Raw genomic sequence first — 72,089 nt, 5'->3', positions numbered from 1 at the left:
ATTACTCTCTGATGGTTATCTGGTCTTATTGTAAATTGCGGACAGTTGCTCTTTTATGATGGTTTTGAATGAGGATGGGGTCGTAAAGTTTGATGGCTGGTAGTAGTAGGGTGTTCACATTTGTGTGGCAAAATAGTTAGAATGCATTCATTCCCATGTTTTTTGGCGAATTTTGGGGGTACGAGACTTGACTTGACCATTCTAGTAGACAACAACCTTTTCAGGCCGTGACCCCCCAAAATAATCATTTGAACTGGGGACCCCCCCAAAATAATCATATTTGAACCCTACACGCACTTGGAAGTGTAGGAGTTAAGGCATTACATTTAGTTTGACTCGGTTGTGGGACAAATGAGTCTATAGCGGACTGCCAGGGTTTAGTCAATTAATAGGAAACACTGCTATGGTAGATGCTGTCACAGCAGGCCCACCCAGGGGTGAGCTCTAGGGGGCTCTCAGGGGGTCGGCGACCCCTTAGTTCTGACACTATGGGGGCTGGGGGCTCACGCATGCTCCACATGCACGCACCGTCAGCGGCGGTCTTTAACACCTTAACGTTTAAACAATAGCCTCTCAAGGTTCGCGCCGTCAGTGGCGAGCCGTTCTCAATAGCCTCTACCTGGCTGCTTTGCATAACATTAGGCTAATCGAGAAAAGCCATGGACTTGAAATGAATGCGTACATTCCTCTCACAATGAGAGACAACAGTCTCTGCACTGCAGAGTGTGAAGGGGATCACTTAGCAGAGGACCCAGTTCTCTGAGACAAGACAAAGACAAGTTGTCTGATTGTTTTAACTACTACATGTGTGGGTGAGTCTATGTAAAGGGCTTTTATATAAAACTAAAAGGAAAATAAAATAATTAATTAATTGAAACAAAAATAAAAACAACAAATTAACAATGCAACAAAAATAATAAGAAATATAATTACATTAATAATGTTGAATACGGTATTTCAACTAGCACTGAGCTGAGTGACTATGTGCACATGCCCGCGCGCACGCGCGGGCATGTGCGCGCGCCGTGACGTCATAAAATAGAGCCCCCATAGCTCAAAAATCCACAGCTCACCACTGGGCCCACCATAATACTGATGTTGTTACATACCTACATTAATTACATTAATACCGTCAACAAAATCATGTGCAGAGAATGTTGTGTGTCAGCGTGACAAAGAGGAGGTGAGGAGCAGTGGTGGCTTAACCAACGGGCTTTAGGTGCTGAAGCACAGGGCACCAACCTTGGGGGGGCACCAAACGGCATGCGAAAAAAAAAAAACGGCGAAGAACGCCGAAATCTAGAAGCAGGGCTGCTAAAGGAGCGCTACAACAGTGAAACGCGCCGGTGAAGCGTCATTCTTTTTCGACTTTGCAAACAAAACCAAACAATCAGTGCATGTACAGTGGTCATTGTAGGAACCGCCGTAGCACAATCTATATAATCTACTGTATCTAGGCAATGTATACATGGAGTATAAACAGTTTTACGTAATGTGCTGAACAAATGACAAAGCTGTATGGTAACCTTGATATTGACCATTGTGAGAACCTGATCAATCAATGTAATCCTGAAAAATTAATACATTAGGCATGTGTCTGACCTGCAAAGCTGACGCAGACTTTGAAGCAACCTGTCAGCCTTATTGCCTGTGTCAACATTCAAACCTGACATTGCTATGACAACTTTCAGCCACTAGATGTCGCTCTACACCTTCCCTCTCCACATCACTCTCTGATCATCTCTGGGAAGACGAGAGAGTTTCACAAGTCATCACTATGCTCTCTTCATTGATACACATTTGGAAATGCATGTAATTAAGATTAGTATTCATAATCTACATGAATAGCTTTACATAATGCAGAGTGCATCCTGTGTCGTGTTTTCAAAAAACAATTCAAAATGATTTAAACTTTACATGTCTACAAGTTCTATAACAAAATAAAAGATTACTGTAGATATTCCAGTTATAGCCTACATTAATTATAATAGTAACAATTTACAGTATAAAACACTTCAAAAGGTTTTTGGATGCTCCACCCCTTCTGCCCTTTTCTCACATAAATAGTGAAGCGTGAAATGGGGAAGCTGAGACACAGACTGTAAATACTTTAACATTTTCTACACACACCAACACACCTCTCTGATTCTATTTCAGGGGCCAGCCCAGAACTATATCAGTGGTGGAAAGTAACTAAGTACATTTACTCAAGTACTGTACTTCAGTACAATTTTAAGGATTTTTTACTCCCATTCCCATTTTCAGTACTTTTACTTCTACTCTACATCTCAGAGGCAAATATTGTACTTTTACTCCACTACAAGTATTTGAAAACTTTAGTTATAACTAGTTACTTTGCAAAGCATACATTAACCACTTCAGCCGTGGCTATTTGAAAATAGCAGATCTACAAGCTCACAACGCGTCGTGAACTTGTAGATCGGTTATTTTCAAAGGATTTGGAAGCATGTGAAATGGGATATTGTGCATAATGAGTAAATAATGAGCCAATATTTTTGTACTTTTACTCAAGTAAATTCTGAATTTCGGACTTTTACTTGTAACAGAGTATTTCTACATTGCAGTATTGATACTTTTACTTAAGTAAAACATGTGAGTACTTTTCCACCACTGAACTATATAAATTATTTAGGTGCTCAGACAGGGACTCTTTTGACCAAACTCTCTGGAGCACAGAACAGCACAGGCAGAATGAAATCTGACACAGTATTATTGCTCTTAATTTATATTGCACTCAAAGGCCTGGATGTGACATGGATGTGTGGGTAGGTAACAGTGGTGTAAAGTAACTAAGTACATTTACTTAAGTCCGATTTTGAGGAATTTTTACTTTACTTCAGTATTTCCAATTTCCAATACTTTTACTTCTTCTCCACTACTCGGATCCAAATATTGTAGTTTTACTCCACTACATTTATTTGACAACTTTAGTTACTAGTTACTTTGTACATTTAGATTTGTATTACTAAACATAAATTAGCCACTTCAGCCCTATATATATTTTGGTCATTTGAAAATAGCCGATCTACCAGCTCACAATGTGTCGTGATGCGACGCATTGTGAGCTTGTAGATCGGCTATTTTCAAAATACTTTTATACACTTTATACATTTTAAAACTTGTGAAATGGGACATTCTGCATAATGAGTACCTTCTACTTTTGGTACTTAAAGTACATTTTGATACCAATACTTTTGTACTTTTACTCAAGTATTTTTTTTATTCTGGACTTGTATGATACAGTATGATACTTTTACTTTAGTAAAACATGTGAGTACTTTTCCACCACTGGTAGGTAGGTAGGTAGGTAGGTAGGTAGGTAGGTAGGTAGGTAGGTAGGTAGGTAGGTAGGTAGGTAGGTAGGTAGGTAGGTAGGTAGGTAGGTAGGTAGGTAGGTAGGTAGGTAGGTAGGTAGATAGATAGATAGATAGATAGATAGATAGATAGATAGATAGATAGATAGATAGATAGATAGATAGATAGATAGATGGATGACCTATATGGGAGGGGGAGACCTGATTAATCCTGCAGGCAAAATTAAGTTGTCAGCTTCACCCTGCTGATGGCTGCTCAGATGGTTCTAATGAGTGCTCGGGGTGGAGCAGCAGTTAAAGGAGAGTGCCGGTCATTTTAGGTTGTGTGTTTGATGTGTCGCTAATCACTCACCAACATACAAAGGAACGTTGAATATTTCCAGATCTGCCCCTGTTGTCCATTCTGCAGACCCCTTGCAGCGGCATAATGGGAGACGTGTGTAAGAGTGAAAATCGTCTATTTTAACCGATGCAAAGTTTGTTTGTTTTCTACTGCTACTCATCGTGGAGTCTCATGATACTCAAACATGCGCTGAATGTCACGCATGAGCTACCGTTCGTGCAGAACGACATGACGCTGGTTGCTTGTTTCTCTCACAAAATCTGGCACACGCCAGGTTCTGTAAAAAAAAAAAAAGAATCGGTTGATGTAGTTTATTTAGTAAGACATGAGAATAGTACATGACAGTACATAACAGTACATGGAAGTACAAATTCACAATACAAGGTCTACTAAACTGGAAACTCTCATTAAGCACTAAGCTTGTTTAAGATGAGAACCCCATGCACACAAATCATGATGTCATATAAGAGACAGACAGATATACACACTACTATACAGAATGTCATACAATCAGCTTTCAGGTTACTGGTATGAAGAGAGAAAAAAAAAATATATATATATACAAAAGACTTAGACAGGGGCCATTTTCGAAATTGCAGCCTCCTGAAGGTGTATCTTTAGGGCAGTTTTGAAAGTGAGTAGGGTTTTACACTCCTTTACTCCTTTTGGTAGGGCATTCCACATTTTTGATGAATAGCATGAGAACGAGTAAGGTTAAAATATCATACAATGAAAACAAGTCGCAAGACTTTTCTGTGTCTGCGACGTTTCTATGATGAACATGATGTAACATGTGTTTTTCTCCTGTATAACGTCTAATAAAATCAAATCAAATCAAATCAAACCTAAAATGACCGGCACTCTCCTTTAAGGGGTTAAGTGTCTTGCTCATGGACCCGTCGACACATAGCCAAGACCCGGGAATCCAAGCTACGATCTTCTGTTTCCCACATGGCCTCTCTACCAGTGGTGTCACACCTCGCATCTATAGGCTATGGTAAGCAACACAGCATGTTGGCTTCAGTAGGGCTGCTGCCAGTATCCTGTCTGCATGCAAAAATGCCTCAGCCACCGTCGAAAAAGAGAAAGATACTCGTTCAAAGCAAACTTTTAGTTTCAGCTCTATAATTCATAGCATTCCTTGAATTTGTATTAGTTTAAAACAACATTTCCTATACAAACATGTTTCCTAATTTAAGGTAAAATAAAATGCGTGCGGTGTGCACGCGGTATACGCGTACCGTGCGCGTGCGTGCATGTGACGTCATTAAAGTACCGTCCTGCCAGTAAAATAAATCACCATGACACCGCTGCGCTCAGCTATAACACCCCATCTTAGACCTTATTATTAATCCTGCAGTTTCAGCTTCACCCAGCTGATGGCTGATCAGGTGATCATATAAACCACTCCGTGGGCAGCAGTTAGGGCTTTAAAGGTTTAATGACATTCACTTTTACACCACATTCAAAGTCTTTGTCCTGGTCCTTCAAAAGTGTACAAAAAGTTTTAAGTGAAAATTCCATTCCAGTGATCAATGGCAGGTGTTTTTCTCTCACATTTCTAAAGCCTTTTCAACTGCAATGAAAAAAGAAATCTTTGCCTGCGGGTGTCGCTGGTGAGGGATTTTGCCTGTCAATCATCGCCTCTGCTCCGCCCCCCCAAAGGAAAGGATAGGGGAGGGGAGGGGCGAGGAGGAGAGTGGGCGGGATTATTCGACAGTGACCTCACTGTCGAAGGGCCAAGCTCAGATTACTTTTCAGCCTAATTATTCAGAAAACCCCAGACCACAGAAAATCCACTGAATGTTTTAAGTTCAGTTTTTTTGGGTGTAATTGAGGTCATAAAACCCCAAATAAAACATTGAAAATAAAAAAAGTGAAAATGAATGTCATGATACCTTTAAGTGTCTTCCTCATGGACACCTCGGCTAATAACCTGCACCGGGAATTTAACCTGCATGCATGGGACCTTCTGTTTCCCAGGTGGCCTTTCTTTTTTCCCAATCAGCTATGACCGCCCTAAGATGGATAGATGGATGGATGGATGGATGGATGGATGGATGGATGGATGGATGGATGGATGGATGGATGGATGGATGGATGGATGGATGGATGGATGGATGGATGGATGGATGGATGGATGGATGGATGGATGGATGGATGGATGGATGGATGGATGGATGGATGGATGGATGGATGGATAGATAGATGGATGGATGGATGGATGGATGGATGGATGGATGGATGGATGGATGGATGGATGGATGGATGGATGGATGGATGGATGGATGGATGGATGGATGGATGGATGGATGGATGGATGGATGGATGGATGGATGGATGGATGGATGGATGGATAGATAGATAGATAGATAGATAGATAGATAGATAGATAGATAGATAGATAGATAGATAGATAGATAGATAGATAGATAGATAGATAGATAGATAGATAGATAGATAGATAGATAGATAGATAGATGGATGAACAATATTCAGAGGTCAAAGGTTCTATAACTGCAGTTTATCAGTGAGGCTCCCTTCAGTTGAACAGTGCAACACAGACCACTGGAGCTACCAGGAACAAGAGGTTAACGGCACTGCTTGTGGCCCTGCCTGTAACAGTGCTTATAGCATTTTGACCGCCATTCCTGGGACTCCTGTCTGCACCTGTGTATACATTGCACAAGTCCTCTTTACAGCATTCTTCTACTTTAATTTGTATATCTTCTGAGAATCTGAATGTCTTATTACACGTGCTATTTGAAGCGCAGCCCGATATGGTGATCTTTTTGTCTTTGTTTGTCACTATGGGAAAAAAAGAACAACAACAACAAATCAATAACTTAATACTACAAAAAAATTACTCACACTCACACACACACACACACACACACACACACACACACACACACACACACACACACACACACTGGATCATGGATTGTGTACACATTGTGGATTGTCTTGTGTGGATCAAACCTAATATAGTCCAATAAACATTGTCCTCAATCAGTGTTGGTGTATAGGTCACGGGCTGCCCAGTGACTGTCCAGACAGTCGGATAACTTCCATTCAATTTATTTAGTAAAACAACAGTTCCAATAAACTCAACAATTTCAATGAAGCCTTATAAACATATCTGCTTATAACACTGTATGTTTAGTTATATACCCATAATTATTCATAATGCTTTATAAGAATAATCATAAGACATACATTATTTAACAATTACTTATACGGTCAAGTATCATAATACTTCATTATTTCTGGACAGACCTTTTTTTCAAAGATCATAATGCATTATAATTCTCAGTTGTAATACATCATAATAATTACATTAAGAGTTATGATAATGCATTATAAAAGTATAATAATGTATTACACCTTATTACAACATTATAGTATAGAAAAAGAACAAGAAGGAATAACAAAAAAGAGACAACAACGTATCTACATTTTTACATGTAGATTTTGAAAAACAAGGTGCATGAGCTAGCAGCTGGTATCTGTTCCTACACATTAGTGCAAGAACAGTATCAGTGCATGTACATGAAGATTAAGGTGCAGTTTAATACCTTGGAGTCTCATATGACACCGGAGCAGAAAAAGGATGGTCATTTGTATTTTAAAGCAAAATGCCAGATACCAGACTGCAGAGCGCTGAGGGTTACAGAGAGGGCTCATCTACCTGTTTGGCCTGGGCTCTGGTCACTGCGAGACTTCCAGGATTCCCCAGGCCTCCTGAATTATCCTATACTAAAATTACCTAGTGGGCGGACGGTGGACGTCAGTGTTTAACACTTCAAATGGCCATAACTCAGTGACCATTGCTCTGATCAGCGCAATATAGGGCTGGATTTGGAGGCCGCGTAGGGCCCTGAAAATCTAGTATTATAAAATGCTTTAAGCGTTATCATTCTTATGAGTACTTATAACTACAACAATTATACATTGTTATGAGCAGATTTGATATGTTTATAAGACATTACACAGTAGACATGGGCTTCAGAGACAGTGTTAACGAACCTTCTTCTGAGCTGAGGAATGTGCAATATTTGAGTAAACAGGAGAGGCAGTTGTATGAATTCACCAGCTTATTACCTTTTCCTGTGAAGCAGCGATCCTCATCACCAGAACATTGTAGAACAACGGGGCAGTTGTTTCGTTCGCAAGAGTTGCACTTAATCTTTCTATTGTCAGTATGTGCTATAGGAGCTGTAAGGTAAACATTTTGAAAGTGTCACATTGATTACTTTTTCTATCTCCGAACTCGGAGAAGTTTGTTTTGTAAACAAAATGGCAGAAATCATGTCCGATCTACCCCAAATCACACATTGAGGGGCCTCTAAACAACGCAGAGCCCAAATTATTTCACTTAAAGGGCAAGACCACTTTGGTAGAGGTTTGGGTTGTGTAGTTACCTTGCCATGATGTAACTCCAAAGGTGGACAAGAAACAAGAAACAAAAAAATTATTGCTCCATTGATTAGAAATTGATCATTATACATATGCTCCTCATTGACTTACATTGTACGCTGAAACAGCTCTCAAAGTCACTATTTTAGCACATAACGAATGTAAACAACGTTGATTCAGATAATATAGAACATCACCAAACCCAGCACTGTTTGTTTTTTAAATAAAAACTTCCTGTTGATTTTTTATTAGGAAGAAAACCCGGACTGGATTCGCATATCCGTATCCGGATCTTCAAATAGTAAAATCAACAGGAAGTTGACATTTTTATAAAATAAAAAAAAACAGTACTGGGTTTGGTGATGAATCAGCTTTGTTTGTGTTTGTTTATGTGATAAAAGAGTTACTTTGAGAGCTGTTTCACCGTACAATGTAAGTCAATGAGGAGCATATTTTGAATTATCAATTTCTATTCAATGGAGCAATTATTTTTCATTTCTTGTCCACCTTTGGAGTTACATCATGCCAAGGTAACTACACAACCCAAACCTCTACCAAAGTGGTCTTGTCCTTTAAATGCATAAATGCGACAAATGTTACTGTTTGTTGCAAAAACATGACTATCGTTATAATTCATAACTGTAGTTACTTACGTTTGAAGTCGTTGCAGAGGTCGGTGGTGCAACACTGGATGAATATAATTCTACCTTCCACTCCATCATTAAAATGCACTGAGCCATTAACACATGGCTGATCATCTGCTCTGCAATTCTTCTCTTTCGTGCTTATGTACCTATTTGGATCTAAAAAAACAAACAAACAAACAGTCTCTGTCAAAATAACATCTTAGTCACATTAGAAAGTGACTGTAATTATAGTTTTACTAGGTTATACCTCTATCACATACCGTCATATGTCCTGATTTCCCATGCACCACATGTATCGCATGTAGGCCTATGCACTTGCTTCTTTTGAGCGCAGTCTTGATAACCCTTTGGGATGCACTCGTAACAATTCAAGGCATATCCTAAGATGACAGTTAGAAGACAGGTTACAAATGAAGACTGCTGTAAACATTAAACACATTTCCATCATGCATGTGTATGAGGAGCAGTGTGTTAGTCTAACTTTTCAGCATTTTACCACCGTCTGATTTAACAAACCAGTTAACTTGTCACATCAACCAGCCTCACTGTGGATCATGTTGACGGTAGAGGTGTTTGTGTGGAAATAGAAGTAAAACTCCCCTCAATCACTTCTATATATGTTTATTCCGTGGATAATTTAGTGAAATCACAAATTTTTCTTTGTCGACAGTAAATGTTATTTGAAGTTTATCACTCACTGATCTCTAGTGTTTCAGTGTTTTGGGAGCATTCGCTTATTAACCCATCGGGTGCCAAAACCGTAATATTACATGTTTTCAAAGAGTAGCGCTTTGGTGCCGAAATCGTAAAGTTTTTTTTTGACTCATTTTGGATGTGCGATCGCTTCGCCATTGTGACCTGCGTGAAAGATATTATCGTTCCAGGCGTTAGCCAGGACCATCGTGCAAAATGCACGCATGCTTTGTTTCACATGGAATGCACGTCTTGGAGTCTACAGCTTAAACAGCGCCGCGCAGCTCAACGGTGAGATTTCTGGCACCGAACTTAATCTGTTATTATAAAATTCTGGCACCGAATGTGACATTCCCTGCAATTGAAAAAATATATTTTTTTAGTTAACCTATGAATGATCCCTTCACTGCGAGAGAATCATAGAAGCAGAAATGCCGTCATCCCACTCTCCATTCACTCCCATGTTATGAGACACAAACACATCTAGCTCGGATTTCTTCTTTTTTTGGTGAAAACAAGTCATATTCAACTGCCGATAACAACAGAACGGACGATCGCGGTTACAATGTTTTTGTGCTGGTGGATAGACGAGACCCCCCCCTCCCCTCAGACAGCCTTTGTTTACATCCGTGTCCACATGGTGGCTTCCCTTAGCCTGGCATTGGCCAGACTGATAACGTGGATTCACTCTCACGTTCCTCCCCGGTATCAGTCTGGCCTTGGGCCCATAGGGAGCGAGTATGAGAAATCAGAAAATGATTTTGATGCTTTTCACTGTTGTATGGTAGAGATGCGCGGATGGCCTCTCAACGTCATCCGAATCCGCATGTACAAATTAATTATCCACCCGTTATCCAACCGCAATAATTATATTATCCAATTTTAATATCCCCACCGCACCAACCGTTTTTATTCAGTCTGTATGTTCAGCGCAGCACAGCAGCACCGGTAAAAAAAAAAGAAAAAGACAGAGGCTTCTCTACACACTCACACAGACACAAGCACGCAGAGATTTAGCTATTTTATGGATAGATATATTAGATGTCATTAATTTACCGCAATATTTCACCTGCGGTTTATCCGATATTAATTAATAATTATATTTGATTGACCCAAATCCACCCAAACTGCGGTGGTTTGAAAGTGTCTTTCTCCATTCTCCTCAGAACTGGTATAACTGCAGGGTTCATATATTTATTTATTGAAATGATGTATTTTCTTTTAAATGTGGCTACTGGCTACGCGGTATTTCAAAGCATTTGTGTGCCCAGAGCAGTGGTGGAAAAAGTACTATATTTTACTTAAGTAAAAGTATCAATACTGCAATGTAGAAGTACTGTGAAGTAAAAGTCCGGAATTAAAAAATTACTTGAGTAAAAGTACAAAAGTATTGGTATCAAAATGTACTTAAAGTACCAAAAGTAAAAGTACTAAAATGTTTGAGAATATTTCGCGATGCGACGCGTTGTGAGCTTGTAGATCGACTATTTTCAAATAGCCTATAGGTATAAAATAGGGCTAAAGTGGTTATATGTTTTATAATATAATAATTGATAATTGCAAAGTAACTAGTAACTAAAGTTTTCAAATAATTGTAGTGGAGTAAAAGTACAATATTAGTGGAGTGGAAGTAAAAGTATAGACAATTGGAAATACTCCTGTAAAGTAAAAAATACCTCAACATTGTACTTAAGTACTGTACAAGTACTTTTTAATACCACATTCAAATGTCCTTTTATAATGCGTTTCCTTTGCTTAATGTTTTATATAAAGCACATTGAATTGCCTTGTTATGTATGTACTATACAAACTTGCCTTGAATTGCCTTTCTCTCACTGGGCTTCTAGTGACTTCTAGTGAAATTAAACATTTTGCTGGGGACACCATGGAACCCGCTCAAGGACCCCTGGTGGTCCCCGGACCCCACTTTGAAAACATACAACTATGTAAACGCTATAAATAGATGCAGATGGAGAATTCTCTGCTTGATGAAAGTTTAATGGAATGCATTGAAGTCAATGAATGAATTGACTTCATTCATTGACTTCGCATGAATGAACACTAACTTTGAATGATTGTGACCGATATGAAATAATTGCTACAGGAAAATAAATGAAGTCGTATCACACATTGTTTACTGATCTGTTCCATTTCAAAGTCTCCTCTCCTCTCCTCTCCTCTCCTCTCCTCTCCTCTCCTCTCCTCTCCTCTCCTCTCCTCTCCTCTCCCCCCAACAACAGACTGTGGTTCACTGGCACTGAAAAAACGCCCCTCAAGTTTCCATGCCCATGAGCCCCTCAAGTGTAACCTGACTCCGTCAGATGGGGCGGTATTGAGTTCACAGGCTGTGAAACAACAAGTGTGTGAAGCAAGCTTCTTCCATCTAGCGGAGTCAGGTTACCTTGTGTGCAGCTTAGTGTTTCTCAAAGTGTTTCTTTAAGGACCCCAGTTGCGTATAGGTTTTGTTTCTTTGCCCCTAATCTACACTGGAAAAATGTTAATGTCAATTTAACTCCGACAAGTTACAAATGTAACCAAATGGACCCGCAAGGGTCAATTTGGTTCCATTTGGTTCCTAACTAAAATAAATAATTTAGCTGTCTCCCCCACTTCCATTTAGTCTTTACAGTCATGTGCATTTGTTTGATTTAACTGTGCCTTCCTGTGATCTATTCTATTCTTTTCTTCTCTATTCCCTCTTCCCTCTTCCCTTCTCCTGTAATTGCCATGTCCAGAGCTCACAGACAACTGTTGTATCTGTACTGGGCTGTGGGTTACCAACCAGGCCTGCTTGAAAGAAAGTTGAAAACGTCAAGACAGTCGGATAACTTCTATTCGGTGTATTTAGTAAAACAACAGAGTTCCAGGGAGCCACAGCTCCTGCAGCCTTTAGGCTCGGAGTGGCACAGTAAGGTTACATTGCAGTTAGCTTCTTAAATAGCAGTGGTCCATACATTAGAAAAAGGAGAGAGGCAGGTCCAGGCGTGCGTGGGTCAGCCTTGAAATGCTAATGTCTCTATCTGGCTTGCATCCTAAATGTTAATGAAGTCCACGATCATAACACCAGAGGCAGCTCCACAAATCATGTGCAACCCAGATTTGGCTCAACAAGGGAATGATTTCGTTCTCATGCTATTAATCAAAAATGTGGAATGCCCTACCAAAAGGAGTAAAGGAGTGTAAAACCCTACTCACCTTCAAAACTGTCCTAAAGATACACCTTCAGGAGGCTGCAATTCGAAAATGGGCCCCTGTCTAAGTCTTAACCCCCCCCTTCTTTTTCTTCTTTTGTACATTTCTGGGCGGTGAAACCGCCCCTATAAGTGAGATTTGGAAATATGTACATTTTCCTGCGCTGTGATCTGGGCCCAGGAAATTTGTACAATTATCCTGCGCTGTGATTGGCCAATCACAGTCTATTCAGGACTGTGATTGGCCAGTGTCACATGACACATGTGCATAGCCCTATATAAGAAACCATAACTCGAAAAAAACCAAATTTTGGTTTTTTTCGAGTTATGGTTTCGTCCATCATAAAGAGTGTTTCAATAAATGTATTTATCTTTTGTACATGATTGGTTGACTCCATTCAGTATTGTGATTAGCTAGCAAGACACCGCCCACTTCACACAGGGTGTGATTTTTTTTTTTCTCTCTTCATACCAGTAACCTGTAAGGTGATTGTATGACATTCTGTAGGCCTATAGTAGTGTGTATATCTGTCTGTCTCTTATATGTCATCATGATTTGTGTGCATGGGGATCTCATCTTAAACAAGCTTAGTGCTTAATGAGACTCCCAGTTTAGTAGACCTTGTATTGTGAATTTGTACTTCCATGTACTGATGTTCTCATGTCTTACTAAATAAAGTACATCAATCAATCAATCAATCAATTCTGAGAGGTGATCGGATCACTCTTTGATCAGCTGTTGATTTGATTTGCAACTGTATGTGACAGGAAGGGTGCAGTGAAGACAGTGGTCTGGACCTTGTGTCTTCTAAGTTAAACAATGGGAATGCTAATTATAACCCACACCCAGGCTGGGGCCAGCAGCCACATCTCTGAATCAACAACAACTTCCTCCTTGCTGTAGGCAAATTCAACTTGAGTGAAGTAATCTTAATATATAGTTTAGATTTGTTTGTACTGGACATAAAATATAAGCAACTTGGGGTCCATAATATACTACACAACATTATTTCACACACTCTGTTACACCAGTAATCATCTGATTAGTTTATTCTGTTTACCAGCGTGTCAGTCAAGACATGCAGTTGAAGTCAACTGATGTCCCTTTTCAGTTTATCCATAAAAACAAATGCATACACCTTTTTCCCCCTACAATTTGTCGTTGTTATATTTACTATTCTCTAATGTATAGCAACAGCATTCTGTTCTGTTCACATTTTGTGAATAAAGCCTATGTTGATACTATAGGACAGACAGACAGACTGACAGACAGACTTGGAGTGTAATACTGTGTAGATAATCTAGTGCTACAGGAAAATAAATGAAGCCATATCACATATTGTTTACTGATTTATTCTATTTAAAGTGTCCTCTCCTCTCCTCTCCTCTCCCCTGTGTGTGGATTTCACTGTCACACTGAAATGACCTCAACATTGTGCCATTCATTCACATTATTATTATTATATTTCTCAAAGGATAATTAAGTGTTGTGAAGGACAGAAAAAAAAGAAGAAAAAGAAAAGAAAGAACAGAAAGGGAAATAAACATCACACCTCCCAAAAGACAGAAATGTTAGTAATAATAAACAACGTACCTTTTGTGAAAAGCATAATCCCAAGGATGAGTATGATCAGATGCATAGTGTTGGACAGAGAGGTTCAAATGACAGGCTGAGCAGAGTTACAGCTCTTTAATGATCGTACCACAGGGCGTTCCACATCAGCTGAATATTTGATGCTTGAATGCTTGAGGAGAGAAAAAAGGCGGGCGGACGGACCATGTCGTCACACTCATGTCACCAGTGGTGTAAAGTAGCTACGTGCATTTACTCAAGTACTGTACTTGTACTGTACTGTAAATGTTTAGGTATTTTCAATACTTTTACTTCTACTCCACTACATCTCAGAGGCAAATATTGTACTTTTACTCCACTACAATTATATGAAAACTTTAGTTACTAGTTACTTTTTGGATTTAGATTATTATTACAAAACATACATTAACCACTTCAGCCCTAATATATATTTCGGCCATTTGTAAAAAGCCGATCTACAAGCTCACAAGCTTGTGAGCTTGTAGATCTGCTATTCAAAATACTTTTTCAAAAGACTTTTAATTCTAGCTAGGACGGAACATTCTGCATTTTTACTTTTGGTACTTTAAGTATATTTTGATGCCAATACTTTTGTACTTTTACAAAGTTAAGTCAATTTTGATTACTGGACTTTGACTTGTAAAAGAGTATTTCTGCATTGTGTAGGCCTATTGATACTTTTACTTAAGTAAACAATTTGAGTACTTTTTCCACCACTGTCACCATGACTCAGCCATAACCATATAAGGAATTCCCAATGCAGCTACACCCAAATATGGAGTGTGTTGACGAACCTCAATGTGCGCAAACAAATCAGTCAGCTCCATATATGGGCACAAAGGGGGCGTGCCCATATATGGGCATATACTGATGACATTAGGGATCTCCATATATGGGTATAAAAGGGACAAGGACTGACATCTACAGAGATCTCCATATGGGCTTATCAGTTGCATCGGTGGTGCGATGTAGGTAGGTGTGAGTGCCGCGTAGAGGCCCCAACCTCTAGTCTTAATGAAGCTGGTTAGTTGCAGACGACAGCAAATAGATTTCACCAACGCTAATCTATGTAATCAATTTCTGGGGAAACATTTCTTTATGACCCAGTGGGTGTGGTAGCCTATATGTTTAAACATGAAGATGGGATTTGCACATTCACAAAGGTCTTCTAAGTTTGTTCATGAGTTAATTTTCCTTTTCAGGAAGTGCAATGTAGATCTGGGAATGATTATGTCTAGACCGCTGGCATTCATTACAAAACAGCTCTTAGAGGGGATTGGAGAGTGCATGTCCGCTACAACGTGTTCATTGGCAGACAAAAGGAGTGCGTGAGAACAAGCTGAACGGACACTTAGAAACAGTTAAAAGTTTTGGTCCCAAGATGTGCAGTTTGTGCTGCAGCAAATACAAAGACAGAATATATGAAAACAAAAGCATACACAATACAACATACGGTATAACAATATAAGATGAGTTACTGTCCACAGTAACCCACCCCCAAGCAGTCACACTAAAATATAAGTATTGCCCCTTGTGTCAGTTGAACGCAGAACATAACAACAGGTCTCTCCATAACACTATAAGTACAATATAATGATCATACATTCAGAACAAAGCATTCTTCACATAGACCAATTATTTGTTTACCAACGTTGAGACTGGATGCACAGGTGGTTGTTTCATGCAATCAACCTGTTGTTTCGGGGTGCGCTGGTTTCAGCACACCCCAACCCCCTCTTGTGTGTTGGCTGGTGAGGCGCGTCCTAGCGAGACCTGACAGAATGGGTTTCATTGTGCGCATACTGGTTGCACGCATACCACACACTGTCAGGAACATGCAAAATAAATTAGCTCTTTATTCAACTTTTCGGTCGTTAGACCTTCATCAGGATAATGTCTGTCCTGACAGTGTGTGGGTCCTTTTCTTTGATATCACCATCAGAGATCCCCTTCTGAATATTATGCACTTTTTGATTTACGCACCTGTCACCAACCTTTGAGGTCTGCATCGGCCTTCTTCACAAAACTGCCATGAAACCAAAATGTGGAATGCCCTACCAACAGCCATAAAACATGTGTGAATCCTTACTCTCCTTCAAAACCGCTCTAAAAGAGCACCCCCTACACAAACTATTTACTGTACTTTTTTTTTTTTTGGATTACTACTGGTTTATAGGATGTTTTTGCATAGTACAGTATATTTGTCTGTCGTTAAATGTTTCAATGAAGTAACTAGCATGGTCCACAATGGAAACAAGGCATAGTGCTTTCTTGGGTTTTAATCGGCAGTGGCTCAGGGGTAGAGTGGCCGGATGGGAACCGTAAGCAGGGTTGCATTGCTCATGGGGCGGCCTAATACGCCGTGCGACAACCTTTTTGAACAGGAGCACGCGCACGCACATGCACATGCATAGATTTAAAACAACTTTAAATTCACACCTCAACAAAGTTAACAAAGGCTGCCGACCGCCGGTTGTCACACCAGCATGAATTAACATAGGATTAACATAGGAATGAGCCTAGATGCATATCAATTGTCCATTGTGTGACCTGTAGTGTAGGTGTTAAGTGACGTGTGCGGTACGTTATTAAAATAGAGTGCAACCACTTTTACAATTCACCAATGCAACACTGGCCGTAAGGTTCCCAGCATGACCCCGGGCTACCCCAGAGTTAGTGTTGAAGTGTCCTTGAGCAAGACGCTGAACCCCTAATTACTCCCGATGAGCAGGTTGGTGCCTTGCATGGTTTCCTCTGCCATCGGTGTATGAATGTGTGTATGAATGTGTGTGTGAATGTGTGTGTGAATGGGTGAATGTAATGCACAATCTATGTAAAGCACTTTGGATAAAAGCGCTACATAAATGCACCATTTAATCCTTTTAGCAGACCTTGTATAGAACTGTACTTTCTGTGCTTTTTTGCAAGCTATTAATATAGTTTTCAATCAATCAATCAATCAGCACGGTGTGAATCCTGGGTAGGACATAACACACAGGGATTGACTATTGACTATTGACTATAACACTAGGATTTCACAAATTTCAAGGACGCTCTGACACCGGACATCCTGGGATTGTAGTCAGACAGCAGGAAATGGATGCCTGGTTCCTCTGGACCAACCATGTTGTGTGGCAGCCCCCCCCCCCTACATGATTGGCAGGGATTGAACAACACACACACACACACACACACACACACACACACACACACACACACACACACACACACACACACACACACACACACACACACACACACACACACACACACACACACACACCTATACTTAAGGCCGACAAACAGCTTAATACACATCCATTCTCTCTCTACGTCCTGCGTGTCTGGAGGATGTTGGGTCTTTTGAGCCAATGTGTATTCTCAGAATCCCATTTCACACTCAAGTGTGAAATGTGTCTGTCTGTGTACCTCATTCACAGAACCGGTTTTCTACGTCATGACATAAGCACACAATATAAACACCACACACAATGTCCTGGCCTCGTTCTCTTCATTTTGGATTCTTGAGACAGCAGAGAGACAGCAATGGCACCAGCGTAAAAAAAAAAGTTTGTCCAGAGCATACTCATCGACGCGAGGACGCCTAAACGAACGGCAGCCACCGCGACCGCCTAAACCGCATTCAGGACAAGCTGCTTGAGGCTACAGCATCAGTCCTGCTTGGTAAAATAAAGGCTGAACTCAGTGGACAATGTTTTGCAATAGGCCTACTCGCGGATGAGTATAAAGATCTTTCCAAATGGGAACTAGTTGCAGTTTGTATTCAATTCATGGAGGATGGAGGACTCATCAAAGAGCGGGCAGTGGAATTTATTGACTGCACGGTGCATCACAAAGCGCTCCTAAAAGAAACCTTTCCGAGCGCAGTTTATGTACTCTGCAATTCTCACTGGCTACATTTGGTGCTTTGCACTCTGTAGCCAAAGCATCCCTGGATATTAGCAATACATTGCCAGCTTTGTTTTTGTGTATCAAGTGTTTTTCCCCCCTTTTCTCTCTCATATACATTATATCTGACTGGCGCAGTGATATGCTTGTGGTTCAAGAAAGTACAAAATAAAAGTCTTTGAGTCGTTGTCATGGTTAATAATTTACCAATCATCTACCAACTATTGTAGGCTACCTATGTCTAAGCTAAAACATAAATATGTAGGTCGCCTACATACTTCGGTAAGAGGTTATTCAACTCTCCAGCTGTCTATCTGCGGCGACCCTACCCCCCACCCCCCGGCTGGGAGGGTGGGAGCTAGGGGCCTACCACGTATTTGCCTGGCCTTACTCATAAAGAGATCCTGCGTCCGCCACTGACACACACACACACACACACACACACACACACACACACACACCTGGTGGCCATTTACATTACTGCCCACAACGTACAGTGTAATTACTCTGGAGTTACAGTGTAATCTTTGTACCAGTCATACCAGTACCAAATGTATTCTTACTTATATGTAGTTACTGGAGAACAAGATGTGAAGTTATGTAACAATGGTAACACTTTTATACTCTAGTAATTGCATAAGTATTCTATTCTTCTACAGGGTACAGTTACAGTATAGGTATGGCAATAAAAGTAAGCATAACCATTTTACATTTCAGGGTAGAGCTAGATTGAGCGGTGACTAGAAATAGTAACTATTGGGTATGTAATGTAAAGCGCTGTTAAATCTCCCCTTATTACATTTAATTGTACACACATGTCATCTGGTGGCCATTGGTCTTATTAGGGACAATGTTTATGATTATTTGAGTCTTTTTTCTTTTTGGGGGGGGGGTGGTGATAGTAATAACAATGAAAAATGTAATTTAAAGAAAACACTACTCTCTCACACATTATAAGGGCAATATCAGTCACCAGAACAAGGGATGTGTGTTTTCATTGAGTCTTGACGTACTTAAACATGTTTTGAAGTTGAATGGACTTATATGGGATTGGGGCGTTTCTGATCAAACGAGTATCAATTACCAACAAAAAAATCTCTCTGGGTGCACACACAAGCCAGAGCACACAAATGACCACAGAAATGTTTGGTGAAAGTGAAATACAAATTGATCCAAAACGTAACAGCACAATGATTTCATTGATTATAGAAGGATTTACAGTAATTTCTTATACGGTAATGAAAGTAGTCCATTAGATCAGGGGTCCTCAACGTTGTTCAGTCCAAGGACCCCTTAGCTGAGAGAGAGATGAAGCAGGGACCCCTCACTACATGTTTGATTCATGTTAAATGTGTATTTTAAGACATTTAAAAACTTAAACCCTCAATACTTTGTAAACTTGACCTTTGACTAGGTATTTGGCCTGCTGTTTTTACACCAAACCTCTTCGCCGAAAATAGCCGATCTATAAGCTCACAACTTGTAGATCTGCTATTTTCCAGAATATGGATGCCAGGGTTCCTATGACAGAGATTTGGCGGCTACCCTGCAGTATATCTGAGGACCTAGATTATTATGCTATGTGCGTCCAGCACAACACGGTCGGCTCGCAAAATTCCTCTAGGAAGTGTTGATCAAATATGAATCAATCTAATATTTTGGTGCTGCAATGTCTATCTCTCAATTCTCATCTCAGTTTCTTGAGTGTACTGTGTAGCTGTAAATGACACCGTATGTTTGTTTACTATGGACACCATAGAAAAAAAACATGTATAAACACATCAAAGTACCATGGGTATTGGGTACTTATATCCATAATACTGAACGCTTAAACATGCAATACATACAGGTACAAGTTTTACAAAACATGCATGTGTTCTTGAATCTCATAAAGTCCTAAAGAAGTTTTACTTTTACATTTACATGATATGTTTCACTAAAGGATGTGTTGGGACCCAACATAATATTTGACAGTTTTACTGTAAATTTCACCTTGAACTGACTGAAGCATGATAGCATCAACGTTGTCTCAAAAGTTACTTTTACATGAAACAAACATATTATGTTTGTGTCCTCTTCTACCAAACAAAAAGCACAAAGCGGAGTATAGGGACAAGCTGCCATTTGTATAGGTTTTACATATTTGGAGGAATTAAATGTAATTTAAAATAGAATTCTGAGAAGGGAGGAAGGAACCCGCACAGGAACCCGCACACTGCAAGCTTGCATGGTACTTCTTTCTCCGATGTGGCCTGCTGCTTTTAGCCTACGCACTTGCTTTCAACACTTTTAATCTAGGTGTGCGAAGGTTTTTGCATCCAAATTAATTCTGACAATTTTCTCTCTGGAGTGAGTTTCATCAATTGATCGATTGATTGATACTTTACTTAGAAAAGACATGGAAACAGTACATGGAAGTACAATTCACAATACAAGGTCCTCTAAACTGGATCGCTCATGAAAGAACAATGGCTTATTTAAAATGAGATCCCCACGCACTCACATCATGATGACATTTAATAAAACAGACAGATATACATTACTATGCAGAACGTCATACAATAAGCTTACAGGTTACTGGTATGAAAAACAATAACTACTGTATACTTGTATGTACAATAAGCAGTTCAAGGAGGGGGGGGGGGGGGTAGGTTAAGACTTTGACAGGGGCCAGTTTGGAATTGCAGTCTCCTGAAGGTGTTTTTATAGGGCAGTTTTGAAAGTGAGTAGGTTTTACACTCCTTTACTCCTTTTGGTAGGGCATTCCACATTTTTGTTGCATAGCATGAGAACGAGTTCATTCCCTTGTTTGTGCCAAATCTGGGTTGAACATGATCAGTGGAGCTGCCTCTGGTGTTGTGATTGTGGACTTCATTTATGTTTTTGAAGTATTTTGACAGGTACATGGTGTCACGTAAAGTGAATTATATTATGCTTATATATACCAAGTCTGCTATGCGCATACGCGCACCGGTGTGCGTGAGTTGTGGTTGAGTGGCATATGATAATACATCAGTCTTGTGATGTACCCTGTCAAGCGTGTGTCGGAGCGTCCTCTGTGTTCTAATCTAAAGTGATTACGACTTACGAGTGTATGAAATCGCCACATGGTGTCATAAGTAACAGAAAAGTGAGGAAATAAAAGAAGAGTAACTTTGAGTCATCTGAACGTGTGTGTGCATTGCCATGGTGAAGGTTTCCCCTCCGGATCAGCTGGATTTCACGAAGCCGGCAACCTGGCCAGACAGGAAGCAAAGATTTTCCCGGTACAGAGCAACAAAGCTGAGCGAGGAGGAGGAGGACGTACAGTTTAGCGCCTTAATATACTCCATGGGAGCAGAGGCTGAGCACATAATTAAATCCTTCACTTTCACGGATGCAGCCGAGGCAGATAAACATGCCCTGGTGCTTGCTAAGTTTGACGCACATTTCATGCCGAAACGTAACGTCATATTCGAGAGGGCTAAGTTTCAGTCAAGAGCGCAGCATGCTGGTGCGGAAGTGTGGAAGCCTTTATTAGGCAGCTCTATGAGTTAGCAGAAAACTGCGAATTTGGAGCCCTAAAATTGACCATATGAGGGACAGGTTACTTAGTCATTGGGATCCGTGATAAGCCACCGTCTCAAAAGCTACAATTGAAGGATGATCTGACGCTACGTAGTGCAATAGAAATGCCAAGGCATTACAAGCTAATTAAAGGACAGAACCAGGGCTCATCAGATAATGTTGATGAAGTCAAAGCCTTCAGACAGAAGGGGAGGAGAGACTATGGTGCAGGTGGAGCTAAAGCACACGGACAGAAAAACGAAAAAGCAAAAGGAAACTGTGGAAGATGTCACAGGGAACAACACAGTGATCCAGACCAGTGCCCAGCTAAAGGGAAAAAAATTCAACAAATGTAAGAAAATGGGACACTTTGCAGTAGCATGTTACTCTAAGAGTGTGCAGGAGGTTACAGTAAATGACCACGGTAGTGACAGTGATGAAGAGGGGTCTGTCTTCCTGGGGTCACTCACTGAGCAAAACGCAAAAGTGAGTGAGGTCATTACTGAGGATGAGCCACCATGGCACACAACACTGAACATTGCTAATTCTCCAGTGACATTTACAATAGACTCGGGGGCTGACACGTCAGTGATCACAGAAGCTACATATATTAGCATAGCCAAAAAGCCCCAGCTTAAACCTGTAAAAACAACACTTGGAAGCCCAGGGGGCACTGTGACCACAAAAGGGCAGTTTTTAGCCAAAATCAAGGCTGAGGTGCAGAACAAGCTGCGTGACTGTCATTTCAGAGTGGTAGCAGTCAAGTCATGTGGTGAAAACCTGCTTGGCCGAGCAGTGCCCACCAAATTAGGCCTGATCAAATGGCTGAATGAAGTCAGTGTGTTTGGTCAGCTGGGCACATTAAAGGGCGGCCATAGCTGAGTGGTTAGTGAGCCCGCCTAGGGAGCCAGAGGCCCTGGTTGCCCCAGGTTCGATTCCAGGCCAGCCCAGCATATGTGTCGATGAAATGAAATTTGTCCCTGAGCAAGACTCTTAACCCCTAATTGCTCACAGATTCTCATTGGAAACAAGACCGCAAGGACTTTCATGAACGACCTGTTAAAAGGAATTATCCTTATCCTGTGGGGATTGTGCTTAAAGAGGGGGCCCAACCCTACTGTATAGCCACACAGGACGAGTCCCTGTTCCACTGTTACCCAAAGTGGAGGAAGAATTGAAACGGATGGAGTCACTGGGCATCATACAGAAGGTGACGCAGCCAACGCAATGGTGTCTGGTCCCATTTATAAGGAGAACAACTGAATCAGAATATGTGTTGACTTGAAGAGGCGTTTGAACGAGTGTGTTGAACGAGAAAAGTTCATCCTGCCTATTATTGATGACCTTCTCCCCAAGCTAGCAGGTAGTACAGTGTTCACAAGCATGGATGTGGCCAGCGGATTCTGGCAGATACCATTGGAGGAGGACTGTGACTACAAGCTGATCTACCCCGCTGGGTAGATACTGCTTTAAAGGGCTGCCTTTCGGCATCACTTCAGCGCCCAAAATATTTCAGAGGAAAATGTCGGAGCTGCTACAAGGGCATGAAGGCGTAATAGTTTACATGGATGACATCCTGTTTTTTGGAGAAACCACACAGCAGCATGACATGAGACTCAGCAAGGTGATGGAGTCCATGAAAAAGTCTGGCCTCAAGCTCAAGAAAGAGAAGTGTAAAATGTCTCAAACAAAATTTGACTTTTTGGGGCAGGTGGTAAGCAAGGATGGCATTAAGCCAAACCCAGCAAGAGTTGCTGCTATCAGAGACATGAGCGCCCCAACGAATGTTCCAGAACTCAGACGGTTCCTAGGAATGGTAACCTACATAAGTCGCTACCTGTCAAATCTGTCCACCTGTCTACAGCCATTGAATGAACTGCTAAAGTCTGACAGAGAATGGGTCTGGGGTCCTCAACAAGAAAGAGCATTCACTGAGGTGAAATCACTGATCTCCTCAGCACCAGCCTTAGTCTACTTTTACCCCAGAGGCCCACCGTTGTCAGTGCCGATGCAAGCAGCTATGGCCTGGGAGGCTAGCACTCCTGTGCTATCGCTCAACACCGACAAAGCCAACAAAGGAGAGGCCTGGCAAGCTCATGATGGGCCGGAACCTGCGTAAAACCCTGCCGACCCTCATGGAGTATCTGAAATCTGCCTGGCCTGACTTGAAAAAGGTCAGGAAAAATGACAAGCAAGCCAAGCGGTCCTACGAGAAGTTTTACAACCACTAGGTACTCAGCAAGGCCACTCCCGCCTCTCACCTGTGGTGATCAGGTTTGTCTTAAGATCGATGGAGAGAAAACGTGGGCGACAACAGCGGTGGTGCAGCGCGAGGAAGCAACACCACGGTCGTTCACAATGCAGACAGGCCGAGGTGACACGCCCAGACGGAACCGCAGGAACATCCAGCTGGTCAACAGAGAGACACCAGTGGAGCCACCAGCGGTCGCGCCAGAACAAGCACCTTATTCACCAGTACACCCTGGTCCAGTACCCCCGGTACTGAACACTGCACAACTTGTCAGCAGCCACCCAGCAGCAGGGCCTGGAGGTCCTGTTGTCACCTGGAGGTCCTGTTGTCACCAGGAGCGGAAGAGTGGTGAAGCCTAACAGTCGTTATGATAGTTAGATAGAGATGGATGGCATAAGGGCAAAATAATCCCTGCCTTCTCTCTCAAGGGGTTGTGGTAGTCTGCCCACTCCCCTAGTTAAGTTTTGCACTGAAATGTTTACAGCTAATTTGTGTGCTTGATATGGTTTACATTTACAGTTAATTGTCAGGTTCATAGACAGTTTTGATGCACACGTTAATTTTGTATTGAAAAAAAAAGAGCTGATGTTAATTTTGATAAAATAAAACAGTTTTGAATATGTTTTGAGATTATATCGCATTTGAAAAAGAAAAAAAAAATACTTTGAAGTTTCTTTACTTAAGAGGGGAGGTGTCACGCACACCGGTGCGCGCATGCGTGATTTGTGGTTGAGTGGCATATGATAATAAATCAGTCTTGTGATGTATCCTGTCAAGCGTGTGTCGGAGCGTTCTCTTCTCTGTGTGTATGAAATCGCCACACATGGGTATCCCAATGTTGTTGTGAATATTGTAGACCAGGCCCATTGCAAGTTGCCGTACTCTGTCCTCAACCCTGAGCCATCCAACCCAAATGAGCAGGGGTTAGATGGGTTGTATGTTTGAGGCCAAGAAGTAGCCTTACTAGTTTGTTTTGGGATGTCTGGAGCCTTATTTTTAAGGCCTTTGGTGGTATTGTGATACCATGAGGAGCACGCATAGTCTAAATGACCTTGGATGAGGGCCCCTGTAAGAATCCTCAAGGTATTCATACTGACTAGAGAGGAAATCCCATCGTTACATTACTCCACATGATGTTTGATTGGGTAACTATAGCGCAGCTTCCCACTACGCCTGCATGTGTGATATAATTATTTGCAGTGGTGTAAAGTGACTGAGTGCATTTACTCTTACTGTAAAACCATGCGGAAAAAGGTGTGTGTACGCCACTGAGCAGATAGATTATTCTGATGAAGTTAAGAGAAACATATCTCACAGATCGATTTGACAGTATCTGAACAGACCCCACTGCTCCATTTTCCATTGCTGTGCCAGTATCGTGCACAGTTCCAGTCACCTTGGTTCTCATCAGGATATCCTCTGTCCCAGTACCTGCAGAATAAACAACGCAATGCGTTTTAGCCACATACAGACAGTCAGTCAGTCAGTCAGTCAGTCAGTCAGTCAGTCAGTCACCCACATACAGTGACTTTGAAGGAATTACAATATAAAAACGTATAAAATGTCTCACTGTGTTGTCAGTGGAGTTCCATCCAGCCAGGTCCATTTGCCCTCAGTCCTCTTCAGTCCAATCCAGGATGATGATTCATCGTTCAATCCTTTGATGAATTCCTGATCAATTGTACATGGTTGAATCATAATAAATTTTCTCTAATATATTCATGTTTTCACCGTAATCACAGAATTATCTCAGATACACTAACCTGTTCTTTTTTACTGTCAATGACCACCAGATTTGCTCCTGGTGTCTTCTGACATTGCTGTCTGCTTTCCTCCCAGGTTTTCCATGTTGTAGATCTGTGATAACAGCTGCATCCAAACTGCTGCCATCCACTGGGACACAACTTCACTGACTCACACAACAGATCTGGGAAAGAGGAAAATATGTTTGGTTTTACTCCTGCTGTATGGAACACACTGCATGGTTTTCTGTGTACAAATGTTATATCTGATTGACCTCAGTGGGAAAAACTCATTAAGTAAAGATATTTACGGCCCAACGGAAAGAGGCGCTCAGAAACCAATTGGAACTTGAAAAATTGATTGCAAAATTTGAAACAGAATTCAAGCTCTTACCCTCTAATAATGTGGGGAAACAGTTAGATGCCGCTCGTTCAGCTCTAGATCAAATACTGACAAGGGAAGCAGAGTCCACAATCTTTACTGCAAAGCATCGGCTCTATGAATCAGGAAATAAACCCGGCAGGCTCCTGGCTCGCCTTGCTAAAGGTAAACAAAACTCTAATATTATATCCTCCCTTAAAGATGACAATGATATCAGCCATCATACTTCTAAGGATATAAATAGAGTTATGAAATCTTTCTACCAAAAGTTATACTCATCGGAGTGCGGGACCTCGGATCAGCAAAGGAAAGACTTTCTCGATAAGATAACGTTCCCAACACTGTCAGAGGAACATAGAGAATCCATTTGTAAAGTTATTACAGAGGAAGAAGTACTCGAAGCAATAAAAACCCTTAAAGGGGGCAAGGCCCCAGGCCCAGACGGTTACGGACCAGAATTTTACAAAAAAATGAGCAAGATCATAGTAGGCCCTCTGAGAGAGATGTATGCTGACTCATTTCAGAGGGGCAGTCTCCCCCAAACCCTGAACCTAGCTAATATCTCTCTCATACTTAAAAAGGAGAAACCAGCTGATATGTGTGGTTCCTATAGGCCCATTAGCTTAATAGCAGTGGATAGTAAAATACTCTCCAAATTGCTTGCAAGGAGGATTGAGGGACTGATGCCTCTTATAATAAATCCAGATCAGTCTGGCTTTATACAAGGCCGACACTCGGTTACTAATGTAAGGCGATTGTTGAATGTTATACAGCACTCTTATCAGATGAAACGTAAAGTACTAGCAGTGTCGCTTGATGCCCAGAAAGCATTTGATAGAGTTGAATGGCGGTACCTGTTTGATGTTATGGAGAGGTATGGACTTGGAGGGAATTTCCTTAAATGGATACAAACTATCTACCACTCACCTGTCGCTCGTGTCCTTACCAATGGTACTTGCTCCGAGCCTTTTCCCCTGGCTAGAGGCACAAGGCAAGGGGACCCCATAAGTCCATTACTATTTGCCGTCGCGCTCGAACCGCTTGCCGAGGCTATACGGTCCCATCACGATGTGGAGGGGGTCTCATTTTCGAATGGGGGTACCCCCCATAAAATAGCTTTATACGCAGATGACATTATACTGTTTTTGTCCTCTCCGAAGAGGTCGGTGCCAACCGTCCTCTCAATCATAAAAGACTTTGCCGCTATCTCGGGCTACAAAATTAACCAAAGTAAATCTGAAGCTATGCCATTGGGTACTCTGACCAAGTCAGACATCCCAATTAACTTTCCCTTCAAATGGACCACCTCTGGATTTACGTATCTTGGCATCAAAGTTTCCCCCAATTTAAAGGATCTGGCACGCCTGAACCTGGCCCCGGTCATTAGGGAGGTTAAGAGGGACTTGGAACGGTGGCATGACCTCCCATTATCATTTCTGGGACGAACAAGTCTAATAAAAATGAATACTCTTCCCCGCCTCTTATACCCTTTACAGATGCTTCCTTTATGGGTATCAAAAAAAGATGTCAGAGATCTGGAGAAGGCCTTTTCTAAGTTTATCTGGCATGGAAAAAGACCTAGGCAAAAGTTTAAAATTTTGCAGTTGCCAACGAGCAGAGCTGGCTTGGCCATGCCAAATATACTTTTCTATAACTGGGCCTGTCATGCTCGCTTCATTTGGGAATGGCTCCAAGCCTATTTACACAATAAGAACTGTGTGGACTCGTGGGGCTGCTCACCAAATTCACTATGGGCCCTTGTAACTGGTAATAAAGATAAAATCCACAGAGAGATACGAGGAAACCCAATTATCTATACTTCTATCAGAATATGGCGACAGATTAACACCTATGCAGGCAGAGGAGACCTAAGGTCACTGCTAACACCCATTTCTAGTAATCATGAATTTGGCCCAGGATTTAGCTCTGCAATCTTCAAGACCTGGCATTCTCGAGGGCTTAGAGTACTGGGTGATTTATTCAAAGATGGTGTTTTGATGTCGTTTCAGCAATTACAGACGCAATTCAATCTCCCAAGGGAACATTTTTTTGTTTTTTTGCAAATACGTCACTATATTAACACATTACGTTTGCCCCCACAAACTGGATCCCTATATAGCAAAGTGGAGGACCTCCTATGCAAACGTGGTGATGTATCACATTTTATCTCCTCCTTCTATTCCTTGTTGTACTCGCTGGACTCCCTGGAGGTACAATCCATCCACAAGTGGGAGAGCGATTTTAACAATGTATATATCGAGGACGACTGGCAAGAGGCCATTGATTCTGTTAAAAATGTGTTCACCTGTAATAGATTAAGAGAAACACAATATAAAATATTTCACAGGCTGCACATCACACCTGTGTTACTAAACAAAATGGACCGTTCAAGATCTCCTTTGTGCTCTAAATGTCACACAGATCTTGGAACCTACTACCACTACTTTTGGGAATGTAAGTGGATATCTAGGTTTTGGGGCTCCGTGGCACAAGAGTTAAGTGGCATCTTTGGGGTTAGGATAAAGAAGGATCCGGGAGCCTTCATTCTGGGACTCCCTTCCAAAGAGATTAATCTGACACCCCCACAATTTAAGTTACTTGACAAATTCTTATTATTAGCTCGTAAATGCATTTTAATCAATTGGATCAAGGATAAGCCCCCTACCATACAACTTTGGTATAAAGAGATCTTTGGTGTACTCCCCCACGAAAGACTGTGTGCAGTACACAGAGGCAATGAAGCCTCGTTTCTGAAATTGTGGGCCCCACTAATAGACTACTTCCCCGCCGAAATCTCTCGGATCCTTCTAAAAGGCCAATGTACTGTGGGCCGGAATCCTCCCCTTAGATAGGACAATGACGATTATGCCGATGCTTAAATGTGACTATGAGCTATATGGAGTGTTGTGACCTGTCCTAAGTGCCTGGCTATGCTATGCTTTTTTTGTTTTTCGCTGTAAACTGATGATGTTGATGAACAATGGAATTGGAGGACCCCCCCCCCCTTGTTTGTTTGACCATGTTTGTCATGTTTGTTAAAAGTATGTCCATGTCAGTTGCTGTATGTGGAAAATGTTAAAAACCCAATAAAAATATAAATAAAAAAAAAAAAAAAAAGATATTTAGTGACGGATTTGCAATGCACTGATAATCAATTCTAACACGTCGTAGACTAGAGTATTTATAATAATAGTAATAATAGTAGTCAGGGAGGTAGTGGAGGGTAAACATATTTATTTAATATATAAATAGTGTTTCTGCACCTCATTTAGAAAATATTTGTTTAGCATCTCATAAACTCTAAAAGACATTCATACTCATTGCCACAGAACTCTGCTACTCATGCTTTCATGATAAACAGTTAAACACTGCCCCCTTGTGTCTCGACATGACACGACAGGAGTGAAAAAAAACAAGCATTACTTTATGTGACACTGATGGTGTTGAGTGGACATTTAAGACCCATGTGAATAGAGATACAGACACACTGTCTGTCTGTCTGTCTGTCTGTCTGTCTGTCTGTCTGTCTGTCTGTCTGTCAACACATTGTGACACTGATGGTGTTGAGTGGACATTTAAGACCCATGTGAATAGAGATACAGACACACTGTCTGTCTGTCTGTCTGTCTGTCTGTCTGTCTGTCTGTCTGTCTGTCTGTCTGTCTGTCTGTCAACACATTGTGACACTGATGGTGTTGAGTGGACATTTAAGACCCATGTGAATAGAGATACAGACACACTGTCTGTCTGTCTGTCTGTCTGTCTGTCTGTCTGTCAACACATTGTGGCAATGATGGCAAAAAGTTTGTAACGTCTCACCTTTCCCTTTCTTAAGTTCAAGTTGTAGTTGGTTTCGTTGGAGCATCAGGTTGGTGTAGTCGGCCTTCAACAGATTCATCTCCAGGGTCAGGTCATTGTAATTGGTCTTCAACAGATTCATCTCCAGGGTCAGGGCGGTCAGGTTATTGACTGAATGATCTGTAAAGAACCAAAAGTAAAAATAAACACAGCTGTTGTTACTGTTCAATGATGAGATCAAACATCTGAGTGAAAATAACATAAAATAAACTCACTGGCCCTCATTTATCAATGGAGCGTAAAAAACGCATATTTTTGTCCGTAGGGCAAAGTCACATTTATGAAGCGATCCTATACAGCCAATCCTAGCGTACATTTGGTCGGAGCTTTGATAAATCTGACGTCTGAAAACGAGCGTCATTTAAATAACACGCCCTTAAATATTCTTGAAACGCCCCGTTTTTACGACATGAACCAGAATACGACCAAACAAAGCATAGAAAGCCAATAAGAAAGAGTTATGCCGGCTCGCCTCGCCTTGCTGCCTGTCAACACACACACACACACACACACGTTAGTATATTAATTTGCGTGCTGCGCCGCATTAAGGAGAGATAGATAGCCTGGAGAGAACATTAATGGATGAAGGCTGGTGTGTGTTGGACCGTGGGTTAAAAGTCCGATCCCCCGGTGGCCATGAAAATATAACGGCAGCGCCGCTGCGCCGGTCTAAACTCCCGAAAATGCTCTTGCAGAAGCGCTCGTAGTCGTATATTTAGAAAACAGCAGATCTACAAGCGCGTTGTGAGCTTGTAGATCTGCTATTTTCAAATAGCCAATGCAGCCAGATCTGCAATCTTATCTGAATGACTGTTAAAGCAGTTTGTTTAAATGAGTTTATAAAATGTTATAATTTCACATGGATCATTTATTAGTGTGTTAGATAATATAAAAAAATAACGAAGGGGGACACCTCCGGTTACTTTAGAAATAATAATACTGGTTGAGGCGGCGGATATGGACTAGATTCCGGTCAGAGAATCAGGGGAGTCTGGAGAAGGGATTTCTTTCCAATGATTTATTGCAGGGGTCTTCAACCTTTTCAGGCCAGGGACCCCCAAACTGATGGGGTGATGGAGCAGGGACCCCCTACCTCGTAGGGTAGGGGGGGCTACCACATATATCGTATATTTATGTATAAAATTGTGTTTTATATGTATAAACATGAAAAAAATGGTTGCCTGCTCCCATACGCACAGGTTGTCCCAGTAGTAGCCATGGTTCACATGATGCTCGTCTGTCACAAGCGTCATGGCGCTACTTGTTCTTGTTTTTTTTTTAATGTTACATTTACAACCAGTACATCTACATAAACATTCAGATTTCAAATATAAAGTGCTGACCCCACGGCCACGGATGTTACAAGTTAAAGCTCACAGGTCGAAGTACCCGTATCTTCCGTATTGTTCAATAAACAAGACCAGGAGACCTGGTTCTGCCGGACCCAAAATGAAGTCCTAGTATGTAACACACCTACAAACCACTTTATAACTGAAGTTCATGATGTCATGAATAGTTAGACGAAAGGGGACGTCACAAACTTTTTTTTTGGCTGGGGCCGGAGGACAAATGGCCCCTGCCCATGTATGGACGAAACAGGTACAAAGCTTCATGTAAGCCCCACCCCTTGGGTTCTGGCAAATAAAATTAATCCGATCACCGGCCATTTCCTTTTTCTTTTTTAGTAATGTATCAGGGTGCAATACACTTCCCAACCGATAGGGGCGCAAATTTGAAAGCATATGGAGAAGATTTGGAGAAAATGGCCGGCAATCGGATTAAAAAGCTTTTTATTTAACAATAGGCCTACGGAGGATACAGGTAGGCTACTTAGACCTGTGCACTTTAACTTGTAACATCCGTGGCCGGGGGGGGAAGCATTTTATATTTGAAATCTGAACGTTTATGAAGATGTGCTGGTTGTAAATGTAAACTTTTAAAAAACAGGAACAAGTAGCGCCATGACTGTCATGGTATGACAGTCGTGTTTCGGGCTATCCCAGTAACTGCAAAAGGACCTTTCTCTACAAAATATGTATAAACATACCATGTTATCGTGCATTCAATTAGGCTATTGAAATATGTCATGTTATGTTTAAAGATAAATTGACATAAAAAAAATAAAAATAAATACAAAGTTTATTTTTTTTGTTTTTTTTCGCGGACCCCCTAGGGGTTGCGGACCCCCTGTTGAAGACCTCTGATTTATTAGGTAATGGTGAACATGTGTGTGTGTGGTCTGAAATGAATAACAATAAAGAATATAGCTGCAAGCAGTGATAATATGGGGCCAGTGGGGGGGGGGTGGGGGGGGGGGAGAGAGAGAGAGAGAGAGAGAGAGAGAGAGAGAGAGAGAGAGAGAGAGAGAGAGAGAGAGAGAGAGAGAGAGAGACGGCGACAAGCAGGGCCAATGAAGCGCAAAGTGCAATAATAGCACAATAAGACATGGAAACAGAATAGATTGAAATTGACAAAAAGCAAATGATTCCAACAGGTGGAACTACTTTTCAGCTCGACCCCGAATCCCGGGTTAACTCATTCAGTGCCACATGACGTCTAAGACGTCATGGCCATGTAACGCCCTGAGTGCCACATGACGTCTAAGACGTAAAAAAAAAAGAGTGGGTGATTTTTTTTTTCTTTTGTGTTTCAGTTAGATGGCGCTCTTCCCCAGCCTGTGACTTAATTTGGGGCTTCTATCATGAAAAGAAAACATGAAAACATGCCATCAAAAGTCAGGGTGACCTATAATCAAAAACATCTTATTTAGAGTTCCCATGATCAGAACAGCTTCTGTGACAGTCAAACATAAACATTCTGTGATCACAGCCGCCTTCCACCACGTGATCAAAACAACTCGTGGGAACACACACACACACACACACACACACACACACACACACACACACACACACACACACACACACACACACACACACACACACACACACACGAGAGAGAACATGCCTGGCCCTAAGCCAGTGAAGCGGAAGCACCCCGCCGCCACCGGGCGCAGAAGCGCTGCTTCCAGTCGCCCTGTCGGCGATCCAGTCCCTGGGCCGAGCAGGGCCAGTACCGGGACAGCCGATTATGAACATCACCAGCAGTCCACAAAATCACTAAACTATAGAGGAGACGATGACGTTCCGTCGTGTCGAGGTGCCCGCGGCACCGGTGACCGGAGCCTCCGCGACCGTAGTGCCTGAGACAGACTCGGAGATATCTGGCGGTGAGGAACACTTTGAACCGACCCAGCTTCTCCGTCGCAGTGGTAGGGTGACGACGAGTCGCCGTGAGGTTCTCGAAAGCCCGTTGAATCTCAGTCTGATTCGTCAGATACTGAGCTGGAGTCGGATGGTGAGGAATGGTTTCCCTTGAGAGAGCAGGACGACACCAGGAGCAGACCACGTTCTTTCCCAGATAGCAGTGGTAAGAAGTACATTTTATCGTGTTTGAGATGAAATGAATCTGTCTGTCTATCTATCTATCTAAATTTAGGTTGCATGTATGTCTATTGCATGTCTGTTGTGTTGCATATCTATCTATCTATCTATCTCTGTCTAAATTTAGGTTGCATGTATGTCTATTGCATGTCTGTTGTGTTGCATATCTATCTATCTATCTATCTATCTATCTATCTCTGTCTAAATTTAGGTTGCATGTATGTATATTGCATGTGTAGCAATCACACACTGGATGATATCACAGCATATGTATACAGGACGTAATTATCTCATAAACCATATAAATATAACTTATGAATTAATTACAATATAATAATACATACATATAGATATATATATATATTATTATTATTGAAACTTACGTCACTGTCACGTCGTCACGTCGGCTACACATGTCTGTTGTATATCTATCTATCTATCTCTGTCTAAATTTAGGTTGCATGTATGTCTATTGCATGTCTGTTGTGTTGCATATCTGTCTATCTATCTATCTATCTATCTATCTATCCGGATTTTCCATAAGTGAAAGAATGAAGCTTTTAAGAGCCAATGAATCTTTTTCATATAATTCAAAATGGTGGGAGATCTAAAGGTCAGAGGTCAAAAGTCAGACCACGAAGGTTGTCGGGCATGAAGTATATCGAAGTTTCATGGCTGTAGGTCAAACAGGGCATGAGTTCAAAGTTCAAAGTTGGCACTTTCAATTGAGTGCTATAGCGCCACCCTTTGACGAATGAGTGTGAGAATTATTTCTTGATAGTTTTTCGTGACCATCTACCATATGGCCGAGTTTCGTAAAAAGCGTACAGTATGCACGGTTAAGCCAAAACTTCAAAAAGTGGAAGAAGGAGAAGAATATTGAATAATGCCAATATCAAAACGGAGCTATGCTGGCAGCCTGGCCCCGTAATGAACACATTAGCAGTAGCATGAGCTCAAGCATTTATGATGCGATCACTGGCATGTATGATGCAATCACTAACAACAGGCTATCTGCACAGTGTCATAAGGCAAAAAATAAGCACACACTCAGTGTAGCAAATATTAACACCAAAACTGTCCAAACATTGTAGGCACAGAAGTAAATACACATCATCATCACAGGAGTAACAAAATATACACCATAAAGGGTTACAAACAAACTGCAGGCAGTGGGGAGCTAAATTAGCACTAGCCAAACAAACAGGTGTTGCCAATTAAGCATATAAAGTCACATACAAGTGATATACAGAGTCCCAGATATAAATGAATACTACATCAACACTTTGGACCTGAAATAGTGTACTCACATAGTTTCATAAACTCACAGATCAAGAACAAGGAACAAGGGATCAGAAACACATGGAGCTTGCTGTGTCTGACGTGCTGACCTGCGTGTGTCAACTGACTAAATAGGCTTGTCCGTGGGTAATACCATGCAAGGCCACTAGGCGTCGCTGACAGGCTTTCTTACAATTTTGGAGTGGATATATGTGTCCAGATGCCTGTCAGACAGTGAGACAATGCTGCTCCGCATGTCTACAATGGAACAGACGAGTGCAGCCAACGCCAACAACTGCTATCGACCAGACGTGAGATCTGAGCGTGCTGTAGGCTGAAGGCAACGTCATGATATATTGATAAATGTCGAGAGTTGCGGTGATCTCGCTGTACGCCCATTATTTGGTCTGCACCGTGTTGATAAATGAGGGCCAATGTTCCTGATCAGGTGTGTTTTAATGTGAATAGTTCTCAACATGTATAATACAGTACTAGAGAACCCACACGCTATCAGAAGTGGAGCATGGTTCTTATGTGAGACACAGGTCTCTGTTTGTAAGTGCATTAATTTGACCTTTGAGCTGATACTCACAGTACAGGGCCATGAATGTGGTTATCAACGCCAGTAGAAAACACAGCAGCACCAGACACACTGCATCCGCTCTGAGGATGGATCTCTGGATGAGTTCTCTCTGGACACCTGGAGGTGATTGACATCTCTATTGATTACTTCCAACATACATATACTGTATCATATGCAGCAATAACATCTACAGTAGGCCTACATGGCCCATACAGGCCCACCACAAGCAAAAGGAGAAACACAGAAAAAGATGACAGCTTGTTTCAATTGTGTTTTTTTGTGTGCGTGTGCGTGTGTGTGTGTCAGGGCACACATCATGAACGCTCTGTGAGTGTTCCTCCCACGCAAAGGGGAGGGGTGTGGGATGGGATACTTGGGGTGTAAAATATAATATACATACAAATAAATACATAGACCCAATACTTTTTTGATGGGCAGATTTTTTTTAAAAATAAAACCATTACTGTGTCAAAAGTAATCAACAAACTATACTATGTTATGTTTATTTATTTGATATGGACATCACAATCACATTGATGAACCAGATGCATTGCTTAAAGTGTATATAGCACGATAATCTTTCAGTGTAGATTAGGCTCCTAAAGATAAAAAAAGAAGGTTCCTATTAGTACACTAATGAACTCTAACGGTCATAATGTTTTTTTTTTATCTTTGTTTTTGTTTTTATCATTATTACCTTGATCTCCTGTATCCTCCTGTGAGCCAGAGCCTTGGTCTCTGGAAACTCCTTTAGTCATGACTGGCTGAAATGACACAAAAACTCAAGTTAATCAGTACAAGTTAATATAGGCTACATATATTATGCATTAACCGATTACAAAATGAAGTACTATAAAAATTTGCTTAAATATTATTTAACCTTTTGTCCAATACCCGTGTGGTCCTACATCGCTCTTCACCGTAGGCGTTGCACAATAGACCTGTGGTCTGTTTTAAGGTGACTTTAAAACTACTTATTAGGCTTCTTTTATAGGTAGGTAGGGAGGATGTGGTAGCCACCAAACTGAAATGGGCATTCCGTACAAAGGAGTTTCACTATGGAATGCCCATTTCAGTTTGGTGGCTACCACATCCTCCCTACCTACCTATAAAAGAAGCCTAATAAGTAAGTTAAATACCCAAATGGAAACACAGGAAGGGCGCGCTCCCACCAAGAGTTGGCTGGCCGCTGTTTGCAGAATCTGCCAATGCATTGTCAATGCAAATGCGTTGATTCACGCAAGAGCAGATTTTTCCGCTAGTCGCGCAGACCTTGCGTTTATCTGCTCTCCGCGACTAAGCATAAAAGTGCTGGAGGCAGGAGCCGATTTTCTCCCTCTGTCCAATCGGGTGAGTGGAAGGCGGACTGTCTCAAGACTCAGGAAGCAACATGGTGCTCAAGGCAGCAGGCAGTGGGTCCTGAAAGTGAGTGACAGGCGCGACACTCCCGTTTTTTAGAATCCGCTGGCTGCAAAAAACTGTGGCCGCGCACAACCTGCGTTTAACAGCGGCCAGCCAACTCTTGGTGGGAGCGCGCCCGAAGTCTGTTTTTATGGCCTGCAAACAACTTCCTGCATCATTGTTGCCGGGCAGAAACCTCATATCTCCATATTTCAACTTTTTACGTTTAGTTTTTTTTTTTAAATGAATGCCCTACTTCGTTACGCTACAGCGTCACACGAGAGTGGCCAAAATAGCAGATCTACAAGCTCACAGGTCGTCATGATGCAACGCATTATGAGCTTGTGGATCGTCTGTTTTAGATTTTTTTTTAAAGATTGTGTGTGTGTGTGTGTGTGTGTGTGTGTGTGTGTGTGTGTGTGTGTGTGTGTGTGTGTGTGTGTGTGTGTGTGTGTGTGTGTGTGTGTGTGGTAATAAATATTGATGATCAATGGAAAGTAATAACTACAGCATAATTGTCTCTTCCATTTTCTGAAAAGTAACAATTTTGGACTTACAAGGTTTCCACCCATCAGCAAAAATATGCTCAGTTTAAGTTTCGATATGAGCAGTTTTGTAGCAATTGTACGCTCAGGGTGAGACTTTGACTGAGCTGTTAACTAAAGATCCTCCAGCCATAAGGAACCTAAAATGAAGTCATTTAATATTATCCTCTGCTGACCTTGTGAATGTCATGTATCTCAAAAAGTCATTTAGTGCATTACATAAATGTGATGACTTGACAATAAGATGTGTGTGTAGTACCCTATCACTGTTTCTCATGGTGGGGAATTCAATCTTATCTGGATGTTGTGTGGGTATATGACATTTACACCCATCAGCACATATACATTATATATTATATTTGAGTGTTAAAAGTGTTTAGCCTGGCATGGTCAGACTAATATCACTGCTAAGATATTAGTCTGGAATCTCTGTGTGGAACCTGCATTTCCATCGGATAAAAAAGCGAAATCCAATCACAACCGAGCGGGGCCAGACTAATCTGCCGAGGGCTTCTTCTTTTTTTTTTGCACTGGCAGATTCATCTGGTTTCCAGGCAAAAAAAAGTTAGGCATATTTTGGTAAATACCTCAGTAAACATTGGCAGTAACTTTTATGTTTGAGATGAGAGTGGGCCATCAATTTAAAGGAGTGTAAATACTGTAGTATAACACTGGTTTAGTTCAGCGTAGCCTACTGTCTTTCCATTTCTCTACATTACTTAGTTTTCTACTTGTGTTGACACGAGAGAGAGAGAGAGAGAGAGAGAGAGAGAGAGAGAGAGAGAGAGAGAGAGAGAGAGAGAGAGAGAGAGAGAGAGAGAGAGAGAGAAAAAATGCAATGAACTGTGCATACTGTATACCAACCTACTAGTGTATTTAACCACGCTGCCTTCTGCAGGCTAATCACTGACCTGCATGTCTTTATATGTGTGAGGGAGGATGTATTCTGGAGGAAACTTCTTCTCGTTGTCGTTGTTGAAGAGGTGGTCCAAAATGGAAAGGCTGAAGAAACAGAAAATAAAGTCACATAAACCTGAAGAGGTTGTACATTTTAAATGACTTCTACGGACAAAGTGATTTATACATAAATACATGTAATGCATGGCTGCACACAGAACACTTATTCAGGATACCTGATGTGAAATTGGAAGTGATGGCACACAAAGAAATGAGGAGACACAATTGGAACTGGAACACTATAAAAATCGAAGCTGATAATAGGTACTCTCTCCTGATTGGCTGAAATTGGCAACCTAAATCTTTGCTAAATCTGGTGGATGTAGCAGAGCTAAATGGCACTATTGAGACCTTCTACAGTTACCTTTAAATCCAAGTCCAATCCAAGTCGGGCTCCGGAGTTACATATGAGTCACATATGCTGCAATACCCCGCTCTGCCCGGTGAGAACCAGGCACGGCGGACTGTGTGACAGTCCTCCCCCAGCCCCTCTCCTCTACCCGGGAGAGCTGGTGGAGAGAGGGGCCTCACGGAACATAACCGTCGACTTGTTGGTCACATATCCTTTTTATCTAATCCATAAATATTTCTACACACACACACACACACACACTCACACTCACACTCACACACAAGACGTGCCGCGGCAGGAAGAGAGACACATGCCGGTTCAGAGCTCCTCTTGCTCGCCAAGAGCAGAGCAGGCCAGAGTGATCATCATCACACACTCTTGGTGTGTCGGTGATAAAGGTTATTAATTCATTAATCATTATAATTTTATTTGTTTTACTACATTTGTCATTCCACGATTTTGTAACCCTTTTTTCACCCGGTGCACATTTTTCTAAGTGATCCTGGGCGCTAAACTCCCCCCACCAGCCTAGGGAGACCAGGGCCAACACGTTATTCCAAACAGTTCCTTTCTCCTCCATCAGGCGCCCCGGCTGTCATGGGGGAGGCGGTATAGCAACCAGGATTACTACATGTTTTTGTGAGAGTATTAACTACTGAGAGTCGAAAACAGATACAGTAGTATCTGTTTCGCCGACAAAACCGGCGATCTGGCGCAGATCTGGCTGTGATCGGTGAGGTTTTGGTCGCTGTGTGTGAAAGGCTCATGCGAAAGGATGCGGCCACGATAATTACGCTCGGCGATGGCCTTCTCGATCGTTTCAAATATCTAGCAGGTTAGATATTTGGCTCTGTCGCCGACTAGACATCAGACAGTATCATACAGTATGAAAGGAGCTCAGACCACTCGTGGTAGCTGGATCTGACCAGCTACAGGTCCCTGGATGACAGTGAATTACAATTTAAGGACAATTAACCTTTTTAATACCTTGAAAGAAAGAAAGAAAAAAAGACCTTTACTGAATCAAAAGTAATCAACAAACTACCATATACTATAAACACTCATCAAACATTGGCCAAATTGTCATACAACATAAGAAAGATGTACAAGCTCACAACGTCTCGTGTTCCACAATATTTATCTGTGGAACCGAGTCAAACTAAATGTAATGCCTCAACTCCTACAATTCTATAGTGCTTGTCAGGGTGGGGGGTCCCCAGTTCAAATATGATTATTGTGGGGGTCCCCAGTTCAAATATGATTATTTTTGGGGGGTCCCCAGTTCAAATATGATTATTGTGGGGGGTCCCCAGTTCAAATATGATTATTTTGGGGGGATACCCAGTTCAAATATTATTATTTTGGGGGGTCTCTGGTTCAAATATGATTCATTCAGCTCTGATCAACTTTGTGGGGTCGTGCATGGGCTGAAAAGGTTGAGAACCACTGCTGTAGTGAATAGATCCTTTACCCTGTTGTTGATTGACTTGGATCCATGTTGCTGCTGTGATCTTGTCCTTAGTAATTCACTCTGGATAACAGTGTCTGATGAATGACAACATTGTAAATAGTTGTAAATGTAGGAGTTTAGAACCAGACAAAAGGCAGATGTTTCCCACATTAAAACACAATATGGACTAACCAGTCAAATCTGCCATGACAATGTTAGTTCACTTACGTTGAATACGTTGAACCCATGGTGTTGGGGTTTAGGACCTGCTTTCCTGATCCACTAGGCTCACTGGTAGAAAGCCTAGAGGGGAGACTATTGTCAGACACAAGTTGCATAACAATATAATGGAGACTTCTCCCTCCCTCCCGCAGTCATTACTTCCTCATACAAGGATATGACATCATCATTCATCCCCTAGTGTTTAGTCCCGCCCCGCCGACAGACCAATCAGAATCCTCGGCCCCCGGGTGTCTGAATCACATAACATGGCTTCCAGACGGACAAAGCAGAGTGTAAACAACTAAACTAAAGACGTAGCGAGCAGCACACAGCAACAACTGTGACATACAATCACATGGACAATATTTCTACAGTCAGACTGAAATCATTCTTATCAGAGATGTGTTTACATGGACGTTAAATAAAAGTGATCCTTGTTTACATACCCCAAACATTTAATCAGAAAATAACTTTTACACAAAGTGGTTCCTCCTTTTTTTTTTATGGACCCACACTGTGTCCTCGACTTGTGGTTTCTGCTGTTCTTTCTAACTGTACATACATACAGTTTATATGCTGATATTTTCCATTTTTTAATTTAATAAAAATATTGAATCCACTCCTCTCAACCAGATTGAACATTCATTCCCATCAGACTAGTCTCTAACAAAGTGTTTACATGAAGCATTTGTATTGTGATTGAGCCATTCTGATTATTAGTGGAATATTAGGGTCCATGTAAACACAGTCACTGTGATATGAAGATATATTCTCTTGAACAGCCCTGGGAGAGCTACTGTAATAGCCTACACCTTAGTGCAATGTAACCAGGTTTTAATTCAACACAAAGTAAACGCAAAAATACACAAATGACTGTTTCACTGTTCATTGCAACTTAACTCTTCACTGAGTAAACATGTTACCATAATGGATCTTATTACGTTAGCAACTTAGCAGCTAATGTATTTTTGTGCAACACTGAGTTTGTAACTTACTGAGAGTTTAAAGTGGAACTAACGTCAGTAGCGCAGCTGTCGGTTAAATGACTGAACGTTGTTCCTCCTGAAGCGAATATGTAAGACTGTGCTTTATTTTACAAAACTTCATCCACTGTGTTCTCTCTCTCTCTCTCTCTCTCTCTCTCTCTCTCTCTCTCTCTAGTCAAACTATGCTCCACCTTCTCTCTGTCTGTATGTCTCTCTCTGTCTCTGTGTGTGTGTGAGTGTGTGTGTGTGTGTGTGTGTGTGTCTCTCTCTCTCTCTCTCTCTCTCTCTACTGAACAACAAGTCCTCACTCCCCACCAGGGCGTTGTCTACCTGCTGCAACTAGTTCAGACAGGTTGAGGTATTGTCTTCCACCAAAGCTGACAATACTGTAGAATGATGAATGATCTTGAATGAATGTTCCTTTTTTATTCGGTGAGAGGATATGACTGAATTGTTGAATTATCTCACTTGAGGAGTTTTCACTGTTCTTTCTTTATTATAGTAAAGGGTCATTTAGCAATTTAACACACAGTCTATACATGGTTGGAGCTGGATCACTGAACAGTCTGACCCTGAATTTCAGAAGCTGAACCAAAAGGACCCCCACATACAGAGGCACATTTTATGAACAGGCCATATAGGCAACTGCCTGGGACCCAGAGCAATAAGGGGTCCCTGAAGGTTCATTCAAGATTTAGTGTTGCTGTCCTTTCCGTTTGCCCATGACCCCTGGACCTTTTGTATATTCAAGATCTACATCAGGGTTCCCCAATTTCTTTTTCCCCAAGGGCCAAATTATGTCTCGGATACCAAGCCGAGGGCGCCGGCGCCGAAATCAGTGCACAAAAAAACAAATAAAAAACGAAAATCCAGAAATGCCGAAATCAGTTATTTTAGGCCTGGGATTCTTAAATCCTGTGTTGAGTGTCACAAAAGGAAAAAATGCACTCTGGAAACAAGATAAGTCTGCTTGAAAAGTAATACAGATTAACAGCAGCAGTTGTACATACTGAAAATCAAAATAAGTCCAGAATCAACAATTGATTTACAGATGTGTATGTTAGTCTGCTTGAACAGTAATACAAATATTATTATTATTATTATTTATTTTTTTACAGGAGTCCTCGCGGGCCGCACAGTTGCCTCTCGCGGGCCGCAAATGGAGTGAAACTCACCACTGTTTTAATCTTATCATAGGCTGCTAATTCAAATAATGCAAATATAGAATAAGTGCAACAACACTACTAATAATAATAATCATAATAATCATAAATACAAGTCAATAGTTTAATGTGAATAGTAAAGGCAAGATCAATTATGAACAGTGTTATGCACATCAAACAACAATGCAAACATTATTCATGGTATATATTGATGACAGCTTCACTTTTCATGTAGTACATATGGGTTGATTGATTGATTGATTGATTGATTGATTGATTGATTGATTGATTGATTGAATGAGGTTTTGTATTGAAATAAATGCATATACTGTACGTATTTGTACATAATGTGTCAAAAGGATCAAACTAGATAGCAAACTAAAAACTAAATAGAGAGCTTATTTCCATGGTGGTTCTTTGAGTGTAAATGTGTGTAAACTGAGTGTCATGTCTAGGGTGAGATGGTTGAGATTTCACTTTCAATTCCTACTGTGTTTTTTTCTCTTTACTGTCAGCTGTAAAAATCTAGTCAACTGACTTGTGGTTTGACCTAAAGTGTCCTCCAATGTTCTGTGAAGTGGTTGCTTCTTCTTCTTTTGTGTATCGTCAGATGAGGGGGGGCGGGGGGGGGGGAGGGAGGTCCTTCCTCTGCGTATAAGGGATTGTGCTACATTTCCATCTTTTAAATTCAATCTGAAAAGATGGTTGCTTGAAAACCAAAGCTGCAACCATTTGTGATCATGTTTTAGGTTTATTTTTATGCTGTGTTCCCTATGTAATGTTATGTAAATGTATTCCACCGTTTGTCTGTCTGTTTTTCTGATTTTATGTTTTGTGTGAGGACTGCGGATGAAAATTAGCATCTTTGCTAAATCCGGTGTATTTACGTCCATGTGACGTCCATTAATATGCTTTGTCCTGTCCAAATAAACGAATAAAGTAAAGGGCTATTATGTAATTAGAATTCTGTGAATTCTGTGTTCCAGGGGTACTCCCTTGGCTGCCGTCATCTGGTATGGCTGGCAGTCGGACCAGCCGCGCCACAGGGCGTAGATAGATGTGGTCCTTGACCTTCACCTCTACCGATCGGACACATCCATCTGAGCTGAAGATCAGCTTAACTACTCTTCCGATGGGCCAGTGAGCACGTTGTAGTTGCGCATTGCCAGATTGTCAGTAGGGTTGCGCAACTTTTGTCTGACCTGAAGGGTAGGTAAGTATCCACGGATGAATTGCGACCAGAAGTGGTCTGCTATCATCTGGCTGTGTCGCCATCTCCTCTTGATGAGAACATCAGGAGCATAGGACACCTGTGGCAGTGAAGTGTCTCGCCGCCCCATTAGCAACATACTTGGTGTCACCGGGTCAGGATCCGCCACATCAGAGGACACATAACCAAGCGGCTTGGCATTGAGGATGCCCTCGACCTCGATCAGAACTGTGAGTAAGACGTCCTCTGACTTGGCCACCGATCACCACTTGCAGAGCCCTCTTGACTGAGTGGATCTCCCGCTCCCAAATTCTGAAGTGCGTTGCTGCAGGTGGATTGAACTTGAATGTTATCTGGTGTGCAGCCAGACCCTCCTGCAGCTGTGGTTCCATTGCTGCGGAGGCCTCCTTCAGTTCCCTCTCCGCACCCTTGAAATTTGTTCCTTGGTCCAAATAGATATTCGACGGGGTACCTCTGCGGGCAATGAAACGCCTCATGGCGAAGAGAAAGGCGTCGGCGTCCATGCTGTTGAGCAGGTCCAGATGCACGCACCTCGTAGTGAGGCACTTAAAGATCAAGCCCCAGCGTTTCTCGTTGCATCGTCCGATCTTCACGTGATAAGGCCCGAAACAATCAACGCCCGTTGAGTAGAAGGGAGGCTTGAACAGCCGCAGACGGGCAGGAAGTGTAGATCGGCCATAATGGGGACTGACGGCTGCCCTCTCCACTTCCGGCATCCTACACATGTCTTCTGGTGGTGTTTGATTGCCTGTCGCCCACGCAGCTCCCAATATTGGCGCCGAAGTTTGGCAAAGACCCGGTCGGGTCCTGGATGAAGCAGGCGAACATCCATATCTCTGATGATTTTACCTGTGAATACCAAGGCCCTCATTGGAAACAAGACCGCAAGGACTTTCATGAACGGACCTGTTAGACAAAGTATTTTAAATGTAACTGTGCCGTTTTAAATGTTTTGCCTAATAAAATATTCAATAAATCAATCAAATGAGAAGATTGGTCACTGCGTGGTGAGGCTCCAGAACAAAGGAATGAATGTCAACGGAGCAGGGGTTTTCCATGTGTCGGAAGCGGCCCCCAACACGGATAAGGCCGGTTGTAGAGTCCCACTCTGGGGAAAGAGAGCTTAGCCGGCTGCTGCATGACATTGGCTTCGCAGTCTGGAGAACTCTGACCTCTTCTGGGAAGCTGTCTGCTTGACAAGCTCTTAACAGATGGAGCTCAGCATTCCAGAGATCTGATGGGGTACAGCAGGGTCAGTCCCCGCCGCCCCGTGCAAGGAGTGATGAGTGGCATTGACCACGTCTGCCCAGTTGTTAAACTGGGTCGCATCCGGGATGGGAATGGCTTGAGTCGTCTTGAGTGAGCCCACAGAACGTACTTCGTTTGAGCTCATCCGCATCCTCCTGCTCAATGTAGATGCACTGGGCCTTCAATCCAGCGGTTTGGGAGTGCGAGTTCAGTCAAGGTCTTCCCTCGGGTGACGTCATCTGCTGGGTTGCTAGGAGAGTCCACATACCTCCACTCATTGTCCTGGGTGAACTCCTGGATTTCAGAGACTCTGGAAAAAGTTGCAGGACTCAGACTTCAGCCAATGGAGAACCGCCGTCGAGTCCGTCCAGAGGAAAGTCTTGGTGATGTCCAGAGTTAGCTCTCTGTGAATCAGGGTGGATAGCTGCGCTCCTGTCAATGCTGCACACAGCTCTAAACGTGGAATTGACAGCTGCCTCTTAGGAGCCACCCGAGACTGGGCCATCACAAAGGCAACATGAATGTTGTTGTCACTTTCCAGGGTCAGATACGCGACTGAACCATATGCCACAGAAGACATGAAGGTTGTAGGCTTTGGCTTGAGTTGACTTCTCTGGAGGGGTATAGGTTTGTGTCTGCGATATATTTGACAACTCTGATAGTTCGTGTTCCCAGACTTCCAGGAGGTCGGGTGGAAGGCTAGGGTCATCCCAGCCTCTCCCTTTTGCCCACAGCCTCTGAACGAGGACGCGTAGTGAACGGGAGGATTACACCCAATGGGTCATACTGACTTGACAGCACACGGTATCTGTTCCGCATGGTTGGAAGTTGTCTCTCCACAGGTCTGCACTTAATATGTCGGTGCGGCAATGCCAACTCAGACCTAAGGCAGGCTCCTGAGGGTCAGTATGCTTCTCCATGATCCACAACTCAGTGGACTCTGACTTGGCAGTGGCTGGTAGATGGGTGACAGTGGAGGGATCATTACTCGCCCACTGCTGGATCTCGAACCCTCCATCCACGAGAACCTGCCGGATCTTGTCCACCAGGTGCTTGGCGGCTTCAGCTGTCGGGAAACTCTGAAGACAGTTATTCACATAGAATGACTGCTCCAGACACTGAAGCACGTCTTCGTTCCCCTTCTTGTGATCCTTGACGTGCTTCTGCAACTTAAAGGTTGCACAGCACGGGCTGCTGGTGGTACCGAATGGTAAGACCTGCCACTGGTACACGTCAGGTGGCTCCTCTCTTTGCAGGTTCCACCAGGTGAATCTCATCAGGGGCTGGTCCTCTGGTAACAGACGCACCTGATGAAACATCGCCCGAATGCCCCCGCTCACAGCGACAGGATGTTGCCTGAATCTCGACAGGACTCCCAAAAGAGATGCTCCAAGGGCCTGGCCTGCGAGCAGTTGTTCATTGAGAGAAAGAAAACGAACAGTTGAAAACGAGGTGGTGCTTCCCGTTATGATGGATGAGGTGATGGGGGATGAACCATGACTCGGTTGATTGGCGTACTTTGTCTGGGTAGAGTTTTGCAACACATCCTCCATCGATAAGCTTTTGTATTTCCGCTTCATAGATCTGAGCCTACTCGGGGTCCTTCACTAGTCGGTGTTTGGTGCTTCGTAATGTTGCCATCACTGCTTCCATCATAGCCCAAAGTGGCGGTGCATCCTTCTTACGATTCAAAGGAGTGGCATATCGGAGAATGTTACCAACTTTGACTCGAACCGTACTTGACTCCAAGGTGTCAACAGCTTCTTGGTCCTAACGGGAACCTACCGCCAGCTTCTCGCTTCGGAATGGCAAGACGTCGACCTGCCACAGACGTTCCACCTGCCGATAGAGGTCATCGGGCGTCGGTTGGACGGTGGTGAAGTAAAGGGCCTGGGTCTGAACCCTGTGTGGTTTGAGACCATCTGGGCCTTGTAGGGCCCAACCAAGCTCACTATGGACTGCAACGGGTCCTCCACTTGGGCCAAGACGGACAGGCTCCTTTGCGGTGATGATGCATGTGTTATCGGCACCGATAAAGAGAAGTGGATGTGCTTTGTCCAAGGACTGGATAGGTATCCCCCTCAGATGATGGTAGCGCTTCTGCAGGGCTGCCACCGGATAAGAGTGTTCAGTTAGGGCCATACGACTTGCGGTAAAGGCACCGAACAAGATGTGTCTGATCAGGTTGTGTGACAGAAGACACGTGGAAGTTCACAGAGGAACCGGTAAGGTGTGCGACATCACAACGTACAGTTCTCAGAGCCATAGACTCAGCCTCACCGCGGAGACCAAGGTAGTGCACTGCTGCAGGGAGGATGATTGTGCGTTCGGCTGCATCATCAAGGATAGCAGGTGTATGCAGGGATTTACTGCCATGGCTCACGATGACTGGCACAACCTTAAGATAGACCTTTCCTCCCTGCTTGGCTACCTCTTGGGTGGTACGGTAGACATCAGAGCTTGTCTCTGCGATGACGTGCAGGACCTGGAGGTGTATGTGTTGACATTCGCTGCAGGCCTTCTTCAGGGTGCATTCCTCTGTCCCATGACTAGTGCGACCACACCATCGGCAACGTTTACCGTCAGTGATCCACTTCTTCACCTGTTCAGCTGTGCAGGTGGTGATCTTGGGGCACTGCGAAAGGTAGTGTTCAACACTCTTGCAGAAGAGAAAGACACGTTTGTCCCTCATCCGCTTCTTGTCCGACTGAGCTGTCTCACTGGGGGACATATCATTAAAAAAGTACCTCAAAATTGTACTTAAAGGGATATTTCACTTTAAAAAAAACGTTGTAAATTTATTATCTACTCAGGCTTTTGTGAGCCCCCAGACTGTTTTTAAGTTGCTTGATTCAGTATTTAGATTTGTGATATTCATTTTATCAGACCGCCCCCTTCCTATACAAACCCATTATAACTTCAAACTCCATTTTTAACATGTTGGATTCATCAAAAACACCCACCCATTAATTTTGTCATTTATTTTATTTTATTTATTTATTGTATTTAATTTTCCATTTTCAAAAAAAAATATTAAAAATAAATGAAAAAAGTAATTGAAAAAATACAGCCCCCTTGCCTCCATCTCTTCACATAAACCTGAAGAGATTGAATATTCTATAAGACTGCTGTGGACTAAAAGAGAAAAGGTCTTAGAGTTATCTGAGCCATGGTAGACCGCTACAGAATGGTTCTTCGGCTTGGTGGCCAAGGGTTTCTCCTTCCTCGGGCCCAAAGGCTTCTCAGACTGGTGGCGCTGTGCCATCTTAGCAGACAGTCGTTGGGCTCCTGCCTTGCCCTTGAGCCAGTGCGAGAGGTCTCTCAAGTTGTAGGGGTTCAGCAATCTCGCTCTGGGCCAGTTGGTGAGGCTGCCCAAATTGCTGTTGTAAAGCTTGCGTTGCCGCCGTGTAAGGTTTGAGGGTAATGCCAACATGACTGTGCGATCATCCAAAATGAGTTGTTCCATGAGTACTCTGTATTTATAGTGCTCAGAGAGCTCTGGATGGGGATCAAGGAGATAATCCAGGGCCATCTTGAGATCTGCAAACTCTCTCTCGTTGTCATGTTCAAGCCTGGGGAGTTTCGGCACTAGTACAGGTTGAGATGGATGCCGGTATGGGAATGGCGATGCCTGGACTGCACTCATGGGCTGGACAGCCGGGCTGAACTGGAGCAGCCATCTGATGAGCTGGCTCATTTGCAGGAGGCAGGGATTGGTAGGGACCCTGACCACCCTGAGACTGTATCCATCTATATTTTGGATGGATACTTGGGACAAGATGGCTGCCAACAGCAGGTGCAGATCAAGTGCGGAGCGTGTACCACGCCACAAACTTTTACAGATCTCGGTTAAATACTGACACTGAGTACTGTAACTGACCCTGAGTGACATCAAATAATAAAGAAAACTAAGGAGATTGGATTAAACGACAAATAAAATAAAATGGCAACGAAACAGAGACAAACAAGACGCGGCGGTGCGCACAAGCTGAAGAAAGTCAACATGAAGTGGAGGAGGAAAGCGTCTTGGGTCTTTCTGAAATATTACAAGAAATCAGAGAATTTCATATGGAAATTGCCAGCAACTTTGGAACATTAAAGAAAGAAGTAAGTGAACTAAGAGTTGACATCGGAGAACTGAAGACAAGAATGGATACAGCAGAGATGAGAATTGCGGAGAATGAAGATCATGAAATCAATATGAATAATGTGCTTGTCCACAGTCTGCGCCTCCAGAAGGAATTGGAATCAAAATATGAGAAATTGGAAAGTCGTTCTCGAATGAATAATTTGAGAATTTATTCTGTTCCTGAGAACTGTGAGGGAAACAACATTGTGGAGTTTGTGAGGGGAATTATCTGAGACAAACTAGACCTTGATGAAGATGATGTCCCCATAGGAACAGCACACAGAATTGGAAAAAAGGCTGAAACAGACGATCGGCCCAGATCAATAATAGTTTGTTTCCAAAATGAATACAGAATTGGAAAAAAGGCTGAAACAGACGATCGGCCCAGATCAATAATAGTTTGTTTCCAAAATGAATATGCGAAAAAAAAAGTGCTACAGACGGCCTGGAGAAAGAAGGATTTGAAGGTTAAAGACAGGTGGATTTACTTCGATGATGACTTCACTGAAAAAGTTTACAAGGAGCGGGGAGAATAAAAAAAAATATTTAAGGAAACAACTCTCAGAAAAGAAAATAAAGTCAAGAATTGTGTTTCCCGCAAAACTGAAGGTATTTGATAAAGACGGTAAATTCAAGATGTTTGATAACCCGCAGGCCGCGGCAGAGGGGGTGAGTCGTGAGTATGGCGTATGACAAGCCGGATCTGGAGTCTGCATTGCAGGCAGCGGGCTGGCAGACAACAGGCTCTGGGAGAAGGAGAAAGCCTGAAAATGAACTGACGACAAGTGTGAAGACATTATTAGTTTCTTTGGATCGACATGGAAAAGATGAGGGTTCCTTGGATGAACGAAACACAAGGACTAGAGGTATGGCTTTGCACAATACACAAATGTCCAGGGGGGGTGTAGCGGACCGGGTGATTCCCTCCCCGTTGAGAGACACGTAGCCTATGTGATAAATGACTGAGTCACTGAGTCTGAGTCAACGGGATCTGATATGGAACACAACATGTATGATATAAATGATGTAGACCCGGAGAGTCATGTATTTAATTATATTGGTGACACTTGTAAATACTATACTGATGATCAAGTCAAGGACGATGTTGAACTGGATAATTCATTTTCACTTATTCATTTTAATTCCAGAAGTATGTATGCAAACTTTTCGGAGATCAGGAATTATTTGGATACATTTGAGAGAAAATCTAAGGTGATTGCTTTATCTGAGACGTGGTTGAAAGAAAAGAGAGGTTTCGATTTTAATTTGAAGGGATATGAATTCTTTTATACCAATAGGGCGAACAGGAGGGGTGGGGGTGTCGCCCTGCTTGTTGATAGTGACCTGAAGTGTAGAGTGGTTGAAAATATGACGACTAAAATTGATGATTTAATGGAATGTTTAACGGTGGAAATAGAGTTAGAAGGGAAGAGAAACATCGTTGTCATGTGTGTATACAGAACACCTGGGTCTAATGTAGAAATGTTCAAAGAAAATATGGAAGAATGAATGAATGGGTTAAATGAAAACAAGACGTGTTTAATTTGTGGAGACACCAACATAGATCTTATTAATGTATTGAAACATAGAGCTACATCAGATTTTTTGGACGCATTATATAGTAGAGGGTTCTACCCATTAATCACCAAGCCCAGTCGAATTACGATGGTTTACGGCGACGACGACATTAATTGATAACATTTTGATTGATAACATTTTTATCAATGTGTTAGAGAGTAATATTAAGAGTGGTTTAATAATAAATGACATAAGCGATCATTTACCTGTATTTGTAACATTCAATTGTCAAATAAAGTGTAAGAAAGAGGACAATTGTTATAGATACTAGCCCATACCCGGTTGACCCAAGACAGACAGACAGACAGAGGTTACTCCAATTATATAGTAGGATATGAGGGGTAGAACAGAGGAATCAATAAAAAAGTTTAGAAATTACCTCTTAAATGAAAAGTGGGAAGGAGTGTATACAGAGGAGGTAAATGTGGCATATGAAACCTTTTTGAATGTTTTTCTATCGCATTATGATAAATGTTGCCCAATAAGACAATGTAAAAGTAATAGTAGTTATAGTAAAAAGCCTTGGATAACAAAAGGTCTACAAAATGCAGGCAAAAAGAAAAACAAACTTTATAGAGACTTTATGAAATTTAGAACAAAAACTGCTGAAATCAAATACATGGTGTACAAAAATAAATTGACAATCATAATGGGAAAGGCGAAGAAGGAATACTATAACAAGAGGCTGGAAGAAAACAAAAATAATCTTAAAGGGACTTGGAAATCTTTAAATCAGGTAATAGGGAATAAAAATGCATCTACAGATTTGCCTACTTATTTTACTAATGACAATAAGAGAGTCATAGAAAATATCAATGAAGTGGTAAATGAATTTAATTTGTGTTTTGTTAATGTTGGGCCAAGTCTGGCTAATTCTATTCCACAACATGATGGGCAAAACGATGGTGAATGGGAAGGGGGAAGTATAATGCAGTCCATGTACCTAGGAGAAGTGGGTGAAAATTAAATGAAATCTATTGTAGCAAAATCAAAGAACAAGACATCAACTGATAGAGATGGGATAGATATGATCATTGTGAAAAAGACCATTGACTGAATAATTAACCCTTTTAGTTATATCTGTAATCTTTCTTTTAGTACAGGAGTTTTTCCAGACAGGATGAAAACTGCAAAGGTCATTCCACTTTTTAAGACCAGTTTTTATAGACCAGTAATTATAGACCAGTTTCGTTGCTTTCCCAGTTTTCAAAAGCGCTTGAAAAGCTGTATGTACAGAGATTTGATTATTTTATTGAAAATAATAACCTGCTGAGTGAGAGTCAGTATGGTTTTAGAACCAATCGGTCCACAGCGTTGGCACTTATGAAAATAACTGATGAAATAACAACAGCAATAGACGAATACAAACACACTATAGGTGTATTTATTGACTTAAAAAAGGCTTTCGACACTATTAATCACACTATATTGATTTCGAAATTGAATAAATATGGTGTGAGAGGTGCGGTATTAGAGTGGTTAATCAGTTATCTTGATAACAGGCAACAATATATACAGTTGGAGGGCTATACATCGGAATGTAAGAGTATTGAATGCGGGGTCCCACAAGGATCGGTTTTGGGACCTAAAGTCTTTTATATATTAATGACATTTGTGAAGTATCGAAGATAATGCAGTTTGTTTTGTTTGCAGACGACACAAATTTCTTTTGTTCAGGGGACAATTTAAGAAAGGTAGCAGAGAGCATTACAAATGAAATGGTGGTTTAACAAAAATAAGTTCATCTGAAAAAGGATGAAATATTGCTTTCTATAGATGGCGTGAACATCGAAAGAGTGTATGAATTTAGGTTTCTTGGTGTTATATTAGACGATAAATTAACATGGAAAAATCATATAGCACATGTAAAAGCAAAAGTGGCTAAAAGTCTTTATTCTGAACAAGGTAAAATATGATTTAGACACGAGTACACTGAGAATGTTGTATTGTACACTCGTTTTACCATATTTTGTTTATAGTCTAGGACCTGGCTAAGATATGTATGCACTTAATTTAGGAGAGAATATCTCAACTGTTCTTGGCTAATATGACCAGGGAACAACTTAGGAACTTCGACTAATTCTCTATCCGGGACGAAATACCCAAAAATGACCACGCCCTTTTTAAAATGCCCATAATCGGTGCACTATTTCCAACATGGTAAACCGTTGGAGCTACAGATTTACTGAGATGCTCAACATGTTCAGAATACTTATGTTTAGGGAAACATAGTAAAGTGTAACATTTCTAATTTGATATTTTATGACAGAACAGCTAAAAGAAACCGCTAAAAACATATTACAGTCCAGGGCCATAGTTGCGCGAATCAATCTAAAAGCACTACATTTGTCCCTGATGTAACCCAGGGCATGCTCTAATGATTTAGCAACGGTGCCCGAGCCAACGACCTTCGGGGTCATCATAGTGGCCAAATCCAATATGGCTGCCACCTGCCAAAGTCTTTGGCTATAACGTTTGAACCACATGAGCTACGAATGCCAACTTGGTGTCTAAATCATGTTTTTTGACTATTAGAAACATGTTTGAATGCTTATCATTATGATGTAATCTATCTAGAGGACACTAATTTGATTATCACAAATATGTCATATATATGCCACTATGTTATGAAACAACCAATGTATCCTACAATGTAATTTTATTGAAACAATATAATGATTTAACTCAATAGAATGAGTAGAACTCATTCCTAATGATACAGCTAGTACAGTATGTGCAACAATGCTCAGCATAAAATGTAATACTATATAGTATTACTATTCTATAAACCATTGACTAGTATGATATCATAAAAAAAGCATAGAATTTTTTATAATATGTTTATATCACATTATGGTCTTGGTGTTACAACAGCAATAGCTTTACTGGCACCTGCAAGATCCAGTAAGGTTCACAAGTCTTAGTAATGGAGTCCCAGTACCAGCCCAACCTATTGAAATCTGGGATATTTTGTTGGACGGAGGTTGTCTGATCCAATAGAAGCTGGTCTGAAGCAGGTTTTACATGCTGAATCAGTGCAGCTTGGGTGAGAGGAATGTTCGTGAGGGACTGAGAAAAGCTTCATCAACTCTGCTTTGGCCACAGCTCTTGCTGTATATGATGATGACCATACACTCCAATCTTTGGACATGGACATTGGAGTTGATCTTTTCAGGCTCCAAGGTGAGGGTGACCAGGGTTTCTTTGAGATACCTGCATAGTCAGGGAAGGCTGATGTTGGTCAGATGGTACCAGGTCCCTTGAGAACCTTCCTCCCACCCAAGTGTGGACCCATCTTGCAGATGCCAGTAAAGCGTGCGCTATCGTCCTCCTCTGTGGCTGCAAAAGTAATTTGGTGGACACAGCAAATGCTGCAAAGCTGGAGTCTGTTGCATTTCGATATATAGATGTATGATTAGGACATTAAAAAACTGTCATCTGTGTGTGTGTGTGTGTGTGTGTGTGTGTGTGTGTGTGTGTGTGTGTGTGTGTGTGTGTGTGTGTGTGTGTGTGTGTGTGTGTGTGTGTGTGTGTGTGTGTGTGTGGTGCAGTACTGTATGTATCAGTTATTGCAGAGCTGTTCTGTTGTTGTAGTAGACAAATTCCTAGCAACCATTTGTTGTTTAGCAATTAACCTTTCTGATTCTAATTTAAACATATTGTTCAAATTCCATACACCTTTGACTATTATGATAGTGTTCAATGTATGCTGAGCTGAGTTTGATCTTAATTTGATCTCATTCCTACAACTACTGTATACATTCAATCTGTATGAAACGTTACATAACATGTTTGGTATAGTGGCCATATTTGTAATAAGCAAGTCAGAGTGATCTAGATGGATTCAATCATAAATATGAGCATTCCAATGTGTTTCTAATGCTCAAAAAGCATAAAGTAGACACCAAGTTTGCCAAAAATGACAAAGATTAAGGTAAGTAAAACTAATTTTCAAAACTAATATTCCTTTGAAATATGTAAAGTAGAGGTCCAGCCACATCCAGTCATAAAGATACGCATTCCAACATGTTTCTAATTGTCAAAAAACATGATTTAGACACCAAGTTTGCATTTATAGCTCATCTGGTTCAAAAGTTGTAGCCAAAACCGTTTTTTAGCTGTTCTGTCATAACATTTCAAATTAGAAATATTACACTTTTCTATGTTTCCCTAAACATAAGTATTCTGAACATTTTGAGCACCTCAGTAAATCTGTAACTCCAACGGTTTAGCAGATGTTGGAACCATGTTGGAAGTAGTGCACCGGTTATGGTCATTTTAAAAAGTGCGTGGTCATTTTCTGGTATTTCGTCCCGGATAGAGAATTAGTCAAAGTTCCTAAGTTGTTCCCTGGGGTCATATTAGCCAAGAACAGTTGAGATATTCTCTCCTAAATTAAGTGCATACATATCTTAGCCAGGTCCTATACTATTACTGTTTGGAAGTGTGGGGCAACACATATGAGAGTAACACCATTCCTTTGGTTCGATTACAAAAAATAGCTTTATTTACAAAGAGGATTTCAGAGCACATACTAACAGACTTTTTTATTTTATCAGGTTTGTTTAAAATAATGGATTTAATTGAGCTACGAACATTATTAGTTGTGTACAAAGCGAAAAACAGAGGGTTCCCAAAACAGTTACAGAAGTTATTTGAGTTGAGCTCACAGGAAGAGGTCAACAGAAGAAGAGATGATTTTAAACATCTGTTTGCTCGAACAACATTAAAACAAATGTGTATCTCTGTTACAGGTATAGAATTATGGAATTCGCAAAGCAAGGAGTTGAAGAGTTGTACAACAGTGTTTCAGTTTAAGAGAGTGTTCAAAAGGGGGGAAATGATCAAGTATGAATTGGATGGTTAATCTTCATTTTCAGTTTTTTGGTCATTGTTGTTTTTATTTTGTTGTTTTTTAGTTCTGGTTAAATTTTCATTTTTTTATTGTCTGTGTGTGATTTTCTCGCGCTCTCGTTCTTTCTTTGCTTCCGTTTAGTTTTCTCCTTTTATTTTTATTTTTTGATGAATCATGGTGATGTACTGGTTGGTAGGATAATTGATGATTTTAATGGTAGAAAGAGGCATGTTGCACAGGTTCCACATTTGGAGGTGAATAGTTGGAGAATGGAGTAGCCGATGGAGGCCAAGAGACCTGTTGCACAGGTGCCGCAGGGGTGTATTGGTAGGCCGATATAGGTGTAACCCCAGTCTGGGCCTGACTAGCGCCACTTGTGTAGGCTGATGAGATGGGTAAGCCTGTGTCATGACTGAAGGCTGATGTACAGCTGTTGTCTGCGCACTGGACATCATGGGCTGGTAGGCTGATGAGCCCTGGATGCCTACTTGTGAAGGCTGAGACAGTGAATGTACAGCTGTTGAAGTAGGGGTGTACATCACCTGCGCACTGGACATCATGGCCTGGTAGGCTGATGAGCCCTGGATGCCTACTTGTGAAGGCTGAGACGCCAGCTGAGGGTATGTTGTTACTGGATGGACGGGAAATAACGTCGATGACACCATGGAAGGTAAGGCTTGTGTCAATGTGTAGCTGTGTGACATCCTTTGTAAGTGAGCTGAAGGTGGTGCCAACCTGCCCTGCCCATGTGTCGACTTGGGCAGTGTAACTGGGGCAGTGTAACATACGAGGAAGGTGCCTTCCTCGTATGACTCCATGAGCTGCTGCAGTGCTGCTGTTCAGCCACAGAGAAGAACGTTGCTCTGGTTTTGGGCTCCATGATTGGTCAAGTTCAAGGATTCTTCTTTCGACTTTCATGGTCTTTGATAGGAATACGTGAATCCTGGCTTTACCATCCTGGCTCGACACAGCCTGGCTTGACAAGGTCTAGCTCGACACAGTCGCTCCTTTTCAGCCTGGCTTGGCTTTCATGGAACGGAATAAACCAGGCTGTACGGACCAGACTTGGATTTGACTTAAATCCAGGCTTATTTAATTCCCCTTTCGTGTAATAGGCCCCTGGCTTAAGAAACTCTGGTGGCTCTTATGAGTAAGAACCACCAGGTTTGTGGTGTCATGACGCGTTGTTAGCTTGTAGATCGGCTATTTTCAAATAGCCGAAATATATATATAGTATGTTTAATGTATGTTTAGTAATAATAATCAAAATCTACAAAGTAACTAGTAACTTAAGTTATTATAGCGTATCTTTCAGCATTATGCTTACTATGGGATATCATCGACCCCTAGCGATGCAGAGAGCAAAATACAGGACTCCCGAATTCCAATTCCTATTGGATAGGGTCGCGTGACGCGAACCCGGAACCGGTCTGGGTACAAATACCCTTGCGTCACATGGACACTCTCTCTTCCTTCACTCGCCAGAGCTACTCTGCTACTCTGCGGCGCTCGCCTCGACGTCCCCCTCGCCATGGAACCAGGGACGTCGACGGCGAGCGCTAGCCAGGGGGCCATGGGCCCTCCACTCCACTCGGCCCCACGTTCCAGCGGAGCCATCAGCAAGGCCCGGCGCGAGGAAGCCTCAAGGGCACATTCCTCATCGCCGGACCCGGGCAACGCTGTCGAGGCCACCGGGCCGTCCCACGACAGCGGCCCTCTTCCCCCCCCCCCCCGCCTCCCTCGCCGCCTGGGGAGACACTCCGACACCAGACGGCAGCGACTCCGAGGGCGAGGACGACGATGGGAACAGCGTCCTGCTCGGGGCGGGAGACGAGGAGGACGACCTCACCTCCTACCAACAGTCCCAGGAGGTAACGATGACCAGCCCGGGTCCTCCTGGGCCTACAACGGAGACGGTGGAAACCTCGGAGGCTCCTAGCCAGGCAAAGGAGACCGAAGAGGCCGCCTCGGTCGTGCTGAAAAGGGCCATCGCCAGATGCGGCCTGGCGCAGCCCATGGAGCCGGCCAAGCTATCCATCAGGGTCCCCATTCCGGGGTTTCAAGGACTGACACCCCTCCCCCCTCGACAGATCGAGTCCAAGCTGCTCCCCGAGGCCTGCGGCGTCAGAGGTGCAGTGCAGTTCTCATGGGAGGAAGGGAGAAGAGAGCCGGAGAAGCTGGGCTTCGTGGCAGATATTCTCACCACAGCGGACCTGGGGGTCGTGGGCATCCCACCCATGGACAGGACCTTGGCCACCGCCATCGAGAAGCCGAAACCGGGATCAGTGAGGACGAGCCCTACGGGGGCTCCCACCTTCTCCGACCGCGGTAAGAGGGCCAGCACCGCGACACACTCTACACTCTACAAGGCCTCTGCATCGGCTGTTAAGGCCTTGAACGTGGTGTCGCTTCTCCAGGGCTCGGCTGCCATAAAACTTAAAGAGTTAGTGACGAGGCCCCTGGGAGAGAAGAAGCCTGCGGAGCAGGGGGACGCAGTGGAGCTCGCGAGGCTGGTCCAGCTCGCGATTCTCTGCACGTGCAACGGGCTTATGTGGTCGGGTCGGGCCATGGCCCTCACAGCGGACCTGGAGAGACTCAAGTGGCTCGACCTCGCCTCTGGATGCAAGGCCATACTGACTACGGGTCTTTTGGGCCTTCCTCTCAGGGCGGACAACCTGTTCGACACCGCCGCCGACTTGATCACCAAGACCAAGGCAGCGGAGAAGCAGATGGACGAGACAGCCGCAGGTCTCCTCTCCCCCCCACCGCCCCCGCTGTGGCTAGGCCGCGTCAGCAGGGAGCTACGAGCGGGACGTACGTTTCTGGACGCAAACGAGGTGCATCCAGGTCCTCCTCCACCAGAGCCAGCTCCTGGGAGTGTCCCGACGGCTCTCTTGGTGCAGGGGACGTCAGGCGCAAGGACGACAAACGCGTTCCTCCACCCCCCCCTTCGCCCAAGCCTCAACGCAAGGACAGCGGGGCTAGCCGAAGGGGAAAGAATAGGTGACATTTCTTTCCCGGTTCTACCGGACCCTCAGCTGATCACCCCATCACGGCCACTTGGCCGGCATCATGCGGGGTCAGCTTCCCAATTGGGAAAAAGAACTGGCACCCATCTTGCCCCGTTGGACAGGGTCGAGGACGAGTCCACGGGTGCAAAGAGACTAAAAGAGACGCTAAAGACAATGAATACGGTTCAAAGTCATGTGTGTCCCTTTATCCCGGAAATGTGTGTAACAAATGCGCTTCCTGTGTGTGGAATAAATCTATTGCCAAAATCACAAATGCAATTTTTTTCCCATGTCAAAGAACGAGGCAGATCGCTACCCGAATCGAATGGGCAGCCCTGTCCTCACCAGTCTGTTCGTTATGTCCCCTAAAGAGAAAGGACGACATTCCAAACACCGCAGGGACAGTTCCTGTGCATGCAATGAACATGTTGACTCAAATGCAGGTAGAGAAACCAATTGCTATGAATCAAATGTCTCAAATGTCTCGAAAAAGAAGGGGGGGGGGGGGGGGTTGAGACCTATTCTGAACCTGAAGGGTCTGAACAGATTTCTGAAGGTCTTCAACTTTCGAATGCTGACAACGGCAACGTTGTTACGCTCGATAAGACAAGGAGATTGTGGACGAGTATAGATCTCAAGGATGCCTACTTTCACATCCTAATCTACCCGCCGCACCGAAAGTTCCTGCGCTTTGGCTACGAAGGCAAAGTGTACGAGTACACGGTGCTTCCGTTTGGCATGTCACTGAGCCCCCGGGTTTTCGTGAAATGCACGGAGGCGGCGATACCTCCGCTGCGACAGCAGGGTCTTCGTCTGGTGACGTACATAGACGACTGGCTGCTGGCAGCGGACTCGAGGGAGGAGGTGGCGCGGCACACAGCGTTGGCCATTACGCACCTGCAATCCCTGGGATTCACAATCAACGCCCAGAAGAGCGTTTTGATTCCGTCCCAACACCGCCGGCTTGTTGATGGGGAAAACTAAAACTTTCTAACTCAACAGAGTAGAAATAAGAAGAAAGAGGATGATTCAGGGAACAAAGAAGACACGTGCAAATCCGATGATGGAAAACGAAATCGACGAGATCCGTAAGTCGCTCGGACTTTTGACATCGGAGATGTCTAAAGTGACGAAACAGCTAAAAGCGCTAACGGAACTCGTAAGTGAAGTCAAACAGCTCAAAGACCTGATCCAGGAGAAGGACAAGACCATCGACCTTCTTGAGCGAAGAGTACACGATTTGGAGCAGTACACACGAATGGAAGATGTTATCATAACGGGATTAGACGTCAAACCTTGCACATATGCAAGGGCTGCAGCTGTGGGAGGAAACGTCGGTGAGGACGCTGTACAAGAAGATCTACAAACGCTGGAGATGCAGGTTCTGCAATTTTTTGAGGGTAAGGATATCGACCTCGACGCAAACAGCATCTTGACGTGTCACACCCTTCCTCGAAAGGACCGCACGGCCAAACCTGCCATCATTATAAGGTTTGTGAACCGAAAACACAAAACCCAACTACTGATGCAGGGGAAGAAGCTGAAGGGCTCCCAGGTCTACTTGAATGAGCACCTAACCAAAAAGAATGCTGAGATAGCACGAGAGGCTCGCTTCTTGAGGAAAGACGGCAAGATCAAGTCAACATGGACCCGAAACTGCAAGGTGCTAATAAAGCTGAATGGATCCACTCCTGAGGAAGCCAAGACAGTAACGGTAAGAGAACTGAAAGACCTTGATGCATATAGATAATGTTGCTGTCTCTTTTTGGATAGGAATAGGAATAGGAATTTTTTGTTTTGCATGGGTTTTGCTGTTTGCATGTTCTTTATTTTTTGTTTCCCTTTTTGCATGGAACTTTTGCTTGCTTTTGGATATATTTGGGAAGGATAATGCCCTTGCTATTATTTAATGGTTATGGACTGGAGTTATTGGACATGGAAATAAGACATTGACATTGAGAAATATCTGAGGCAATTTAACAACTTCAATGTAATTGCTGTCTCTGAGACATGGATAGAAAAAGAAAAAGGTTATAATGTGGGAACAATGGATAGGACCTGTGTAAAAGCTGGAGGGGGTTGCATTATATGTGGATGCGGCTCTAAGATGCAACATGATTCCATCAATGTCAACCACCATTGATGGAATTATGGAATGCATAACAGTTGAAATTGTTGTTGCGGAATCTAAAAATATAAGTATCAGCTGTGTGTATAGGACCCCTGGATCTTGTCTAGATACATTTAATCAGAAAATAGAGAGTATATTTAGTAATATTAATAACAAAGGACAAATAATATGTGGGGACTTCATTGTGGACCTTCTAAACCAGCGCTACTCAACCCGCGGCCCGCGGCCCGCATGCGGCCCCAATGCAGCGTCTTGGCGGCCCTTCATGGTCAAACCCAAAAAAAAAATATATATTATTATTTTTTAAGCACAGGATAAAAATATACATTTCCGTTCAAATATATGGGTTGCAAAAAAAAAAATCAAAAACAACATCAGTTGTTACAGGTATAATGCATAGTTTTCTATGCATTTCGGTTTTTTTGGGGGGTTTGACCCCCATTTTGTTCCGGCTTTGCCGCGCGCCCAGGGTAGGTGTCCCTTATTTCAATCTCTGGGAGTTGGCAACCCTAACCTTGCCATACCTTAGCTTTTGCCGAACTGATGCCACTGAACATACACACAAAATAAACAGGTACAGTGAAAAGAATATGATGTCAAAATGTACATTTTCTTATAACAATAACAATGTGTAGTGTGTGTTACAAAATCAAAAAATCCAAAATAGGACCGTAATTTTTAGCTTGTGGCCCCTTGGACTTTTGGTATTTTGCTGAGTGGCCCCTGAGCCATCTTAAGTTGAGTAGCCCTGTTCTAAACCCTCATGGGAATTCAAAAATAGCAGATTTTATCAATACAATGTATAGTAGAAGTCAGTTCCCATTAATCACTAAACCCAGTAGAATTACAATAAATACAGCCACATTGATTGATAATATATATACAAATACAATAGAATGCCAAGCCACTGCTGGATTACTTATAAATGACATAAGTGACCATCTCCCTGTTTTGGTATTTTCCACCACCTGCTAAAAAAGGAAAACAAGGACGTATGACATACAATAGATGTCATTGTGACTGGAGAGCTAGGACGTGGCTTCTGTGTTCTTGATCTGAGAAGGATCCTGGAGGAAAGACACAGAAGTAGTGCTGTCAAAGTTAGCCGTTATTGACACATTAACGCATGAGCGAATTAACCGCGAGGTGTGAATGAGCTGCATGCAAAGTTGTGTCCTCACTCTCTCTCTCTCTAGTTACTAGTTACTCTAGTTACTAGTTACTTTTCAGATATAAATGATGATATTATGAAACATACATTAACCACTTTAGCCCTATTTTATACATAGGCTATTTGAAAATAGCCGATCTACAAGCGACACGTTGTGAGCTTGTTGATCTGCTATTTTCAAACATTTTTGTACTTTTACTTTTGGTACTTTAAGTACATTCTGATACCAATACTTTTTAATAAGAGTGCATGGCTCAGCTTTGGGGGTACTATGCGTCTTGATTTGAGTAATTTCCCATCGTCAGAATCAATTGCACAGCAGTGTCATTAGATGACATTGTCATATGTTTTGATCGATGTAAATGAGGCTATTCATAATAAATGACAGTTTTGATTGGCCACATTCCATATGCTAATGTTAATCTACCAAATAAATCTACGAAATCTTTGTAAAATAATATGTATATATGTCTGTAAAGTTTGAGTCTCCTGTTGGTGGTCTTGTATCAGTACCCCTGCTTCATCTCTCTGTCAGCTAAGGGGTCCTTGGCTGAAAAAATTGGGGCCTGTGCCCTGGTACATATGAAACGGGGGTCCTTAAAATTAAAGAGCCAGAATCACTGGCCTAGATAGTCATTTAGGCTAATGACCACATAGTAGACTATGTCTTCCTAGCTTACCAATCACAGCATTCAAGTAACACAAATCTACAGGTTGAAAATGTTTTATTTGTTCTTACAAAATTGTGGCCACAAGTAGCCTATGTTATATCAAGTTATTGTTATGATGGTTATATGAACATTACAGGTCCACAAAAGGAACCCACGACAACAGGTGATTTAGCCATATATATATATATTAGCACATTTTAGTCATGTAGGCAATAGAGGGAAGTTTATTTATTTATGGTCAACATGTACTTACTGGCAGTATGGACGATCGGTAGCTTAGCTACCTACTTAGCATAGTTTGGATCTACTATTGTGAAATATTGCATTTTTACGTTTTATACTTTATTTTGATGGCATAGTTTGGATCTGCTATGGTGAAATATAGCATTTCAGTAGCTTAGCTACGTACTTACCATAGTTTGGATCTGAATGAATACATCGGATAACATATCCAGTGAGAGAGTGTGTGACGCGTTGTGGGCTTGTAGATCTGCTATTTTCAAAAACTTTTGACAAAATGTGAAAAACATGCAATGTTTTTGCAAACATTTTTAGACCACAAATGTTATGGTGGTCCCTGGCACTAACCTCGTGGTTGGACATACAGTCAGTGGAAAAAGCATGCACATTTTTTACTTTAGTAAAAGTATCAATACTGCAATGTAGAAAATGTAAAATGACTATGTTATAAGTAAATGTGCGGCATTAAAAATGTGCTTGAGTAAAAGTACAAAAACATTGGTATCTAAATGTACTTAAAGTACCAAAACTAGAAAATAGGCTACTCATTATGCAGAATATCCCATTGCACAAGTTGTCAAATGTGTGACATCTTTTGAAAATAGCAGATGTACAAGATCTGTGAGCTTGTACATCTGCTATTTTAGAATGGACGAAATGTTTATAGGGGTGAAATGGTTAATGTAAGTTTTGTAATAATAATCGAAATCTACAAAGTAGTACTGAAGTTGTCAAAAAAATAAAGTAGGCCTACTGCCACATAACACTACAGGCCTTCACATAATGAACATAGGCCTACTGTAGTGTGCACATAACACTATAAATAGCAAGGTTAACATTAGGCTAGGACTATAGTAGTTCAGATGACACCTTGTCAAAACAACTATACAGGAAAAAAGCAACATCACTGTGGGTGGAAACACGATCGCATCGTCCACCACCAGCGTCATGGCCAAACTGTTTTTTGCACTTTCTCCATTACAACCCGTACATCTACATAAACGTTCAGGTTTCAAATATAAAGTGCGTACCCCATGGCCATGGATGTTACAATTATATACGGGCCGTCAGAAGTACCCGTGTCTTCCGTGTTGTTCAATGAAAAGCATTCTAATTCGATCAATGGCCTCTTTCTCCGAATTTTCTCCATGCTTTCAACTAAGCGACCCTAGCGGTTGGGAGGTGTATTGCACTCTGATACATTGTAACTGTATGAGGAAATGGCCCTCGATCGGATTAAAATGCTTTTTATTGAACAACACGGAATAAACGGATACTGTTGAGGAACCGTACATCATTATAACGTCCGTGGCCACAAGGTAAGTACTTTATATTTGAAATCTGAACGTTTATGTAGATGTAGGGCCGTAAATGGAGAAAGTGCAAACACCAGGTTGAAGTTCATCAATGACGGTCGTGACAGACGATTGTCTTAAGATCAGTAGTATATCCATTGTCAGACAAACCAAAATACGAAAATATCTCTGGCAAACACAATAACGCACACACACACACACACACACACACACACACACACACACACACACACACACACACACACACACACACACACACACACACACACACACACATACATACACTCGCGCGCCACGAGGGAGGCGGCATGTGGTGGAACGCTGTGTGGAACTCATCCAGGAGAATAACAGGAGGATAGATTCCATAGCCCGAAGGGACAGTCATGTGTTTGATTGGTTGTTGTTGGTTGTCAGGGCAATATCACAACCAATCGGTGGACGGACATTTAATTATGACGCGTTTCAGAACCCTTTTTTAGCAAACCCGCCCCCTTTTTCCAACAGACCAACCAGACTTACCCAACCCCGCCCCTTTTTCACCGACGCCCCGCCTCTCTTTAAATAGCTTCAGAGGTTAACTCCCCCTTTTGGCCATTTCGCCGTTTTCTGCGTGTTAGACTGGATTCTCCAGTCAAAAATATCCAAATGCACAACCATAAGATGATTAGATGTAGAACACCTGAATCTGTTGTTGCCCTTAGGGTGGACCTGAGCATACAAACCTGGGATGAGGTATATGCCACAAATGACCCTGAACAGGCCTATGAGGGCTTCCAGTCCATTATACTCAAGCTTTATGATAAACATTGTCCGTTGAGAAAGTCTACATTCAAGAACAAAGCCAGGCAAAATAGGCCATGGATAACCAAAGGCCTAGAACATGCGTGTAAAAAAAAAAAACTATTATATAAATTATACATGAAACATAGAACAAAAGAAGCAGAAAATAGATATAAAACGTGTAAAAATAAATTAATAAGTATTTTAAGATTAAAAAAGAAGGACTATTATCATATGAAACTGGAACAGCACAAGAGTAACATCCAAGGGACATGGAAGATACTAAATAGTATAATTAAAAAAGGTAATGTAAGTAACGATTACCCAAATCACTTTATTAAAGATAATATAATTATAAATAAGACTAAGGAAAGCTGATGAATTTAACAATTTCTTTGTAAATGTTGGGCCTACTCTTGCAAAGGATATTGTAGAACAGAGAGACTGTGATGGTCTAAATGAAAGAATTATCAAAAATAATCAAAACTCAATTTTCATCAGGAAATGGTACCTTTCTTTTTGGTTGCTGGGGTGCCAGTCAGGGCGGGCCTGACAATAGTAACTTCATAAACTTAAATAATAATAGCAATTAAGCAAAACTCAAACGCTACAAAGGGTGCATGTATCCAGTCAAAACCATCTCATGAACCCTTGCAACTCAGAAGTAAACCATAAACCAATTTTAAATATCAGAAACCTTGAATGCACACAGGGAAAACACAGTTCACAAGAGTAATAATAAGTAGACACAACACAGAGAATTTCAGTTGAGGTTTTTCTTTGTATTCAAAGTCAGGGGAGCAAGGAAATTCAATCACAGTATAATCCGTCTTTAAAGAAATCCACTTCAGGTTTTTACTTCCCACAAAACAAAACCCAAACTCAAACAAAATCCCTTTAAGGTACTCTGTACCAAAATCAAAATAATAATTCCCCAAAAATAACTCCCAGAAAAGGTTGAAATCAAATAATAATTCGGAATTCCTCTTCTTTTAGACAAACAGATTTCTGACCGACCTGTGTGACTCCCCTCCAGGGAATCCTGGCCGGAATTTGGCCGGTGCCGTTTGGTTCCCGTTCCTTTAGAAAACAAACAACAGCACTCAGTGAAGCCTAGCGATGCTGCCGTTAGCCTTTGTCTTCAGATGCGTGCATGGAGACCTCTGGGAAGGACTGCAGAAGGTCCATGGCGAAAACGCAAAATTAACTTAAACTGACAGCTAACTAAAACAAACAGTCGCGCTAACCAGCTCCGTGGTGTGAGACCCACACTTCCTCCTTCTCCCCACACCCTCTACTCACTCCTCCTCCATTCATAAAAAGACGTCTGGCTGCACGTTGATTTGCTGCGGGTGAGTGAGCGTTTAACAGTGGTTGATTCAACGGAGTAGTGTGTATATGGGCGTGCATGTTTTATTTGAGTGACAGTAGAAAATGACGGTGGCTCCCTACGGATCGTCACAGTGTTCACGAAAGTGAAATCCTGGAAATTGTCCAACACTTTAAAAATAAGAAGTCAACGGACTGCACTAATATAGATATGATGCTGGTCAAGGATATTATAGATTGTATAGTAACACCATATACATACATCTGTAACCAATCTTTTTTAACCTGCATTTTTCAGAGCAAAATGAAGACCGCCAAAGTGGTTCCTATCTTCAAGAGAGGGGATAAATATAACTTCACTAATTACAGACCAATCTCTCTGCTCTCACAATTTTCAAAAATATTAGAAAAACTGTTTTTGACTAGGCTTGACAGTTTCATAGAAAAACACAATTTACTAAGTAATCATCAGTATGGGTTCAGGTCAAACAGGTCCACCTCGATGGCAGTTACATAACTGGTAGAATCAATATCGACAGCAATTGATAATAATGAATATACAGTGTTTTTTATTGATTTACGAAAAGCATTTGACACTATCGACCATGGTTTGCTATTAAAAAAATGGAAAGATATGGTATTAGAGGAACCGCCAATGCATGGTTAAACAGTTATCTTAGCAACAGAAACCAGTATGTACACATGAACAGTGTTGACTTGGACAAACTTAACATCACATACGGAGTCCCACAAGGCTCTGTACTGGGACCCAAACTATTCATAATGTATATAAATGATATATGTGAAGTATTGAAACATCTAAATTGTGTACTGTTCGCGGATGACACTAGCTTGTATTGCTCTGGAAAACACTTAGAGCAGCTCCTGGATACAGTAGAAAGTGAGCTAAGTATATTAAAACAATTGTTTGATATCAATAAATTGTCACTAAACGTAAGCAAAACTAAATTTATCATTTTTGGAAATAGGAAAATAGATAAACAGGTCAAAATCAAATTTGATGATGTTGAAATTGATCAAGTTGTTGAGAATACATTTCTGGGAATCACAATTCCCAACATTCCATACAGCAAACTAAATTGGAAATCACACATAAACTCCTTAAGAACTAAATTATCAAAAACAATTGCTGTACTGTATAAAATGAAACCAATCTTGGACCAGAACTCACTCTACTTACTGTATTGCTCTCTCATACTTCCACACATCAGTTATTGTGTGGAAGTATGGGGGAGCAACTATAAATCAAATATCAATCCAATATTTCTACTCCAAAAAAAAGCCATCAGAATTGTCAATCATGCAGATTACTACACACCTACAAATTCACTTTTTATTCATTCAAACACCCTAAAACTACATGATCTTGTTGACCTTAATACTGCAGCCATAATTTTCAAAGCACATAACCATCTGCTTCCGCGATGTATCCAGGATTTGTTTGAGCCAAGAGAGAGTAGGTATAACCTCAGGGGATTTGGTATCTTTAAGGGGACTAAGGCAAGAACCAATAAAAAAGGTAGATGCATAAGTGTCAGAGGGGTAAATCTTTGGAACGGTTTGGACGATGAATTAAAAAAATGTAGTTCCATAAATAAATTTAAAAGAATGTATAAATCTAAAATAATAGATAAATATAGAACATTAATGTAAATTATAAATACTTGAAGGAATGTTAGCTTCGCTAGATTATCTTATAAATTATATCGTAATTACATACTAAGTATGTATTATAAAGTATTATTCAAATTGATTACTATAGTATTAGATACGGATATTGTAATATGATAATTCAAGAATTCTGTAAGTCTTGTCTTTTGGTTGTCGTGATCACGTTTGTCTTGTTTTTTTTTTCTGTTGTGTTAATCTTCTCTTTTGTCTGTTTTCTCGTTTTTATTATTTATTTATTTTTTCTTGTTTTCGTAGTTTTCTTTTTTCCTTTACGTCAATTTGTTTTGTGTGAAAAAGGATAGGCAAAATAAGCCATTGGCTTCAGCCTACTCCTTTTTGGTCTTAATCATACATGATATGATATGATGATATGTTGAATATATTGAATGTATCCTGCTAAGATCAAAATAAAATACTACTACTACTACTACTACTACTACTACTACAAACCACCTTTGTGGGGATCTCACTGGATTCGACCACAATGGTGGCGCGCCTGTCCCAGGACAGGACAGCGGGCTTCCTAGCATGTGTGCGCTCTCTACGCCTGGGGCGTCAGGTCACGTACAGAACGGCCGAAGATGTATCGGCCGAAGAACGGCCGAAGATGTATCAGATGTATGGCCAAAGCCATACATCTGATCCAGCTGGGCAGATACTTCATGAGACCTTTTCAGAGATGGATGTGGTCCCTGGGGATCCCGCACTCCATGGGCTCTCGAAAGGTGGTAGTGTCACCACGTTGTGTAGTGTCACTCGAACCATGGACACATGCGACCTTCTTGTCCGAGGGGGTCAAGATAGGCGCAGTAGTGTCGTGGAAAGTGATCACCACGGACGCCAGCCTCTCAGGTTGGGGGGCTGTCCACGAAGGCTACTCAGCCAGGGGGATGTGGGACTCCGCACTGAGGGAGGCCCACATCAACTACCTGGAGCTGCTGGCAGTCTTCCTCGCTCTCAAGCACTTCGAGAGCCACATTGTGGGCCCTCGATGAGGGCCAGGGACCAGTCCTTGGGAGTAGACGCTCTGGCGCACAGATGGCTGAGCGGGCTACTTTATGCCTTCCCGCCCCTGGGGTTGATCCCTCCGACGTTGGAGAGGGTCAGGACCCAGGGCGGAACAGTTCTGCTGGTAGCACCAGCATGGGGCGCGTGGAGGTCGGAGATCTCTCCTCTCCTCTACGACGAGCCGTGGCCTCTCCCTCTGTTCAGGAACCTCCTGAGACCAGACGCCAGTACGACGTCCGGTGGATTATGTTTGAGGCCTGGTGCCTGGAACAATCACCTTCGGTGATGGCGTTTCAGGCCCCTGTGAGAAGCATTCTGGTTTACCTACAAGACAGGTTGGACCACGATTTGGCTTTCTCCACGGTCAAGGTCTACTTGGCGGCCATCTCCGCTTGCCACGATGGGTTCGATGGCAAGTCGGTGGTTCTTCACCAGTTGCTGGTGCAACGGTTTATGGCCGGTGCTAAGCGGGCTAGGCCGGTGAACAGACCCTTGTTCCCGAAATGGGACCTGGCAGTGGTGCTAGAGGCACTGTGCCGGCCCCCCTTTGAACCTTTTGAGACGGTGGATCTGAGGATCGTGAGTCTCAAAACGGTGCTCCTGGTGGCCCTATGTACGGCAAAGCGTGTCGGTGACATGCAGGCGCTCTCGGTAAGCGAGGACTGCATGTGGTTTTCAGACGACAGCAAGAGGGTTTTACTGAAACCCAACTTGGCGTTTGTGTCTAAGACCGGCGTGATTGCCAGGGCCCCGGTGGAACTGGGGGCTTTCCATCCTCCGCCGTTCACATCGGCAGAGGATAAGCGGTTGAACTGTCTCTGTCCAGTAAGAGCCTTGAGGCTCTACTGTCAGAGGACGACCGTTGGCCGTGGGTCGTCTCAGCTTTTCGTCTCCTTTGGCCGGGGTCAGAGGAAGGCGGTGGCTAAACCGACTCTGTCCAGATGGATCGTGGATACGATTTGGTTGGCCTATGTGAGTAGTGGGTCCGCTGTCCCGGAAGGGCTGAGGGCCCACTCTACTCGGGGTGTGGCTGCATCTTGGGCCCTTTACAAAGGGGTGTCAATGCAGGAAATATGCTCTGCGGCTAACTGGTCGTCTCCCTCGACCTTTTCAACCTTTGCGACCTTCTACAGCCTTGACGTGGCGGCATCTGAGATGGCGCACACGGTTTTGGGTGTAGCGGCTGGTTCAAGTTAGGGGAATGCAAGACATGCCTGGGGGTATGTTTTTTCTTCCTGCTTGAACGGTCTTCCAAGCCTTCCCTGGACCGGCTAGGCGTGGTCCGGGGAGGAGGAGGCCCTGGTTTCTCTTGTCACTAGCGGGTAGACTGGGGTCTGTCCTTTCTAGTGCCAGGGGACAGGACTTAGGTCTGTCAGGGCCTTGCCTTGTAATCCTGTTCGCGTCCCGACCCAAGGGGTCTAGGGTGCCTAGAGGCTGTGGTCTTGCCGGGTGGCAAGTCTTGGGGCCTTGGGCAAGCGAATGGGTAGGGTTGTGAACTGGGGCTCCCCCAGGGGACGTGTATGTGTCCCATAGTAAGCATAATGCTGAAAGATACGCTATAATAACTCAGGGTTACGTATGTAACCCCAGTTTTATTAGTATCGTAAGCATTATGCTTACGTAAAACCCCTTCTGTGCGCGTTGTGGCGTGCAGAGTGAAGGGTTTCAGAGGGAGTGTCCATGTGATGCGAGGGTATTTATACCCAGACCGGTTCCGGGTTCGCGTCACACGACCCTATCCAATAGGAATTGGAATTCGGGAGTCCTGTATTTTGCTCTGTGCATCGCTAGGGGGCGATGATATCCCATAGTAAGCATAATGCTTACGATACTAATAAAACTGGGGTTACATACGTAACCCAGAGTTTTCATATAATTGTAGTGGAGTAAAAGTACAATATTTGCCTCTGAGACTAGAAGTAAAAGTACTGAAAATTGGAATTACTCCAGTAAAGTAAAAGTACCTCAAAATTGTACTTAAAGGGATATTTCACTTAAAAAAAATCTTTGGGTCATTTTATCGTCTACTCAGGCTTTTGTGAGCCCCCAGACCGTTTTTAAGTTGCTTGATTCAGTATTTAGACTAACTTCAAACTCCATTTTTAACATGTTAGATTCATCAAATACACCCGTCCTTGGTTCTGGTGACTCTGGGGGGTCTCCAGTTCAAATAGGATTATTTTGGGGGGTCCCCAGTTCAAACAGGATTATTTTGGGAGGTCCCCAGTTCAAATAGGATAATTTTGGGGGGTCGCCTGTAAAGTGTGGGAACCCTTGCCGTACAGTAGAGCAGTTCCAGGCTTTTATGTGATGTTTTTATCACGTAGGAGAGGCTCACAAAAGATTTTTATTTCCTTATTTTACAATGAATATGCTATTTTTGTGATATTACATATTTAAAGCTGCAATTTTACTCTTTCTTTTCTGTGTATGATAGTTTTCTTTAAAATATAATAATTTGAAGCCTCTGATACGATCATTTAACATTTCCTATCTGACGAGACTTAATATTAATTGATTAATTAATTTAGTAATTAATTAATTAATTAATTAATTAATTAATGTTAATATGCATGTCATCTTCAATTTCATGACCAGGAGTGTGAATATTTAAAATATGTTTTCCTGTAAAAGAAAAAAGAAGAAAAAAATGATTAATGATAATTTATCAATCTATATTTTAGGGATTATAGGCGGAAAGTTTCCCAATTATATATATATTTTTTAAGTGAAAATAGCAGATCTACAATCTCACCTTCTCAATATAGGAGGGGGGCGTGTCTGATCAAATGAATATCAAAAATCAAAATATTGAATCAAGCAACAAAAGCCTGAGTAGACGTTAAAATGATCCCAGAATTGATTTAAATTGAAATATCCCTTTAAAATGGTAAATGGTGCATTTATATAGCGCTTTTATCCAAAGCGCTTTACATAGATCAGGGTTGCCCAATTACTTTTCCCCAAGGGCCAAATTATGTGTCGGGTACCAAGCCGAGGGCCAGGGGCATTGTGCACGCGCGCAAATTTTTTTGTTTTGTATTAGTTTTTTTTTCTCTAATCGAGCTAATTTGACACTGTGTTATTTTAGGCCTGGGATTCTTAAATCCTGTGTTGAGGGTCACAAAAGGAAAAAATGCACTCTGGAAACAAAATAAGTCTGCTTGAAAAGTAATACAGATTAACAGCAGCCAGTTGTACATACTGAAAATCAAAATAAGTCCAGAATCAACAATTGACTTACAGAGTGTTTGTTAGTCTGCTTGAACAGTAATACATTGATTGATTGATTGATTGAAATTTTTATTAGGCAAAAGAATGTAAAACAACACAGTTACATTTATAATGCTTTTGTCTAAAAGGTCCGGCCAAAAAAGTCCCTGCGGACTTGTTTCCGTTGGGGTCC

At 42.3% G+C, this 72,089-nt stretch overlaps 1 protein-coding gene across 2 annotated transcripts; it reads right to left on the bottom strand.

Moving 5' to 3' along the window:
- Nucleotides 1-20,633: 20,633 nt before the first annotated feature.
- LOC308083142 (C-type lectin domain family 10 member A-like) lies at nt 20,634-41,264 on the bottom strand. Of its 2 annotated transcripts, XM_080425304.1 has the most exons (10): nt 41,140-41,264; nt 40,151-40,225; nt 39,944-40,017; nt 38,075-38,165; nt 35,915-35,981; nt 35,227-35,334; nt 29,872-30,030; nt 25,692-25,855; nt 25,499-25,599; nt 20,634-25,359 (listed from the first exon to the last, which is right to left on the bottom strand). In XM_080425304.1, exons 3-10 carry the CDS (start codon nt 39,967-39,969, stop codon nt 25,224-25,226), a joined length of 852 nt encoding a protein of 283 aa, XP_080281430.1. In that variant the 5' UTR covers nt 39,970-40,017; nt 40,151-40,225; nt 41,140-41,264; the 3' UTR covers nt 20,634-25,223. The 2 variants fall into 2 exon arrangements, with proteins under 2 accessions (XP_080281430.1, XP_080281431.1); XM_080425305.1 differs by lacking the exons at nt 38,075-38,165; nt 39,944-40,017; nt 40,151-40,225; nt 41,140-41,264 and adding an exon at nt 36,098-36,148.
- Between the last annotated feature and the right edge of the window lie 30,825 nt (nt 41,265-72,089).

This window comes from Gymnoscopelus braueri (assembly GCF_963280865.1).
Source record: "Gymnoscopelus braueri genome assembly, chromosome: 4".
Classification (NCBI taxonomy): Eukaryota; Metazoa; Chordata; class Actinopteri; order Myctophiformes; family Myctophidae; genus Gymnoscopelus; species Gymnoscopelus braueri.
Note: the sequence above shows the minus strand (reverse complement) of the source record. Positions and strands in the feature narration are given on the sequence as shown.

Excerpts from the sequence above, each read along its gene's own strand:
- LOC308083142 (XM_080425304.1), bottom strand. The coding sequence starts at position 39,969 with ATGGATCCAAGTCAATCAACAACAGG. Across the intron at positions 38,166-39,943 it reads CCAAGTCAATCAACAACAGG|CCTTTCCATTTTGGACCACC; the intron begins GTAAAGGATCTA and ends CTGTTTCTTCAG. Across the intron at positions 25,360-25,498 it reads GGAACTCCACTGACAACACA|GTACTGGGACAGAGGATATC; the intron begins GTGAGACATTTT and ends TTTATTCTGCAG.